The sequence below is a fragment of the Phyllostomus discolor genome, chromosome 5 (genome assembly GCF_004126475.2).
Source record: "Phyllostomus discolor isolate MPI-MPIP mPhyDis1 chromosome 5, mPhyDis1.pri.v3, whole genome shotgun sequence".
Taxonomy (NCBI): domain Eukaryota; kingdom Metazoa; phylum Chordata; class Mammalia; order Chiroptera; family Phyllostomidae; genus Phyllostomus; species Phyllostomus discolor.
In genome coordinates this window covers 83,708,047-83,780,135 of record NC_040907.2, presented here as the reverse complement: position 1 = coordinate 83,780,135, position 72,089 = coordinate 83,708,047, and the positions used below count along the sequence as shown (strand labels likewise).

At 39.1% G+C, this 72,089-nt stretch overlaps 1 protein-coding gene across 1 annotated transcript; it reads left to right on the top strand.

Annotated features, from left to right (window-relative positions):
- The first annotated feature begins 45,197 nt into the window (after window positions 1-45,197).
- Window positions 45,198-51,633, top strand: EDN1 (endothelin 1). The gene is made up of 5 exons (XM_036026502.1): window positions 45,198-45,746; window positions 47,324-47,483; window positions 48,929-49,090; window positions 49,465-49,578; window positions 51,070-51,633. Exons 1-5 carry the CDS (start codon window positions 45,683-45,685, stop codon window positions 51,170-51,172), a joined length of 603 nt encoding a protein of 200 aa, XP_035882395.1. The 5' UTR covers window positions 45,198-45,682; the 3' UTR covers window positions 51,173-51,633.
- Window positions 51,634-72,089: the final 20,456 nt, after the last annotated feature.

Below are 72,089 nucleotides of genomic sequence, written 5' to 3'. Positions count from 1 at the left end.
CCCCATTAGGTAATAGGCTATGCATTAATATAATTTATCTGGAATGAGGAAGGGAAAGACTGAGGTTTGAAACATTTTCCTCAACAGCATATTCCTCTTTTGTGACAAAGCTGTGCCTAGAATCTCTCATCTATCCTATACCAAGGGTTTTCTGGAGGTATGCAGTCATTCAGGGTATTAAAGGTGGTCCTCAATAGATAGTGTAATTTTACAACAAGTCCTCATCAGGCTGATTTGCAATCCAGGAAATGGAAATGGTCATGAAAAAGAGTGGTGAGGAGCTTTGACTTAACTGAGACTCAGACTGTTGGTACTGGATCTGCCGCCAACTAATTGTGTGGGTTGAGAGATGATGTAGTAAGTGGTTAAAAATGTGAACTCTGAGGACAAATTGCCTTGGTTCTACTTCAGCTTCTGCTACTTCTGTACTGTGTAGTTTGAGCACATTGTTTTATCTCTCTATGCCTCAGTCATCTATAAAATGGGGATTTATATGCACCTACCTCATAGGGTTGTTGGGAGAGATGGATGCAAATAAATGTGTTGGTAGGTGTATCCGTGACATGTGGCCCATTGTAAGTCTAAACTGTAATTTATTTTTTTTTAAGTGGAGTAAGTGAGGTACTACTTAAATTTGAATCTCAACCTTGCCACTCACCAGCTAGTTGACCTTGGATCTCTGCTTACCCTGCCAGCTTGTTCTGTTTCTGTCTTCCTCTGGCTGTAAATGGTTTTACCACACTGACTTGCAGTTTTTCTAGCTCTCTTCATAGCCTGTTTATAGTATTTCCTCTGGTTGGAATGGCATTTCATAACTACTATTATCAAACTCACCTCCTTGGGAAGGCTACTTTTGTCCTCCCAGACAAGGTTCAGTTCCTATTTTCTCTTTCAGAACACTCTGTACTTCTCCATGGCACTTGTCATCATTGTAGTGAAGTGTTCATTTGTGTAGTCATCCCTGGCTTTGTTGAGAGGCCATAAGCTCTGAGAAGGATAAAATAGAGCCTGTTTCTATCAGTCCGGTGTTTACACTGGCATCTGGCTCAGAGTAGACACTCGGTATCTGATGAATAAATATACACAAATAAAATGAGTGTGAGAAGAATTTCCTTTTCACCTGGCTTTACAAACTGTGAGCTCCTTGAAGGCAAACCATGTTTCATTTATCTTTGTATCTCAAGAGCCTAACACAGTACTAGCAATTCAAAGGAACTCAATGTATTCGTTATGCAAGTAAATTGTATGCTAATGATTCAAATCCAGTTCACTGAAATGTAACATTCTGGTTTGAAAATATACATTATTATTTCCTTAGAGAGGCTTTTGTTGAATATAACTTTATGCATACGAATATTAACTTTTTCTCTCTTGATTAAGAAAGTATTTATTCGCATGTGACAAAAAATTTCTCTCTTCTGATGTTTGGAATATTTCATTAAAAAATATAAAACTTGCCCTGGCTGGTGTAGCTCAGTGGATTGAACACTGGCCTGCAAGCCCAAAGGTCATTGATTCCATTCCCAGTCAGGGCACATGCTGGCCAGGTCCCCAGTAGGGGGCTCTCGAGAGGCAACCACACATTAATGTTTCTTTCCCTCTCTTTCTTCCTTTTTTCCCCCTCTAAAAATAAATAAAGTCTAAATATACATATGTGTATATTACTTGTAGACGGTGATTTTGATAGCTTTGATCTCAAATTCCCTTTAGATCTTTAAAATTATTGAAGATCCCAAGAAGCTCTTGTTTATGTGGGTTATATTTAATATAAAAGTAAAACAAAGGAATATTTAAAGTATTTGTTTAAAATGACAATGAGAAATAATACACTAATATAAAATAACCAACTTTTATGAAATTATAACTGAAAAACATTTATTTTTAAAAAAGAACAATGATAAACTCATTACACATTAGCAACAATAACTAATTTTTTTTAAATATCTTCTTTTTTTTAAGGTTTTATTTATTTATTTTTAGGGAGGGAAGGGAGAGAGAGAGAGAGAGAGAGAGAGAGAGAGGGAGAGAGAGAGAGAGAAACATCAGTGTGCAGTTGCTGGGGGTTATGGCCTGCAACCCAGGAATGTACCCTGGCTGGGAATCGAACCTGGGACACTTTGGTTCCCAGTCTGCGCTCAATCCACTGAGCTACACCAGCCAGGGCCAACAATAACTAATTTTAATGAAATTAATTATATTTTCCTAATGTCCAAGCATGATTTTGCTGTGAAATGCATTTGTCATTTGGAAAATACTGATTCATTGAGTGAATACTTGACCTTCCAAACATTGGGTATACAATATTTTAAAAATCACACTTAATATCATAGAGATGTAAGTTTTCCAAAATTTTAAAATTTTCTTGAAGGCTCAAGTTTTATCTCTGGAAGCAAATACTATCTGTCATTTTCCTTCAAGTGCTAAGTTTTCTTTGCAATCTCAAGAAAAAGTCTCTTAAATAGCAACATTCAAATAAAAATAGTTTGCTCTCAGTTGTGTTTCAAAGAAAAATGGTATCCCATGAAAAAATAAGGTATTTCTGCTCACAACTCAATCAATTGCACATACACTGATGCAGGGTGTTGAAGTGCTTTATGCATACTTCTTATTTTATCACACAGAATATTGAAAAGACATCTAATGAAGGGTTAAGATTAACTAAAATTAATAATTTTTCCTGTTTTATTGAGGTCTGGTGAAGCAAAATTTGCTACCCCACCTTGTGTCTCTTTGGTATGAGGATTATTTTAGGCTGATTATTTTTTAGGAACAGAAGACTCAGGATGAACATTTGACCTCCCCTCTAACTGCCTAAAAGACTTTAGATAGAGGACCTGCTCCAGGAAGGGAGCTATTTTCATAGATAACTATGGTGTAATATGACCTAGGTGAGGTAGACAGGGAGAAACCTAGCAAAGTCTGTGAAAATTCCTCTCTGTGTCTCATTGTTCCTGTATGGCCCAGCAAACATTTGTTTGCCTTACATTAGTCTCTTCATTCTTTTTGTGAATTGCCTTCCTTCCCCTTGAAATGCCAGGCTCCTCCCTACTTTCTCCCTTTAGTCCAAAATGACATTTATACTTCATCTTGCCTGGCTGTCTTTGGAATCTTTCATTTTTATGTGGATTCCTTGTATACACCAAATTAAGCTTGATTTTCTCCTGTTAATCTGTCTTATGCCAACTTGCTTCTATTTTTATTAGCAAGTAGCTTTTATTTATGTTTATTATTTTATTTTATTGTTTATGCTATTACAGTTCTCCTCAATTTTTCTCCTTTTGCCTACCTCCACCCAGCCCTCCCCAACCCCTCCCTTAGTCAATCCCCATATATCATTGTCTGTGTCTATGGGGGATGCATAAATGTTCTTTGGCTAATCCCTTCACCTTCTTTCATCCAGTCTCTCTGCTCTCCCCAGCAGCTGTCAGTCTGTTCTATGTATCTATGCTTCTGTTTCTGTATTGTTTGTTAGTTTATTTTGTTCAATGGATTCTGCATACAAGTGAAGATCATGTGGTATTTGTCTTTCATAGATTGGTTTATTTCACTTAACATGATATTCTCCAGGACCATTCATTCTGTCGCAAAAGGTAAGAGTTCCTTCTTTTTAATCATTGTGTAGTACTCCATTGTGTAAATGTATCACAGCTTTTTTTTTTATCTACACATCTAGTGATGGGCACTTAGGCTGTTTCTAGATCTTGGTTATTGTAAACAATGCTGCTATAAACATAGGGGTGCATATATTTTTTTGTATTGGTGTTTTGGGATTCTTAGGATATATTCGCAGAAGTGTAGTTTCTGGGTCAAAAGGATGTTTCATTTTTAATTTTTTGAGGCTACTCCATACTGTTTTCCACAGTGGCTGCACCAGTTAGTTTGCATTCCCACAAGCAGTGCACTAGGGTTCCCTTTTCTCCACATCCTTGCCAACACTTACTGTTTGTTAAGTGAATTTAATTCTTAAAGTACCCAGGAGAACTTGGGTGGAGGAGAAAGTTTTGTTCCCCAACAGAGGAAATAAAACTGTTCCCCCCACTTTTTTCTGAAAGAATATGGTGATAAAGAATGCAGAGACTGCCCTGGCTGCCCTGTAGGTTGAGCACCGGCCTGCAAACTGAAAAGTTGCTTCCTAGTTCAATTCCTAGTTTAGGCACATGCCTGGGTTGTGGTCCAGATCCCCAGTTGGGGCTGATCTCAATCGATATTTCTCTCTCTTTCTCTCTCCCTTCTCCTCTCTCTAAAAAATAAATAAAATCTAAAAAAAATGCAGAGACTACTGTTATACTCTGGAGCCCTTGCCTCCACTGGTAGCAGCTGTTTTATCCACTTTTGCTCTTGGACAATTCATGTAAATGTCAACAGAATGAAAGAGGCAAATTACAACTTAGTATTATTATTAAAATAGTTTTGATTTCATGGACCACAAGAAGATCTCAGGGAATCCAGGGGACAACAGACCATCTTTGAGAATTGACATAATAGGGCATTGCAATATTAAATTAAAACTCATTGACATCACATGGATGAAATTTACAAAACCATAGTCTTTTACTGAAGCACCTCTTCTGCATTCTCTATCCCACCAGGAACAAATGAACCAAGAGCTAAATGTTACAAAAATTTATCATGATTGGAGTTTAGATCAACACACAAGAGGTACCTGATCAATAATTATTAGTGTAAAAAAGTCTCAAAATGTCTTTTAAAAATTTTCTGCCCCTGAAAAAATTTCTATCCCTGTCTTTTAAAAATGTACAGAATTGAAGGGGAGGCAATAATAAGAATGAATGCAAAATCCTATTTGAATGCACTTCCAGCTTTTCTTCGTAAAGATTTACTAGGCATCATTTCATTTTAGCTTTAAAACGTGGCTGTGATGTGGTTACACAGGACTTGATAGCATCTTTACTTTACAGGTGAGGAATCTCAGAGTTGAGACTCACCCTTAGTCACAAAGGAAATTGGAGATCAAGCCAGAGAGCTCTCCTATTTCACAATTCAGTGCCTTTTCCTTTTTACTGCCCTGAATCACTTGGTCCATCCAGGCTCAGCAAAACAAATTTCACTTTAATAAAAAAGAGATTCCAATGAACTCTAGAGTTTGGAAATCCCCAAGGTTGCATTTTTGAGATAACTAAAACCCTTCGGGGAAAGTGTGACTCCCCAGAGCTTCTCCAGGTACCATTTCTGGTGATAAATGAACTCATAGAAAGGAAGAAATTCCCTCAGCCTGGGTTAAATCACTTACTAAATTTGGAATCCCAAATTTAGAGAAACACCTCAGCTGATGAAGGTTTCCACCTCTGATGTCCTGTAATTGCTAATTCTGAAAGTACAGATGTATTTTTTCCTTCCCTGTTGGAACCAGGGGGGAAACTTGGCTAAGGAACCTACGGGCTTCAACCTGTTGTGAGTGATCGGGGATACTGTTTGGAGATTGAGAATGTGTTGATGGGGAAGAGGATGTGGTGGGGACCTGTGATGAGTGAAAGAGGAGGGGAATGTGAGCCTCTGTTCCTGTAGCAGAGGCAGTTTCAAAATGTCATGTTCCTATTTACTAGCCTGCTACAGGTAACAGAATCTTCTCTACATGTCACCGGTGAGTAATTGCCATAACAATGCTGTATTTATGTGACCCATATTTTACCTCCCAAAGGCAAAGGAAGATCCTTAAAGAAACAAAAAGAACTCCAATTGTGTGTAGAGAACAGCAACTGTTTTCCCTCCTCATCCCTGTCCTAAGGTCCTTTCCTCTTGAAAATACTCTTCTCCTTTTCTTGTTATTTGCATTGTGCCCTTTGCTCTTTAAATCCTAGCACAGGATTTAAATGGAAGACTGAGGTGAAGTGCTTCTGAATGGAACCTTCCTGACCCAAGTCACCTGGCGGGCAGGGAGCTGCTGAGAGGCCTCCCACTGCACCAGTGGCTCAGGGTCAAAGAAGGACGACAAGAATTCACACTGCTCAGATGTAATCACTTCCTAATCATTTGAGAAGAACTTGCCTGGGTGGAAAACCATTTTCTCAGACAACAATTTGCCTATGAGTTGCAATGGCATTGTTCTTCTGTGCCAAGAACATCAATCAGTTCAAAAGTCCCTATCCTGTGAGCCATGGGTGAGCTAGGGGCATGCAGAAACAAGTAGACTGTGCAAGCCTATTGTCTGGGGCTAGTGTAAATGTCAAGGCTATGTAGTGTTTTAAATTGTTTATCCTGCCAATACCTGGTTTTCCTATTCCCCTGCCCACCACTTTTATAGAAGCTCTTGACTCCTGGCCACGACTGCCCCCTGCCCCCTTGATCCTGCTGTTTCTAGCTTGACTGTTCTTAGTTTAGGAGTGTGAGTTCTTTGGGGTGGAAGGTGATATAAAACCTGGACAGGATTGGAAAGCATCTTAAAAGAAAGAGTCCTAGACCCTGGGCCAACAGACTAGGCCCTCATTTACAGACATGTATTAGCTTATACCAAACCACTAACTTCTCTCTGCCTCAGTTTCCCACCTGAAACTGAGGATAGTAGTGTTCTTTCTGCTTACAAAATCCCTGTAAGAATCAACTGCTCATACATAGCACTATTTGACATAGTATTTATTTACTTCTGTGCCTAGAACAGTTACTGTTGCATTGCAAGTGCTCAATAAACATTTGTTCAATTAATCACTGTACTTGGAAATATTTTAAACTGTAAAAGCACTGTACAAATGTTTTTATCATACTTCTAGTGGATGATTCTAGTAGTGGGCCGTGCTCCACACCCTTCTCCTGTGTGTGTGCTGTATGCGCAGCTGGGTCCTGCCACAGCTGGGGTTACGGGGGATCTTTTCCAGGCACCTGCTCGGTGTCCATGATCCCATCTCCTCTGTGGATCAGCCACATTGCCCAGCAGATTGCACTTTGCTGGGAAAATGCTGTTGCCAGAGGTCAAATGTTGGTCCCAAAGGGCTGGTCTTATAAATTCATAACACGTTCTAATAAAACACAGAATGACACAGATACTGGCATTGGGAATTTTATTGGTCTGGGAAATTTCAAGGGTGTTCCAGATCAAAAAAGGGACAAGAGTAAATACCAGGATTATAGTAAAAGAATTTTAGAAGCATTCTCATGGGGAATTCCTATTTATACCCTTATTTTGGGGCTGAATTATGTCCCCCTGAGGTTCACATGTTAAGTCCCTAAACCCCAATGTGACTGTGTTTGGAAACAGGACCCATAAGAAGGTAATTGAGGTTAAGTGAGATCAAAAGGGTGGGGCCCAAATTCTATAGGACTGGTGTCCTTATAAGACGAGGAAGAGACCCAGATGTGTGTGTCTCTCTCTATTTGTCCCTCCCCTCTCTCCCCCTTCATGTACCACAGAGAAAAGGCCATGTGAGGACAGATCAAGAAAGTATCTGTCCACAAGTTGGGAGGAGAGCTCTCACCAGGAACTAAATTGGTTGATCTGAGACTTCTAGCTCCAGAACTATGACAAAATAAATTTCTGTTGTTTACACTACCCAGTCTATGGTATTTTATTAAGGCTACCCGAGTATACTAAGACAGATTAGTGTACAAGGAAGTGGGTGTTACCATAACAAATACCTAAAAATCTGGACATGGCTTTGGAACTGGGTAACAGACAGGAGTGAGAAGAGTTTTAGGTGCATGCTAGAAAAAGCTTAGACTGCTTTGAGGGGACTACTGGAGAAATATGAACCTACAGGGCCATTCTGATGAGAATCAGAGAGAGATAAGAATCATGTTTTTAGAAACTGAAAGAAATTTTACTTTTGTTATAAAGCGTCAAAGAACTTGGCCGAAATCGTTGTAGTGTTTTGTGAAAGGTAAAACTCATGAGTGATAAAATGGAATATTTACCTAAAGAGATTTCTAAGCAACGTTGAGGGAGTAGCTTAGTTGCTCCTTATCCCTTATAATAAAAAAAACAAGAGGAGAGAGGTAAGTTGAAACAATTGTTAAGTAAAGCAACACAAAAACAGAACTTGAAGATTCTGGAAAATTCTCAGCCTATCCATACTGCAAAAAATGAGAAATGCATTCTGAGGAAGACACTAAAAGTGCTCCGACCCACTTGATAAGGAGATTAATATGGGTGTGAACCATAGATTCAATCAACCATTTTAGCAGAAACCCACGACAGAAATGGGATTACACCTTCAGAGCATACTTCCAGCTGAGGCTAAATGGAAGAGAAGGAACAGAAGAGAAAATGAAAGAAGGCTGTCAGACTTCTGGGATTCTGTAAGAGGGAACATCAGAGCTATTCAGCTGTAAACATGCATTATCCTTCAAGAAAGGGAAGGAATGACCCCAACGGTGATTCAGAGATCTTTGGGATTATTACTCCCACAGAGGCTTACAGAGCAGGGCTGGTTCCTCCTAGGTTTCAAAGGGTGGGGCTATCTCTTGGTATTAGCAGCCAGGCTGCCCCTGCCCAGAGCCTCAGGGGCAAGGGCACCACCCAGGCAAGGCCACAGGGATGAAACTCCTATCTTAGTAGGCCTGGAGTGAGATTCTTGCTAGGTTTTGTACTTTCTTGGGACCTGTCACCCCTTCTTACTTTTTGATTCCTCCATTTTGGAATGGGATTGTCACCAAAAAGAAACTGGAACAGGAGCAGGTTTGCTTAGGGCCAGCTGGTAGTATGTGAGTTTGAAACAAGAGATCTGACTGGATCACTGGGGAGAAGTAAGAAGGTGCTGTAGGGGGAGTTTTCCCAGGCAATGCTTAACAGTCTAGGATGGGACTGGCTGAGAAGCTGATGCCTCCAAAGCACATGGCAATAAAAAGATTCTGGCTCTCTGGCTCTTGGGCTCACTTCTTTCTTGAGGATGGCTGGATGATCATGCTGCAGCTGCCTGTGCTTCCCAATGTGCAGCATTTTAGATGGGAAGGAATTCTGGGTATAGCCTAGGATCAGGCTGTCCTGGCAGAGGGCGGCAGGGTTATTCTTCTTTGGATGTTCTAGAGGGGATGATCTGTCAGGTAGAAGCCTGCCACCCTTCCAAAATTGTGTAGCTTTTATATCTCACATTTTAGTTTGTAAACTAACCCCATAGAAATAAGATCACTAAAACTAGTGGGGGAAATGATAGGAGAACTCAGGTGTTAAAGAGTTTAGCCTTTATTGATAGGATTAAGAAATTAAAACTGTGACTAAAGAGTTAAAGAGTTTAGCCTTCCTTGATAGACTTAAGTGACTAATGCCTGTGGAAAGCTGTTATTCCAAAATTGTGAGGCTTTTGAATACTTTTCCTTATCACCAAACCACTGCCTCTGAAATTTTGCCTGGAGGGTGGTGGCAGGCAACAGGACCTCAATTGATGGTTGGTAACAGGTTCTTGACTTTGTGCAGGGAAGGTTTCACAACATGATTTCAGGTGATTTTGAGAGTATATTCATTAAAACTGGGCACAGGAGAAAAAAAGGAAGGGCTTAGGATAGAAGAAGCAACAGGACAGAGACTAGGCTGCTGTGCTTCTGCTTTGGCTCCCTAGAAGTGAGCCATGGTAGGACTGCTGTCATCTCACTGGAAATTCAGAGAAAAGGGGCCTTGGAGGCAGGATCAGAGTAGGGGCTAAGGCTGAGATGAGCTGCCACTGCCTGTTGCTCACCTGGTTGCAAGTCTCATGGGGACCCTTAGAATGTAGGGGAGAAAAGTCAAGGTCCATCCATGCCTGAGAGGGAAGAAAGGCATGGATGTGCTCCAGAGAGATCTTGACCTGGGTCTCTGTCTTGAGGATTCTTACCTGTTTGCTAAAGGTAGGAATTTTAGGGGAGGTGGTAGGGGCAGATCTCAATAGAATATTCATCAGCTTTTGCCAATCCACCAAAACAAAGTTTATTCCCCTGACTATCCACCCTTGGGTGTGGTTGGCACAAATGGCATGATTTAGATTGCTGTTATCTGTCTCCCTGAGCAGGGTGCTTTTGACTATTTACCCTCTGCTTGGGGAGGAACAGTGTAAACCTTTTACTCTTGAGTGTCCTTCGGTTAGGGAAGGTAGGATTTTGCAATTTAGTAGATGGTTATAAATTGCTTGGCCATTGAACTGTCTCAGTTTCCCTATTCCACTTGTCCTGGAATGCTGACTTGCTCCAATATTGCTTGTCCTGCCATTGTATTTTGGAAGCAGATGACTTGTCTGATATCACAAGTTCATAGCTAGAGAGGATTGCCTCAGGATGAATCATGCCTGGAGTTTTACTCATATATGATTTAGATGATATTTACATGAGACTTTGGATTTTAGGCTCTAAAGTTGATGCTGGAATGAATTAAAACTTTGGGGGCTATTGGAATGAGGTAAATGTATTTTGCATGTGAGAAGGACATGAATTTTGGGAGGCCAGAGGGTACAGTGTTATGGGCTGAACTGTGTCCCCTTTCAAATGTGGAGGCCTAACTCCCAGAGTGACTGTGGGAAATAGTGCCTACCAGGAATTAATGAAGGTAAAGTGAGGTCATAAGGGTGGTCCTTGATCTGATGGGGCTGGGGTCTTTGTAAGAGAAGGAAGAGACACAAGATGTCTCTCTGCCCCTCTCTCCAATCTTGTCTCCCTCTGTCCCCCACCCCCCGACACACACACCATGTGCCACACAGGGAAGGCCATCTGAAGATGGGTCAAGCAAGTATTTGTCGGCAAGTCAGGAAGACAACTCTCACTGGGGCCCTTTTTTGCCAGCACCTTGGTGTGCGACTTTTAGCTTCCAAAACTGCAAAATAAGTTTCTGTTGTTTAAGCCACCCTGGTTATATCCAGTGCATGGTATTTTGCTATAGAGGCCAAAGCTGGTAACACAAATCCTCTTTTCCTGTTGGTTTCTCTGGCTCACTTCTAAATTGTTATCCTAACAGGCATATAGCTCTGGCTCCATTCCATCTGCAAGGGCACACTGCAGCCTAGGAGTGGATGGGGTCTATATGCTAGAATATCCTTGTTGGCCAAACATGATGGAAAAGAGGACACAAAGCAGCTACAATCTACTGAATGACTACAGATTGCAGAGAGCAATTCTTTTACCTGCTTTTCCTGAAATAATTTTAGTATGTTGAATTCAACCTCAGAAGTGGGAACGGTTATTCAAATGAAATAACCTATACCCATTATAGGAAATTTCACAGCCTGTGAAATTTTCTGAAAACCACATGCATAATGTCTATGATTTTCTGTTGCATCAGGTTTTATGAAAACAATGTTTCCAAAGTTAGTTGCAACAAATCAGCTTTGCTCACAACACTGCTATTGACACTTGAAGTCACACCTAAGAGGTATTGCTAGCATATATGCACAGGGAAATGATTATTTGGGAAAGTGGAAAAACTGTATTTTATATACAACATGGGGATAGAACAAGTGTGAAGACTGAATTTGGGACCTCAGGTTTAAATGTCAACCTTTAATTTTTTTTTTTAAAGATTGGTGCTACAGTGTTCTCATTACTTAGCACAAATTTTAAAGTGATTTGACATAAATGAGTCAAAGTTAGCCTATCATAGTTTTTATCAAACTTTAATGTTCCTTCAAGTCACCTGAAGAGCTTGCTAAGGTACAGATTCTGACCCAGTGGGCTGTGGATGGAGTCCCAGTTTCTGCATTTGTCTGTTTCAGGTTATGCTGCTGCTGATTTGGCCACCAAGTGTGCTGTACTTGGCGGAATATTGAAGGTATAGTTTTCTACATGGATAAAATACCACGTGAGATTGAGATGTTCCTTTGAGATTTCTCAGCACATCAGAATTCGCAAATGATTCAAAGCCTTGCAGCTTGAAGAACTACTTTATAGAGATTGTAATGATTTGAGCAGCAAGTGCTTGACACAAATATGTGCTTAATACTTATTGACAGGTTGGTTTCTGGCAAGTGGATCCTCCAAGGTGAAGACAAGTGTCTTCTGGTGATATAAAATGATACATCCTCATTTGGAGGATCTACAATTCTGTAAGGCATGTTTGGAGACAGTGTCAGGGCCAGTGAGACAGTATGGTTCATCTGAAGACTAGAAACACTGGTCTTTTACAAACAGCCACATTCACCTGGGATGAGCAATTGGCTTAGGAAATGGCTTGGGAAGGTTTGCTTTATCATTTTATGATTGGCTGCCTCCTGGAGTGAAAAGTCTGGCAAGAGGTAGTATAGCTGGAGTCCTTACTTGCAGGTTTGGTAAGTATGTGGGTGTACTGCTGGGTAGTTCACTGTGATTTATGACAAGCGTATTCTTATTGCTGATTATAGCTCTCTGGCAAACCAGGACCTCTCTCCCTCCAGGGACTTCCAGAACCAGGCTCGCCTATGGGTGAAACAAGGAAATTCTCAGGGATCAAGGGAGGGCTAAAACTCCTACTTGAAGTAATCATTTGTGCACTTTCAGGATGTATATAAATGTATGTATATGCATATATGTACACATATTAGGTAAGAGACCATAATTAGCAGAGTAAATTAAAATTCAGGAGCATTTTTTAATTTAAAAAATATGCTTTATTCACCCAATCTTGCTGAACTGGATCCCTTGAAATATCCAAGAGACATCAATTTTACAGAGTTATAAGTAACAGTGTTTGTTTAGTGTTAGAAATAATATGTTGTCACACTTGCTGCCAATGGACTAGGTTGTATAAATGTGGTGCACTTTTATGGGGTGAGTATTTTTTTGTTCTTTTTTTTTCTTTTGTAAATTAGACTTGGCCTTGGGGTTGACCCTCCATCCGAAGGTCTTTTTGCCTATGGTCAGTGGGAGGGGTTTGGGAGGGTGACTGACCTACAGCAGGGTCTTCCAGATTAACTCACTTCAACTCTGTGCCCCAATAATACTGAATCTCTGGTTTTCTTGCCATTATCAATGAGCAGGAATTTTCAACATTGCTAAAAGTTTATGTTCCATGGGAGAAACTTGGGGAAGATTGAGTTTTGAAAAAGTTTCATGTTATGTAACCTAGGAGGTGCCTGTTCTGTCGCCATCTAAGCAAACTCTGCAATGGCTTGATAGGTTCAGTTTGCATCATTCTGCGTTTCATTGGCTCCCAAAATCTAGCTGTAACACAAAAATTTTTGGTATATTGTGTGATCATAAATGATTGCTGCTAAAATTCCGATGGGATGCTGTTCCCACTGACAGAAACCAATTTCAAGGCAGCCAAGGAAATGTGAAAGAAAAAAAGACATATTATGATTTTACACATAATTTTGTTTCTATGTCTTTGACAATGTTTTTGTTTTATCCAAATCAAAAAATGAAAAATTAATTTCATTTCTGTTCTTTGTCATATCAACTCCCCAAAGTAAAACATTGAGTGTTTTGAGTAAGGCTCTGAAGTTTGCTAGATGATAAAGGCATTGAAGGAATGGCAGTTGAGTTCTAATAGTGGTGAAGCTTTCTGCATGTTTATAATGGTTTTTCAGAACTTTCAGGTCTTGGTAGTTCTGAAAACCACATGATTAAAGTTTATGAATTTATAGATCATATATGTAAAGGATGTAAGGTGGCACGTCTGACTTCCCTTAAGTTGCATCAGTGTCAGTCAGATCTGGGATCAGCAGTAAGGTAGAAAAACAGTGGTACAGCTTTAAGTTTGTCTAAACCTAATTTATGTCTTTATTCATTCGATATTCATTCCAAACCTACTACAAGCCACCATATGCTTTGCAAGACACTGGGTATACAGAGATGAATTTGCATTCAAGAAGAAACAAATCCATTCAAGAGGAACTGAAAGCCAGAAAACCTCAGAACATTAAAAAAAAAAAACCAAAACCCTAAATGCCAAAGACAATGAAACAACCTACAGAATCATGGGAGAAAAATTTGTTACCAATCGCACTCTGTATGTAGTCTCTGAGGTGAAGAACAGAAAACACACTCCCACATACTCTTTCAGGGGAGAAAATGTTTGAAGATGTACTATAGCCAATCAAAAATTGAATAAAATGAGGAGCTTAAATCATGTGAGAAACAGACTATCAATGAGCAATAATGAGTGACTTAAAAACTAATTGCAACTGTCAGAAAAAAAGAGTAAGAAGATACATAATAAACACACAATCTTTTTTGACAAATATCACTCAGATTCCTTTAATAAGCTAGATAATATAGACAGTGAGATTATATTCTAGCAGGGGAATAAGAAAACAAACAAGATGAAATTTTTTAAAATGCATAATATGAAATAAAACAATAGCAATAATTTGGTACAATAGCTATGATTTTATTAACAAAAGTTGAAATTTGGATAGAAAAGGTTGGAAGAAATGAGTAAAAGGATGATAGATTTCTTATTTTCAAACAAAAGAAGGGTTTGATAATTTTCATGTATTTATACACATGTTGCACACACAAAACAAAAAGTAGAAAATTACTTCTTAGATAAAATAGAAATCAAAGTAAACAGCACTAAAAAGTACAAAAGAATGATTCATACTACCAATAATAAAACATCAGCATATAAAAAATCCGCCTTCTCATCTGACTCCATTTCTGTTCTTGCCTCCCTAACCCATGGTATGGGCCGACAGCCCCAAAAGTCAAGCTTAAGACCTGGGTATTACTTTTTACTTCTCCTCTCTCATTCCACACACCCAGTCTATCACTCTTTAAATTCTACTTTTCCACCTCTTATAATCCGTCTCCCTCCTTCCATGCTCACCACTGCTTTGCTCATGCAGGGCCCCACCACCTCTTATCCGGCTTTCTACTACAACCTGGAAACTGGTTTCCCTGCCTCTTGTCTATTCTCCACAGAGAGATCAAAGTAATCTTCCAAAGTCATCTTTCTATACAGGGAGATCAAAGCAATCTTTTTAAAATGTTTGAAATGCAAAATTATTTTTAAAAATGATTATGTCATTTTTCAGTATAAAACACCATTGGCATTCCATTTTCCAGACTATTTAATATCACCGTTTGTAGTTTGATTCTTATGATCTCTCTTGGCTGATATCATTATTGTTGCTTTTTACACCCAGCACATGGATGTCGGTAATTGCAAAAAACTAGATCAGGCTCTTTCTCACCTGAGACCCTGGCACAGACTATTTCCTTTGCTTGGTACCCTCTCTGTTTCCTGGCCAAGTCCTACTCTGAGCTAGGCACCTCTCCCACTTGTAAGCTTTTCTGGACTCTCATCTCTCACAGATGTAGTTGAGCTCCTGCTGGAAGTGTTCCTTTAGGACCTTGAACTTCCCCTATCACAGCACCTTTTCCACTTTTTTTTTTTTTTTTTACAACAGCTTGTTAATATGTCTGCAAGCAAAACTACATTGTAAACCCCATGAACCTATGGGCCATAACCCCAGGTGATGATGATGATGATGATAATAATAATAATGCCAAAGTCAATCAATAAAGGACTCAACCAAGGTAAAGTAAATAAAAAGATAATCAAACAAACCAGAAAGCAGGAAGACAGTGTTTCTTTGGAAAGAAACATGTACAAGTTAAAGTGCATAGAGGTGTGGCGAGCAATATCGAAAGGAAAAGTACACACACAACTGGAAAATTTGATATGAGAAAAGACAACAGATATCAAGAATATTTAAAATTATGCTTAGGATTTAGAACACCTTATTAAAACGGCAAATTTCCTGGAGAAATACAAATGACCAAATCGTCTTAATAATTCAGAAATCTGAAAAAAATGGAAAAAGTTCTCAAATAATTACATTTAAAAAAGCTAATAAGCTTGACAGCTTTCACCTTTTGAAGAAGCAGATCATTTCTGTTAGATAGCTTGTTCTGCAATATAGAACAGGATTTTAAAATCTATCAAATTAATTTCATGTGGATGAAATGACTCTGCTTCAAGATGCTGAACAACTCAAAACTGCTGCATTAACTAGGAATCTCATCTTTGAATATATCTGCAGAAATCCTTAAAATAATTATAGTCAAATGCAATAGCACCTCTGTAATTCACCCACTGCATCCAAGTAGGATGTACTATATCATGAATTCCTGGAATTCAAGAATGACTTAATGGGAGTAATAGGCTAGCATATTACACAAATGGAGCTAATGAGAAAAAAATAGTAAAACATAATAAAACCATTTCAACACTATTCTGAATAAAAATTCTTAGAAAAGAAAAACAGTGGACATTTACTCAAATTGCTAATGGATGTCTGAAGGCTAAACAACAAGAGTACTTTCATTAAAACCAGGGACAAGCCCTGGTTGGCATAGCTCAGTGGATTGAGCGCGGACTGGGAACCAAAGTGTCCCAGGTTTGATTCCCAGCCAGGGTACATGCCTGGGTTGCAGGCCATAACCCCCAGCAACCGCACATTGATGTTTCTCTTCCTCTCTCTCTCTCTCTCCCTCTCTCTCTCTCTCTCTCTCTCTCTCTCTCCCCCTCTCCCTCTCTCCCCCTCCCTCTCCCTCCCTTCCCTCTCTAAAAATAAATAAATAAAATCTTTAAAAAAAAAAAAACAGGGACAAGTCTAGGAATTCTCTGAACAGAAGTTTTGGCTTATAATTGACCAAAACCTGCTAGTATATTTTTGCTTTGATTTTGGTCATGAAAGACTAACTGGATAAATACCTGCTTTAGATGTATTTTTGGCATTCCTGAGATCCTGCCTGATCAAAAACCATGATTATATAGATAACCATCATATCTGATCAGTGATGATTGACAATGTTGACATAAGCCCTATAAGATTTTCATTTTTGTTCATGGTCAAAAATAAAAATGTTAACCATTTCTTATGATTTAGTCTAGTACTATTGAGAGAGAATGCTAAATACCTTTAGGGAGGACATTGTATCTGTGGAGATAAGCAGCAATGTCTCAAGAATGAACCAGAAATTGTTACAGGGTGTGTGGAGAGGAGGTTTCTATAGTAATCACAACCTCTCTTATCTTGGTGCTTAAGAATCCATGTTTCCAGCTTGCTCCTAAAAAGCTGGCACAAATCAAACCTTCCTGGCACCTGAATTCAGAATGTTTCCCACCACTCACCTCCATTCTCTAATGAGCCATTAACCTAATAACAGAGAAATAAGGCATGGGGTTCCTCTGCTGGGGCACAGACCCTGAGGTGCATGCAGCTGTGACCAGGGAAGGCATGCTCCTTCCCAAGATGCCAAGGGAACAGATGCAAATCCTCTGATTTTCTCTTTGTGAGCTCTCCTTTGAGCTCAGTTATGCTGGTTCTGGTTTGCCCGAGTCTGTAACATGGCAATATTCATCAGAAACCAACTAAGTTTCATAAATATTTGATTCTATACTTAAAATGGTTAAGAGAGTAAATTTTATGTTATGTGTTTTACTGAATTTTACAGTGATAAAATGTTTCAGAAAGAAACCCCTAATTGATGGCAGTAATAATGAGAATTAGGGTTATCTCTGGGAAAACAGGAGGTGGTGATAACTGGGAATAAAAACAGGGAATTATGGAATGTTAGGAATGTTCCATATCTTGATCTGGATGTACATATAGATTTAGGAGACAAAAAATATTTGAATTGTATACTTAAGATTAGTGCACCTGACATCCTTTACTGCAAGTCAGACAACCAAAATAACACAAAAAAGTCATGAAAAGACAATAAAAAAAAGAAGTCCAAGTAGTCAGAAAACATAGGTAAATATGTTCAGTCTCAATAGATATCAAGGAAATGCCAATTAAACTACACTCCCACAAGGCTGGCTAATAAACTATTTGATTGATCAGTCAAACAGATTGACTAATTCACTATTTATGGAAGGAAAATTGGTGCAATTGTCTGGAAAATTGTGATGTATCTGCTAAGCTAAATACAGAATTCTCTCAAAAACATTAAATAACAATAACAGAAGAATATTAGAGTTAGATTACATAGTGCTAGAAAACTTCATAAGATTATGTGCATACTAGTATTCATATCATGAAATAAAATAAAACTGTATTATGTTTTCAGTTATTCAAGTTTACTAACACTAAGGGTATTTTGGGAAAATGTGCTGCTTGGGAATTCTTTACATCTTGTGAAGATGGATTAACAGCAGAAGGTCAAACTATCATCTTAAATTTTTATGAGGAAGTAAAACTCTAAAATAATGTCTAACAAAAATTTCAAAGATGTATACTAGTATAATGAAGAGTTTGAAAAAGAGTATGACAGAAAAATGAGGAACCCAGAACATAGTTGATATCACTAATATACCCTCAAAAAATAGATTTAACAAGGATCCTTGTTGAAATGATTGCTACAGACTGACAATCATTTTCAGTAGTTACAGATGAAAGATTATTCAGATTCATATAATCCTAAGTACAAAGTCCATTCTTTGTATACATATTGCCTAAAATTATTTCCCTGAATTCCATTTTCCTGTGCACAAGAGGTTACTGGCTATTAAATGTGCTACTTCTGTCTTGTGTCTCAGTTGCCAGGACAGGCAGAACTCACCAAAAGTCCTTCTAAGTTTGACAGCATGGTGGGTTCATGGTGAAGTAGCTAAACTTTTCTTTTATATGCTGACTGAGAGATTTGGGGACAAAGATAATGGATCTGATCAGGACACACTTATAGAATGGGAAATCAATGAAGACAGTTATTATCAACAATGGACAAACAGGATGGAGACTACGAATTCTAGGAATCACGCAAACAGTGTTTTACCTATCCCTTCAGTTGTGTTTGGAAACTAATTCTGTCTAGCACAGTGTATTTTAATAGGATTACCTACTCAAGAAAAAAAGATCTTAGGACTCTTCTTATTCTTTGATCAGAGACAAACTACATAGTGTACAAGGGATTTTGGAAGTGGCCTGCCATATTTTAAAAATGTGTAAAAACTGCTTGAACCAAATAAAGCCTCAGTACTCTGTGTTGTAGATAAAGGTGCCGGTCTAGCAGGACGGAGTCTGTTCATTGGAACCTGCTCAGGTAGTAACCCAACTGACAAGTGTCACAAGGACAAATATTTCTTACACGATTCCTGGTATAAAAATACGCCTCTCACTCCACTCCAGAGAAGATGTTGCGAGCACTTTACAGGCAATGGAAGCTGAGATACAGGGAAAGTCATTGATTATTTTGGTATCCTGAAAGCTGACTGCACTCCATCTCAACATTTTTAGATCTCAGACTTGAAAGAGATTTTTATCAAATGATTCATTTGAACGTAAAATATATTTATTAGAAATAAAAGTAAAAATCTGAAAGTTTGCAGAAAGCATCTTACCCCAGCAGTGCACAAAACTTAAATTGGTGAGATTGTTGCAATGAAACCATATCATCACCATCAACCAAATACTCAAGGTCAAGAGTTGATGGGAAGGTAACTTTCCCTGCCTTCTTATTGTCAGAGAGGAAGGAAAGCTGGTGGCAATGTGTCCATTGGCAGTACTTATTCTGGTAGAGTGACCCAGAAAATCTCTGTCCTTTACTACATGCTAAAATTGAGCATTTATTTAATGTCATCAGTGTTCACTGTGGTACCCACAGCAGCAATTCAGTGCACAGCAGGGCTGAGGAATAGGTAGTTTTAAACCATAATGTCAAAATATTTAAAAAATTTACTAAGTATTTTAATACAATTATAACAATAATTTTTAAAAGATTTATTTATTTATTTTTAGAGAGATCAGAAGGGAGGGAGAAAGAGAGGGAGAGAAACATCAATGTGTGGTTGCCTCTTGCACACCCCCAACTAGGAACATGGCCTGCAACCCAGGCATATGCCCTGACTGGGAATCAAACTGGCAACCCTTTGGTTTCCAGGCTTACACTCAGTCCACTGAGCCACACCAGTCAGAGCATAACAATAATTTTTTTAAAATAAAATTTTAGATGAACTTTCTATTCCTGCAATTTATTCTATGTTGACGATGTATGGTTCTACCATGGTTTTCACTAAATATTAATTTTTAACATTGCTCTTTAGATATTCCTCCAAAATGTATAACTAGTATCCCTCTACTGAAAATAGTTCTGGCTAATGTACTAAATTAAACAATAGAAATGAAGTATAGTTCCTAAAGGAGAGAAAATAAAATTATCATTATTTACAGATGATATGAAAATAATGATAGAAAACCTATGAGCAGCAATTGAAATATTCTTAAGTTGATGAGAGTTCATTAGCAACCTGGAATTTTAGCAGCTTGGAGATTCAAAATAAGATTTGATTAATTAGAAAGATAACTTTTACTAGCAAGAGACAAATTAGTATTGTAAAGGCATAAATACTTCTTAATTTGTTGGAATTTCTTTGGACCTTAACAAAAAACATCAAAAGATTAGTTAGATGGTAAATTGGCTAAGATTTTTTTAAAAATTAAAGTGATGAGAACATAATTGCCCTTTCATATACAACCTATACAGGGAAGAGCAAAAGTAGGTTTGCATTTGTGAGTATGCAAAACATAGTTTATCCTTGTATTATTATCTATGAATTATTGTATTATTTTCCATACCAACAGCTGTAAACCTACTTCTGACCGACCTTGTATTACAGAGTAACATTTAGTAAAACAATATAATTTTACTAAAACAATTGGAAATACAAATCTGCAACAAAATAGATTATCAGAAATAGATTCTAACCCTATGGAGAAGGAAGTATTTGTGCTAAACACTCTAAGGAAAACAAGCTTTTTTTTGGAGAAACAATCAGTGCCTTCTCTCTCTCAGATGCCATTAACTGAATTGGTATTTAAGAAGAGCTTTTAACAGTACCTGGCACATAGTAGACTTTATGTGTTTGTTAAATAAATAAAACATAAGATATCAAGATACATTAAACTAGAAAGTAAAACATCATACTTTTAGAAATAAAGAAAATAGGAAAACTGAAGAATTCTTATACAAAAATGTAAAAATTAATATATTTGACTATATTTTGTCCAACACCAGAACCAAATTACAAAGCAATCAAGCTGAGTAAAGTATTTTCTGGCAAATGTGGTAGACAAATATATAAAAAGTTCTTAAAAATCAATAAAAACCCAATAACATCTCTTGATAAATAAAGTACATGAACATACAAGTTACAAAAGAAATAGAAAATTCTGGTAGACTTACAGAAAATACTAATTCAAAGTACTAAAAAATTCAAAAATTGATAAAGACTTTAAATAATTTCAACATTTTAGATATTGTTGAAATATTTTTTAACAAAGTTATAATGCTTATGGTTAAAAGGGTCTCATAATTAAAATTAATAAGCTTCCCCCCTTCTCCTCCTTACTCTGAGTCCTACTTTCTGAAGGCAAGTGCTTAACTTTTTCTTCTCATATTTTGTTCACATCTCTAAATAGTAAGCTTAAATTGATTCCTTTATTTTTATCACTTTTATGCCTTAGTTTTTGGTTTCTGCAGCAACAAATGAAATTTGCAGCACACCTTCCTCTCCTCTCCCTTTCTACCCATGAAATTATATCACTTTTTAAAGTTAAATAATTATGTTACCATGACTACATAACCATCACTGCCTGCAAAACCAGGTAATGTTTTATAATTATATGTCTTTTACAGTTGTTTTTGATCCTAGTCCCCTCGGTTTCTGATTGCCTTTTTTATATATATATATATATATAGCACTAATTGTCTTTATCATATTATCAAGGTGTTTTTTTTTTCAACTTTTAATCACATCAGGCATGCTAGCAAATCTCTTCCTGGACTTAGACCACCTCCCCTGTCTCCCCCCTCTCCAGCAGGATCCTAGATCATTCTGTTCCAATATGGGCTGGTTGCCCTGCAAAGATTTATTTAAAGATTATATAAGAGGAAAGGGTGTGGTGAAACACTCAAATAGTGATGGTGGAGTGTAAATTAGTACAACCACTCTAGAAAGCAAGTTGTCAATACGTGTCAAAAGCTATAAACATTCAAGGACTTTGACCCCATGTTTTACTTCTAGAATTTTTTTTTCTAAGAGGATAACCGGAGATTGTATACAGAGTTATGTGCAAGGATAATCACTGCAGTGGTAATGTACGTGCAGAATCGGAAGTGGCGTTAAGTTTCTGCTTATTTGTGGACTGTTACTAGCTACTGGAGTACTCTGCATTCATTAAGTCATCGGTGGAACACTTTTTGAAGTCTACATTGGGAAAACACCCTGAGAGAAATGGCAGTCTTCAGGAAGCTAAAACTGAGGTGTAAAAAGAAAAGGCAATGAACCAGTTTACAAACATTGAGAAGAGGAAGACAGAGTAGTTTGCTGGCAAAGGGACCTGCAAATCAAATGACACACGTATGCACACAATGAAATCCCAAGTATTGAATTACTGTAAAGTAGCTGCTTCCATGGGCAGCCCTATGTAACATGCATGCCCCAGGTGAATAGCAAGGGTTTCATTTTAAAATTTCATTTTGCTAGTGATGCTCCCAAGCTGTGAATGAATGGGTGTCAGGTCCCTATGTGAAACTGACAAGGAGGGGAAGAGGTGCTGTTGGATAAAGACTGAAAGTTCACAGGGAAGCCACAAACAATAGCTCATACTCTAAGGTTCTGATAAAAGGGTGTGTGGGGAATGAGACTCACCTTGAGAATTACAAGAGAAATTATGTCATAAGGGGAAACCCAGATTTCAGCTGGAATGAGGCAGAGGATAATGTACCTGAAGAAGAAGTTACAAAGCTTCTTGGCAGCAGAGCAGGGCTTCCAGAGAGCATGATTTAGGCTAGGGTTAAAGGAGGGTCAGAGGGAAGGATGTGAGGGAGAGCCACCTTGTACTTTGAATGTAGGGGAGTTTAGCCATCCTGAAGATGAGAAATTCTGGAAATTGAGGGGTAGAGACGCAAGGCACGAACAGAAATGATGGACTGAACTGACAGCCTCAGGATTTCACTGAAAGTTTGGAATGAACTTGTGAAAATGTCTCTGTAAAATATTGTTTCAAATATCTCAGGTCCACCTAATTAACTTAGGCTTATTGGGATTTTTAAGGTTTACTTCATGCACAATATGTCATGGGGGAAAACCCTCTAGCTAAGCAATTTGAATAAATGCTTTGAAAGAGAATGAAGCAGTAAAAAGGGTGGACTTAAGATTATCTGTTCATTTTTTAAAAAAGCACAGATAAGAGCAGGATTGAAGTGTACCAATAAAAGACTGAAAATGCAGTATTTGCTCAAGGCAGGTGTGGGAGCATTCGGGGATTATGTAAAACGTTGGCTAAATTTTAAGTCAGCATGAACTGAAGGTGTTTATCTGGTTTCCTAGCAGAATGAACCTTACTCCCTCATTAAAGCAAAAATCTCCCAGATATGGCTTTGACTTTAGATCAGAGGAAGGGCTAAGAGTAAATTAGTGAAGGAATGCCAAAAAAGGGAACAAAAAGGACTCACGCTTTAGAAATAAATAGACACATAAAAAGTTTCCATTAACCACCTGATGACGTTTTGCTTTCTCACTTCCCCAGATGTTTATTTTTCAACCTAGGGCATAACTCAAAGTGGGTAGGGATGTGGGAAGTGCATGTGTTTACCTGTGCTTTCTTATTTCTGGGTAATTAAAGCAGTGGTGGTGCACAAAAACTCTTTAGAGTAGACCATATAACTGTGAAGAAGACAGGCCTATCATCTTGTAATTATTAGCAGCTTGGAGTTAATACCTATTTTTAATGGTTTTATGGCCCAAATTTTGAGAAATGCTTCATGTAGATAATAAAGTACTGTATTTTCTGAGAAAAAGGTGCAGAGAAACTCGAACACTTTGAGGCTCGGGACCTCATTCCAGATTCTTAATCAGTTACACTTGAATTTCTGAATTTTACCTGCTAACTACAATCTTTTTGATAAATCTACTGAACATAGTTTATCCTGTATTCATGAGAAGTTTTATTCTATACCTGTAACCACATCTACTAAAACCAGTGGAAAGAATGTCCTGGAGTGATTAGCACAAAAAGAATCTGTTATAAAGGATGCACAGAGGCAAAATATTGATGGAGAACAGAAACACACCCAAGTTCTGTATGTTACCTCTACCCTCATCCATGGGCTGGGCAGAGTGACCTCATTTTTTACCCCCTTGACATTGTCCAGCCTACCACTCTGGGTTTGCAAAGAAGCTTCTGTCTTTGTAGTACTTGACTTCCACCATCAGAGTTCTCACGGAAAAATCTTTCATCACCATAACAAGTCAACTTGGCCATTATTGATGCTTGGCCTGAAGTTACACAAACACTATGAGTTTTGGAAGAGAGGGCTAAGTGGATTATTCTGGACATCTTTCATGAGAGTTACATTGTCTTCAAATTTCTCTTCTGTGTTTTCCTTTTCTGAGCAGCTTCCCAATTACAGTATAATTATTTTCTCTATCCTTTCCAGTTCTTCATTAAAAAAGAAAGGAATGTGTTTCTAAGAAATTATCATTGTGAACTGACTTGCATTTTAAATTATAACTCTTGCCTTGATTTCTAGAATGAGTGGAAGGGAAAGTGATCATATAGGTCTAACTATTCTTTTTCTTAATGTTTTTAAGGTTTTATTTATTTTTAGAGAGGGAAAGGAGGGAGAAAGAGAGGGAGAGAGAGAGAAACATCAATGTGCGGTTGCTGGGGACCGTGGCCTGCAACACAGGCATGTGTCCTGACTGGGAATCGAACCTGCGATGCTTTGGTTCACAGCCCGCACTCAATCCACTGAGCTATGCCAGCCAGGGCAGGTCTAACTATTCTTAAACTTAGTTTGAGATAACTGAACTATTTGTCTTTTGAACCTCATTAAAACATTGAATGTACCCCTGGCTGGCATAGCTCAGTGGATTGAGCTTGGGCTGCGAACCAAAGCATCGTAGGTTTGATTTCCAGTCAGGACACATGCCTGGGTTGCAGGCCATGGTCCCCAGCAACCGCACATTGATGTTTCTCTCTCTCTCCCTCTCTTTCTCCCTCCCTTCCCTCTCTAAAAATAAATAAATAAAATCTTTTAAAAAAACATTGAATGTTATTTTCATTAGGAAACAAAACATCTTTTACCAATAGATTCCATATAACTATTTTTATCTGTAACACTCAAGAGTTTCTACTGCGTAAAGAACAAAGAGTAATTCCTAAAGTAAAATTAAGGAAGCTCTGTGTAAACTCTGATGATAGTACTAATATTCCCATAAAGATTCCAATGACTTGTGAGAGAGAATAAACACAGGCACCTGAAGCAGGATGGTTAGGAGGAGGAGCTCATGATTAGGAGCATGGGGTTTTGAATAAGCAATGTGGGATTGAATCCATTGTTTCAGTAACTGTATAAACTTGAAAAATTTCTTAACCTCTCTGAATGTCAGTGTATGTAAGTGATAGAAGGAGGTATAGACAAATGGATTTCAAGTAAAAGTCCTGAAAGACATGGTGACCAGTTTTTTTTCCAAAAAAATGAGGACAGAATATATAAAAGGGAATGTTATTTGAGTTTCTTGTTTAAATTCAGTTAATTGTTTGGAAGGAAAATTACTGAGGAAAGGGAGTTACAGATATAAGGCATGGCAGCGTCTTCAGACATGGCAGATGGGAGAAGTAGAGAGAAGATGAGCTGGAGAGTAGTAGGCTTTAAGGAAAATAAAAGGTGACTAAGGCAGTCTTCTTTGCCCATGTGTTTCATAATATTAGTAATAGTACCTTTTAAATAGAATTTGATATCATAGAGCACTTGATTTCTTAACTGGGGATTTCCTTTATGAACATATTTTCAACTTTGTTCCATCTCTACTTCATTTGTTTGAAGAGATGAGTCTAACACACAGGGAACAAGGAGAACATAGAGGGCTGTGCCAATAGGCTCATTATGAATGCAATAGGAATGCAGAGGCCAAGAAGAACATGGGAGGGAGGTATTGCAGCAGGAAGAAGGACACTGCAAGAAGGACAGAGCTTTCCTAGGTGCCTCCTAGGTACCAACAGCAATGGGAGGTCTGACTCAGTTATAGGAATATTTGTATCAGACCATGTCCAATACCAAGCAAGGTGTCTGAACAGACATGTAATAATTTCCGAAATTTTTGAGGATATGAAAATAAGAATCTACCTGTTATAGGCTGAACTGTGTATCTACACATCAAAGCCCTAATGCTCAGTACCTCAGTATGTGACTATATTTGGAAATAGGCCCTTTAAAGAGGTAATTAAAGTAAAATGGAATTGTCAGGATGGGCCCTAACCCAGTCACTGGTGTCCTTGTATAAAGAGGAAATTAAGACACATGAAGAGACAACCATGTGAAGTCACATGGAGAAGACAACCACCTACAAGCTAAGCAGAGAGGTCTCAGGAAAAAAAAATAACTCTGGGCATCTTGATCTTGGATTTCTAGACTTCAGAACTGTGAGGCAATAAATTTATGTTGTTTAAACCACCCAATTAATCTCTGGTACTTGGTTATGGTAGCTCCTAGTAAACTAAGCTACCTTTCTTGTTTTCATAGCCCACAGATGACGATTGTGCCTTAGTTATATTTGTTGTCCATCCCCATGGCAGCAACTCATGTTTTTAATGTTCTAAATGGCAAAGGTGGGGGAGAGTAGAAAACAAGTTGGAGAAATACAGTCATATGTGGATGGGGAACAGAAACAAGAGTCTACATGAGCAGTGCAACCGAGATGGTGTAAGGTCAACGTGATATAAGGTTGAGGGAGCCTTCACCACCCTTTTCCAATGATTCAGACACTGGTCACTGCTTGACAGAATTTTTCCCCAGAGAATTTACTAGTAGTCAGAGAAGAGGCAGAAACCAAGGCCATCATTTTAGTTAATTCTCTCAGATGTGAGACCAGGCAGGGTAGGAATGTGATGATGAAGAGAAGCTGGAATTTGGGCCTTGGTGAGAAAAGGAGACCAAAAGAAGAGCTGGTTCAGGAACATTAACCCTGTAACTGCCACCTACATTTTTATATGTACAAAACAACTCAGAACAAACACGAAGGAGGAAAAGGGAGCTGACTAATCATTGAGTTGTACCCTTTGTGGAATATGTGCCAAAGACAAATTTGAAAGGGAAAAGAAGTAGAGAAGATACCCCAAAAGCTACAGAGTGAATGTCAGGGATGGCCAAAGGGAGTCTGGGGAGACAGGGAAAAGGTATGAAGGGGAGAAGTAGAAAAAATGTGGTGGGATTGGTGCTATTCCAGTTATTACTAAATACCCTTGAATTGCTCTCATTCATTTAATGGGAATCCAGGAATGAAAGACACAGCCCAACCTTCCAGGAATCTTTCAGTCCAGTGATGAGCACTGAGAAATAAATTGTTAATGAACTGATGTGTTATAAGTGCTATGAGGGGAACACATGTTTTGCACTGGGAGCAGAGAAGGGACACCTTGCCTGTTGCTGTAGGAATAGGAGGCCTCCCTGAAAAAGGTGATGTCTTAAGAAAAAGTTGGGGTTAGGCAAATAAAGAAAGAGGTGGAGTGCATTTCAGGCATGTGAAAAGGTTATGAGATGGGGGAGCATAACCAATTCATGGAACTATAGGTAAGTTACTATGGCTGGAGTATAACACAACATTTCTAAATCTTGGTCTTCTCTCAGTGATGGGGAGGGAGAGCAAGAGAAGAAAGCCACAGTGTCTCTCAGAACTTAAAAATGTGGAATGTAAATTCATACATGCATATTATGAATCATCTGAATGGTTTACATAGAGCTAAAGGCTATTACAATAAAGACAATTTAAGACAATACCAAATTTAGCAATATGTGTTTTTTTTCTTTTAAAGGAATGTGTTTAAACACTAGTGAGAGGTACAACCTGAATTGTAGGCAAGACTGTATGGTTTAAAGTTATGGTTTAGCTGCAACATTCCTGATTCTAACAATAGTTCAGGTATTTCCAAATTTCAGGGAACTGAATTGCCCCAAGCCATCAGTCCATAGGAAAGACTAGCGGACTCATGGTTCAAGTGATGTTCTTGTGCTATCCTAGAATTTCAGTTAGTGCCCTTTCTGTCAGGGTTACTGGAGAACTGAAGGGTGGAGGTGAGGCATTGACCAAAAAAAGAAAAAGGACTCATGGACATGGACAAGTGTGGTGATTATGGGTGGAGGTGTGGAGCATGTAAGGGGACTAAATGGTAATGGAAAAAATACAATAAAAATGTGGAAAAAAGAGAACAGGAGCTATGAAGACAATCTAATGTGGAAAATGAAGAAAAAAGAGCTAACAAATTTCATGGGAAGTGTGAAGTGATCACACACTAAAAAGGATGGTCTCTGTTAAGAAATACCACTGAATGAGGGGGATGGGACACTAAATAAGGGGCAGAGTTATTTCTTATGCACCTGTTGTACTTGGCTTATACTTCATCTGGATGAAACTTCATGTTATCATCACTTGGCCTTCATTGTAATATTAAAAAACAATCAACCTTCTGCCCTTAGAAGTAGGTATTTGGTGCACGTTCATTGTGCTTAGAGGCATTGTCTTTTGACCAGTGAATTATAAATATGTACACTGCACTCTATAAGATCTATTAGACCAGAAAAAAAATGGAGTTTGAGATGCAATTAATTCTAATGTATTTCATTTAGATATGGATAAGAATTAAAACTTGGAGGACTGTGAGGCAATTTGCAATAAGGACTTTTAATAACAGGCTTTTTGACTTCTTGGCAGAGTGCAATGGAGACAGACTGAGTACAAGAGCAAATTGGTTGCATATTAGTACAGAGCCCTGTGATATAATTGATATACATTGGGCATGTTTAATGAATGTTGGAAAGACCCAATAAAAGATGATTGTTCTCTGATGGAAAAAGTACCAACCTATTTTCAAAATGTTGATTACATTTCAGCCCAAATTCTTATTTCTTGTGTTTCTTTCCCAGTTAGAATTGAAAGATATGAGCTCAGGGACTGTGTTGCTCATGTATTACCAGCATCTAGAATACTGCCTGGCCCACAAGAGATTCCACATCAGTATTTCCAGAATGAACTCAAATCATTTATACACCCACTTTGGGCCAGGCACTGTGTCAAGTGCTTTAAAAATCTTTGTCTTATTTGACTGTCATTATAGCTAGTCAGGTATCCTCTTGGCCTCTGTGGAAACTGAGGCTCAGAGAGACTAATGAACTGTCCAAAAAACAAATTGCTAGTAAATACCAGATCTGGCACATATTTGTTTTGTTATAAAACTCTGATTAAAATAGACATTTTTCACTTGACACAGCAGATCTGCAATTAGTAATTTTCTTCTCTACTGTAACCAAACCTGAGTTTCCCCCAACCTCTGGATTTGACCATGAAGATGATAACTTATCATATAAATATAAAATTCCCCACTTTCTTCAAACAGGATCCAGGGCAAACACTTTCAGGTAGGCTAAACAAATGCTATTTTTGGAAGAGTGATAGGAGACACTAAGAGGGCGGAGGACTTACATCCAAATCTACCTTCTTAGTTAGATGGTTAAAGTGCAAACTGAGGACTCAAGAGGGGCTTGGTTTGTGTGTGTATGCGTCTGTACAATTGAAGGATTCCAACACATAAAGAGTTTTGTTATTTATACAAAGATATTGCTCTTCCTAGGTGGGAAAATTTTTATTCAGCTGGCATTTTCCATCAGGGGAAAAGGTAGAAAACTAAGTGACTGTTGGTACAGACATTATGTTGGGAACTTTATGTTCATTATGAATTGAACTTACATTTAAAAATGCATTTTACTTAGTACTTTCTAAAATTTACTGTGCAGAGCTGAAAAACAAAGATGAATAAAGTGCATTCCTTTACACCAAGGAATTTACAGTCTAGAAGGTGAGGCAGGAGAACAACCAGTGATTATAATTGGGTATAATAAGTGTCATGCAAGCAGTCTGCACAGAGTTATTATGTAGGAGCACTTAGGAGGGGCACCTACACTTAATCTTAGCCAAAGGATGACAAGCCTTAGTAAAAGCAGTTAGACTAGGCTTAACAAATAGGTATAAGGAGGGGTTTTGGGGTGACCTGGGGTCTTGAAACATCAGTACAGAAGTGAAGGGACAGATTCACAGCAGGAAGAAGGGAAAACAGGAGGAGGCTTCTAGAGGCAAGAAAGAACTTGACAAGTTCAAGGACATTGCTGGAATACATATGGCTGGGGAACAAGGCCATTTGAAAGATTTTAAATTAATCTTGATGACTACAGAAGCAGTACAAAATTTAAAGTGGGGGGGAAAATAGAATTAGTTTGCATTTTCCAAAAATAATTCTGTCAGCAGTTTGTATAAAGACATAATTATTATTTTTTTATTTTTGCACTTTTGATTATCTGCAATGGTAGGGAATGAGGTACAGGGACCTTGCTATAAATGGAAATTTATATGATCTCCCCATTATTATGCTGGTTGTTAGCCTAATTATCTCCCTAAGAAACTTTTATTGGAACTTCTAGTAAGTTATAAAATAAACTTACTTGTCTTGCAATGTCTTGAATGAATTTTGGAGAGAGACTAGAAGCAGGAGGCTAGTCACAAGGCCACTGAGCACTCCAACCAGTGGAAAGGCTGCTAGAAGGTAGACTTGATACAATTAGGAAGGTGAGGAGGAAGAAGTTCAGGTGTCAAGGATGACTTGTACATTTCTGGCTTGGGAGACCTGGAGAGTGGTAGTTACACCACAGCTAACATTTATAGAGCATTAACTATGTGCCTGGTACTATTCTATAAGCTTTACATATATGAACTCATTTAGTACTCACACCAACACAATGGTGTTAAGTGTCACTTTTTTCATATTTAATAAATGAGGAAATGGAAGTGGAAGAAGGATAAATATAGTTTGCCCAAGGTTACATAATTAGTGAGAAATAAATTTAGGAGTGGTCAGTTCATAGAGGTCTTATACAGACACACACACACACACACACACACACACACACACACTAACCCAAGAGGCAACTATTGGGTAAGAAAAGAAAAGGACCAAGGGCAGAACCTGGGGAAATTCCAATATTTCTGGAGTTGGCAAGAGAAAAGAAGCCTGCAAAAGATACGGAGTTGTGTCAGCCCAGGAGGTTGAGGACCTCAGAAGACAATGGTGTGACAGATGCCAAGGGTTTCCAGATTGGGATTGCCACCTGCCTCTTCCAGGTGCAGAAATAGAATCTGGGAGGTAGTAGAGCTGGGGTTCACTGCCAATGAGATGCTGCGATCATCCCACCACTCCACACCTATCACCAAGGCAGAATTTGGAGGACAGACACGTGAATTTCACTTTTGGACTCTCAATTACCTGGAATGATGAGGAATGAGGGACTGGGATTTGAAATATGTTAAAATTTAGATTTTCCTCTTCTTAGATTGCCAGTCATTAGTCTAATTTCCTCTGTATGTAATTCTTCACAGGAACACTTAATGAGTTAGAAAATTAACTGATTTAAATTCTATTTCTTATTTTCTCCCCATTAAGAACTAGCTTGAAAGTATCGAGGAGGAGAAGCAGAAGGCCCCAGTTAGCCAGTTATCCCCCAAATACTCATTGTTGGGATAGTTACCTAGATGGCTTACAGCTCACAAAGTTTGTTGGCAACCCCTACTGTTTACAATAATGGCTAAGGTAACCTCACTGAATATTTTCTCTGGATTACACTTCAGCAAATGACATGAGTTCTCAGGGATCTCTGCTTTTCTCAGGCCCATGGGTACCAGCCATTTTCCTTCCTTTCCTTGAATTGTGCCAGCAGCTCCCGAAGGCACGGTCATCCTGCAGGGTTACAACCACATTACAGGGCAACTCCCATCCCTGATGCCTGGCCGCTGTCCCTCCTTAAACTAGTCACAGCCACAGGCACCTTTACATATAAGACATGTATGCCATACATTTATTTTTTAAAATCTATCCCATGTACTATACATTTGTTTTTCCTTTATATTCTACATTTAAAAATCTCTTTTGAAAACCAGCTTGGAAACTGGAATCCTTCATAAAGTTTAGCACTTGACCTGTTTTTTTTTTTTTTTTAAAGAACTCTGCCTTTCCATCTGAATTTGCATGCTTTTATTTTTCCCTCTTTTCTCCATAGTGCTTGCAGCACAACTCTCAATTTAGTAGTCAGAAAAACATTGCAGCCCCAGCTCCTATAGCCCTTAGCGGGCCTTGTCAATATTCGTTTGTTTATCTGTTTACTTCTTTGGCTGTCTCTCCCACTACCTTAAAGATCTAAGAAGACAGGAGTGCTGTCTTTTTACTCAGCAGTGCAGATTTGATTTGCAACTGAAGCTCAGTGCTCTTTTAACGACAGCACACAGGGAGGGGAGATGTGTCATTTGAACATGATCTCTAGAAAAGGAGGTGGGAATGGCCTGAAATTTGTCTACTCTAGAAACTATCCAGAGAAGTGTGGTGTTGAGTAATCAGTTTGGGGAGGGGTGGGGTGGAGAGGGGAGCGCTGGACCTGCAAGGCAGAGAGGAACTGGAAACGAGGGATGAAGTGTTGGGTAGCAGGATGGGGGAGCCTGTACAAGAAGCCAGGAGCTAAAGTGGTACCCACAAAAGGGAGAAGCTGGAAGGATGGGGGCAGGGCCAGAGAGAGATCAGGGTCAGGCTGGTTTTGGTTAAATTTTGTTACTCATGGGTAGTGAGAACAGATTTCTTCTTATTAATCAGTTTACACGCTTTTGCTCGGCAATGGTATTTTCTTGCACAGTCATTTCTCACAAAGCTGCCATTAGGAAAATTTGAATCTGGCTGGAGAAATGAAAATAACTAAGAACCTTAAGTGAAACTATGACCTATTATTCCTCTCAACAATGAGAGAATGAAAGTCTAGAATGAAGGCAGATAGATAGCATAGAATCCTGGAAAAGAGGTTACAAAATTTACAGTAAAAACTAGTTATAAACCTTCAGAGACTGTGAAACAGAAACTGTTCAAAAAGAAAGGGAAACTAAAACTGCAACTCAAAAAGTGTAACTATAAAATATCCAAACACAATTTTGACAAAGAAGAAAAATGATAGAAATCTCTACAAATAAGCAGGAAGAGGCCTTGTTAGAGTTGCTTTTAAAAAACCTACATTAAAAATGCGAGGAAAGGAATATAATCAAGTACGGATGTAAAGATGGCTTCAATCTATCCGTGAAAAAACAGTTTTGCAATAAAATAAAAGAAAAAAGAACTTGTTTCTAGAGCGAACAGAAGCTTACTAAAAAAGAAAATTAAGCTGAACAATAAAAGGACATTCTCAGTGAACATGAGCAGCACCAATTCCGCTTTTTCAGTGTGGAGGTGACTTTCAGTATAAAAATGTACAATCAGGAGAGAAAATTTCTTCCTTTATATACTATGGTAACTTAATCTTGTTAATAGCATATTCTTTTGAAAGTAATAGTAATTTTATGCTCCACATTAACCTTTAACAGACACTGATGAGTTGCATATTTGACAACTTTGTCCTTAACATGGTCATAAATTGGAAAATTGAAATTCTTCATTCTCTATTTTCTTACTTAAGGCATTTTAGTGTTTTGCTTTATATATAATTGGTTTGGTATCTCTAAAGCTCTCTAAAGTATCTCTATTTGTTATACAAAATTTCTATAACAAATTTCATCTCATTAAAAAAACAATTATAGTCAATTAAAGTGAAAGGAACTTTTTGATTCAGATAATATTTTTCCCTTTTAGATATTTACAAGCTATATGTTTTCCACTGCCCACTGTATAGCTTGAGTCTCAGATTTTCAGCTAAAATTTGGAAAATCTGATGTGCTCAGCCTCAGAACGTATCTTCATCCTGATGGCCTTCCCCTTCCTCTTTCAGACATGTGTTACACAATCCCTTGCGTTTCAGGTTTTTTTTTTTTTTTTTTTTTTTTTGACTTTTCAAATTGAAGATCTCTACCATTACTTAAAATTTTGATATTAAGCAGACAACACCTAGCAACAGAATGTCTACAAAACTGTTTTTCCTTGGCCCCTTTTTATATTTATTTTATATTCTCTACTTGGAGATGTTTTGTTTTTTCAACCCCCCGCCCTGTATCCTTGCCTTAAAAAGAATTGCATGTGGATCCCTGTATACTTCGCTAATTAAACTTTTCCAGTTGACGTGGTTGTTTCCATCCTTTGACATATAGCCTGAACTAACCACTTTCATTTGTGCATCTTGGACAAGGGGCAGATGGATACTATTTTCTCATTTTATAATGAGGAAAGGCAGATAGAGGGAGGCTAAGTACTTTGTCGAAGTGAGGGGTCATTTAATAAGTTGACACTAGTTTCTGACGAGTTGTATAACTTATATTTGGACTATGTCATTATTAAGAGTTTCACTTTCCTAAGAATTGGGTGTTCTATAACTTGACCTTCTGACTAAAATATAGAATGGGCACTTTCGCTAGTTAAGTTCTACTTTTCTAAAATGTTCTTTTTGTTCTTGTTCTTAAGTTGGGTGGAGGCTACTCCAGAAGTAGTTGCCCTTTTTAGATTCTGGGTTCCCTGGAAGGGATCAAACCTCTTGAAAAATTACTGAGAATTTATTACTTATCACTTCTTATGTTATGTATCTAGGCTTTTGTACCAATATTATATCATCTCTAAGTGAAAGGAATCAAGTAAGTGTAAATTTGATTGAAAGAAACTAAAAAACATAATAAGGATTAAACTATCTTAGCTGTTTCCCAGGCATCCTCTGAGAGCAAGGGAAAAGCAACACATGTCTTCACCTACGTATATAGAAGACGTTAACCAATCAAAGAGGGAAGGTGAGTGATTGGTTGGAAGTCTCTGTGCATTGAAAACCTGTGATCTTTGCCCCATGTTGTCTGATCCAAGTCATCAAGTGGCAAAATGCTCCTTGGAAAGAGTAGGGGTATGGGAGAGAACTGGGGAAAAGGAGGCTGCTGGTGCAGAGACCTGGTCAGTAGTCCAAAAAGATAGTTTCTTCCAGATAATGTACAAAAATAGAATAGATGTTGGGGGAGAAAGAACAGTCAGAAAGAAACAATGCTGTAAAATGCTTTATCTAGAAAATGTTAGTTAACCCTCCCTGACAAGTCTTGAAACAACTTTGGAAAAAAATTCTTTAGATGAACTACTTTGCAGTTCACAAGATCTTTTCCACTTTGTAACAAGATAATATGCTTTGCATGAACATTATCAGTTTCAAGATTCTCTAACTCATGCGTCTCTGCTTCCCTCACATCCCAGGAAGGAGGAGGGCTGAGAACTGGGCCAGGACTTCATGTCTGATCCTTACCCTCCTCCTCATCCTCCTGCTCATCCCCTTCTCCTCCTCCCCCAAGTCCTCTCCACCTACCTTCCTTTGTTTAGAGTGGGTCTTCAGTACTGCTGTCTCTGAAGTTCTGCAACGGCCCGAGCTTCAGCCATCAGCAGATGCCTCCTATATTCCTTCTTTTCATTTTGTTTTTATTTCCCCACATTTCTCTAAGGTAAATTGACATAAGGTAGCAAACAAACACAATGTCATCACTCCATATTCTTTGCTCTTGTGAGTTACACATAGGAAAGAAATGACTCAAAAGTCATTGAAGTATTCTTATTTCACTATTCTTAGTAAAAACTATACTTAAAGACAATAATAAATACATATTAAATAATATTCACTAAAGGTATGCAGGATTTTTTAAGCTTCACAGAAAAAATAATTTTAAAGACACCAACCAAGGAAAATTCTTCTTGCAATGACTCCAATGTTTTTTGTTGTTTTCATAAAAAAAAAATGGAGAAAAGTGCAAATGCTAAACCAAACAAAATCCTTAGCATTAAATATATTCTGGAGCTTGTGAAATTACATTTGCACTTTTAAATGAATCCAAATGTCCCTTTAAAAAAACCCACTTTTCCCCATGTTTTAATGATGACAACCAGTAATAAATTCTCTCTCTCTCTTTCGTTCCTGCATACTCATGAAAAAAATTACTTAAAGAAAAATTTCCCCTTTTTAAAATTATAGTCTAGAGAGGGAGGTTTGAAATATTTGTAGGTAGGCAGCAGGTAGGTATAATAAAATTAATTCTTGTATTATATCTTTTCTCATACAAGGAAGAAAGACAAGAAGACAAGTAGAAAGACACAGAACTTTTAGAAAACTGCAGCAGAGATAATTTCCCCTTGCAAATGGCTGAGTCCAAAAAGGAGACTTGCAAAATGTGGGAATACTTTTCATTCATTTAATATTTTTAATACAAACATAATCCATACCTTCTAATGGTGACATGGTCCACACAATGAACTGTTAGAATCATTTGAGCTTATGTACTAAGAAGAATTCTTCATGGTTCCTATGGCTTTTCCTTTTAGTGGCCCATGTTCATCCTTAAGACTTCAAAAATCACAGTGTGAAATCTATAGACATTTTACATTCTACTGGCACATCACAGAGATATTGGAAATAGTAACCACACATATCACCTACATTATCATTGGCCATCTGGTCCCACTGAAACTGTAAATCCCAAAACCAAAATGTCTCATTAAAATTTTCCGCCCCTCTTAGCCATTTCCTGGCCTTGGCCACAGCTCCTAATTCTTCTTGTCTTTGAAGATTTTTCCTGCTTTCCTTTAAAACCTCCATTCGGCCTCTTTCATTCCAAGATTATTTCTTGAATCATTTAGTACCTAGTTTTATCATAGCCCTCTCTTCCTTATCAGTACCTAATCTTTCTTCACTTCAATGATTGTCCTCCCCTCCACTTTCATGTTGATTTTTCCCTGGTGGCTTTTATTAATCCCATGTCAGTATATTAATGGGTATAAGTACCTAAAATTATGTTTGACACCAAAAGAGAGCTCAATAAACATAGATGCATATGAAATTAAAGAAATTGAATAATAGAAGCTTTCTGGTTTCAGATTTCTAATATGAAAATGAATCATTTTCTTGCTACTTTCCTAGGGTATCTTTTTAAATTTCAGCAGGACACCAAAGACCTTTTATTACACAGATGTTGAGAAAGAGCTAAGAACTTTGGCTGACTTATTGCCATTATATATGAGGTAGGAAAGAAACTTATTTTTCAACTCTATTGGGATGTAATTGATATATAACATTGTATAAGTTTCGGGTGTACAACATGTTGATTTGATATATTTATATATTGCAAATGATTGTTGCTCCATCATATCACATAATTACCATTTTACTTTTATGGTGACAACATTGAAGATCTACTCCCTTAGCATCTTTAAAATATATAAAATGGTATTTCTAACTATATTCACAACTTTGAGTATAAGATACCCCAGAGTTATTTATCTTCTAACTGGAATTTTGAGCAACATCCTCCCATTTTCTCCATTTCCCATCCCTAACCTTTGGCAACAACCATTCCAAAAATAATAATAATAACAATCTCTTTAAAAACAAAAAGAAATACACAATCAGAATTAAATTAAAGGAAGTCATGTGAAGTGTCTGATAGCAGTGGGCTTAAAACCAGAGTCAGCTTACTGAATGTCACAAACACACAATTAACTTAGAAAAACATAAAGCATATTTACATGACACCTGCCCTCCAGAATTTGTTTCTTTTACCATCCCATTCAAACACATGGAAGGGAAGCCTGTCTAGAATGACTGCATAAATCAGGTTTAATGAAATGACTTGACAGCACTCCACTCACCCTCAAGTGGTCATCTATTTATTTGTTTACTTACAAAGATTTTATTTATTTATTATATTTTATTGATTATACTGTTACAGCTGTCTCAATTTTTCCCCCTTTGTCCCTTTCTACCCAGCAACCCCCACTCTCTCTGGCAGTCCATCTTGTCCATGCGTCATGTGTATAACTCCTTTGGCTGCTCCATTTCCTGTACTGTATTTTACATCCCCGTTGCTATTCTCTAACTACCTATCTGTACTTTTTAATCCCCTCACCACTTCACCCATCCTGCACACAACCCCTCCCATCTGGCAACCATCAAAACACTCTCTGTATCCATGATTCCATCTCTGTTTTTCTTGTTTGCTTAGTTTGTTTTTTAGATTCAATTGTTGACAGATATGTATGTATTGCCATTTTAATGTTCAGAGTTTTAGAGTTCTTTTCTTAAATAAGTCCCCTTAACATTTCATATAATAATGGTGTGGTGATGATGAACTATTTTACTTTTTTCTTGTCTGAGAAGCTCCTTATCTGCCCTTTGATTCTAAATGATAGCTTTGCCAGGTAGAACAATCTTGTCTATAGGTCCTTGCTTTTCATGACTTTGAATATTTCTTGCCAATCCCTTCTAGCCTACAAAGTTTCTTTTGAGAAATCAGTTACAGTCTTATAGGAGCTCCCCTGTAGATAACTAACTGCTTTGCTCTTACTATTTTTAAGATTCTATCATTATTTTTAACCTTTGGAATTTTAATTATGAAATGTCTTAAGTAGGCCTCTTTTGCATCCATCTTGTCTGGGACTCTGTGCTTCCTGGACTTGCATGTCTATTTCATTATTTTTTTAAAACAGATTTCCAATTTCTTACTTTTTCTCCTCACCTTCTGACACCCCTATGATACGACTGTTGGAATGTTTGAAGTCATCCCAGAGCCTGCTTACACTATCCTTAATTTTTGGATTCTTTTTTCTTCTTGTTCTAATTGGCTGTTTTTTGCTTCCTTATGTTTCAAATCATTGATTTGATTCTCGGCTTCATCCACTCTGTTGTTGTTCCCTTGTAAATTGTTCTTTATTTCAGTTAGTGTATCCTTCATTTCTGAATGGATCTTTTTTATGCTGTTTAGGTCCTCACTAAGTTCCTTGAGTATCCTTAGAAACACTGTTTTGAACTCTGCATCTGAAAGATTGCTTATCTCCATTTTGTTTAGTTCTTTTTGTTTGAGTTTTGATCTGTTCTTTCATTTGAACCACATTTCTTTGTCTCCTCATTTTGGCAGCCTCCCTGTGTTTGTTTCTATGTAATAGGTAGAGCTGTTATGACTCCCTGTCTTGGTAGCATGGCCTAATGTAGTAGGTGTCTTGTAGGGTCCAGTGGCACACCCTCCCCTATCACCTAAGCTGGGAACTTGAGGTGTGCTCTCTGTGTGGGCTGAGTACACCTTCCTCTTGTAGTTGAGACTTGATTGCTCTTGGCATGTCAATGGGAGGGATTTACCCAAGCCAGTCAGCTACAAAGGCTGGCCCTGACCACTGACCACCAGGGGCAGGGTGGTGATATTCCAACATGGTCTGTAGTTATTCACTGGATGCACAAGTTCTGGGGTTTCCTGGGTGGTACAGGCCAAGATTAGCCCCCATCTGTGTTTTGCCTGGAGCCACCCTGCCTGAACTACAAAGTAATCTAAGATGGTTGCTACTTGTTTTGGGCTTGGAAATTCTCAGGCAAAGCTGAGCTGTGAATCTAGGCTGGCTATTACTAGTGTAGGGCCTAGGGCCACTTAGCAAGATCTATGGGGCGGGGGCAAGGTGGGGGAGCTGTGGGTTCTTTGAGGCTGACTGTGTCATGTTTCAGAGGATTTAGGGAGTTGTGAAGCATGACCCAAGACTAGCCATTCATATGGAAAAGCAGCTTGTGTGAGCTGTTAAGTTGGGTAAAATGGAGTCCCTAGGGATCTCCAAGGTAGGGCAAACAGTGCTAGCCAGGTTGATGGAGTCTCAGATATAGTAACAGCCTGCCAGCTCTGTGACTCTGTGAAGGGTGGGAGGGTTCAGAAAAGGGACGAGGCCTCTGCCCATCTTTCTTTTTGGGTGAAAGCTATCTTCCAGCTCCAGTTTTTATATCAGACACTTCACTTTCTCCTTGTATGCCACTGGTGCCTTTCATCTGGTAGCCTTTCTACTACCTGATGTTGGAGCTCAGAGGGAGTGTGTCTGAGTAAGTCTTTGTGTATGGGTTCTTTAAGAGGAACTGCCTGGGACTCCAGAAATTTCTTCCATTGACTGAGTTCCTACTGGGTTTTGCAGCCAGAATTTATGGGGACTTATCTTTCTGGCACTGGAACCCTGGGCTGGGGGTACCTGCTGTGGGGCTAGAACTCCTCACTCCCAAGGTATCCTCCTGAATTTTTACCCACCACATGTGGATGTGGGACCAGCCTGTTCCACATCTCTCCCCCATCTCCACTATTCTGCATGGATGTTGTTTCTTTATTTCTGTAGTTGTCAGACTTCTGTTCAACTAGATTTTTGCTGGTTCTGAGTGATGGTTGTTCTACATATTTTGATGTGGTAGTGTGAAGAGGCAAGCTGTGTTTACCTATGCTTCAGCTTTCCCAGAAGTCTGAACTTTTATTTTTTAGAGAGGGGAACAGAGGAAGAAAGAGGGAGAGAGATTTTGATGTGAGAAACATTGAAAATCAATTAGTTATCTTTTGAACGTGCCCTGACCAGGGACTGCACCCAATATCTAGGCATGTGTCTGACTGGGAATCAAACTGGTGACCTTTCACTTTGTTGAGATGACTCCCAACCAACTGACCCACACTGGTCAGGGCAAGTGGTCATTTTTTAACCCTCTTCATCAGAATCCCTTTTGTTCCACTTGCCATAAATGACATAGGATTAAAATTAAAGAAAAAATATGGCCCTGATTAGTGTGGCTCTGTTTAGCATGGTCCTACAAAATGAAAAGTTGCCATTTTGATTCCTAGTCAGGGCACATGCTTGGATTGAAGGCTTGGTCCTGGTCAATGCACAGACAAGAGACTGCCAATTGATGGTTTGCTTTCCCATGGATGTTTCTCTCTTTTTTCCTTCATTCCACTCCTTCTAAATATAAATAAGTATATAACAATTTTAAAAAAAGAAGAGGCAGCTATTGGCCATCACATATTTATAGTCTCTTTCTGATGTATGACATATTAAAATTATGCTCCCATTCTGATCTATAGCTATAGATGGGTGTGGGGGGGGGAGTGTTTGTGTTTGTGTATGTGTGTGTTGTCAGTGAAAACACTAGAAAGATTATTTAAATTCAGGATAAGGGTTTGAAAATATAATAAAGAACGACCACCAAAATATTGAAGTGATAAGCCAAAGGGAAGTATCAACTGGAAAATTTTTCATTTATAAACTCTTCATTTTTCTAGATTCTGGATGTCAGAACTTCTGTTTCTTTGAGGTGCATCCATATGACAGTTTTGATGTAGAATAGTTGGAGACTATCTTGGAAAGTTGAGGTCAGAGAGAAGAATTAAACTAAGGCTTAAATCTTTTTTCAAATGTTATTTATCTATTTTTAGAGAAGAGAGGGAGAAAGAGAGGAAGGGAAATGTCCTCATGTGATAGACAGATCCGTAGATTGCTTCTCACAGGCCCCCAACTGGGGACCTGGCCCACAACCCAGGCATGTTCCTTGACTGGGCATCGAACTGTCAACCTTTTGGTTCACAGGCCTACACTCAATCTACTGAGCCACACCAACCAGGGCAAGGCTTAATTCTTAAACTAATAAGGTATAAGACATTGGGGTGGAAGGAACAGTGTTCCTCAAGAATGGTAAATGTGCTGGTGTTGGTTTATAAGGTGCATGGTCAAATATTTTTTATTTCCAATAGTTTAATGAACACACAATTATATTCATTTTAACATGTATTGTATTATATCATTATATTATGATTTATGTACATTGTTTAACCACATTATTATATATGTTATTTAACCATACAAACCATGATGTCATGTATATTGCTTAGGATAGTAGTGATAATAAGCCTCCTTAAAATTATTCAAGTAAAGGAAGTTGGATGGAAAAAGACTCATTAAAAATGTATGGGTGTCACACACAAATATGGCAAAGTTGTGAAAGAGGTTTATGAATGACTAAGGTTTGAGGAATACTAGGTTAAAGACCTGGGTATATTCTTTTAAACTAAGCACTTGCTATCTGTTATTGTCTTATGGATGAAAGGGCCAAGGAATTGGAGTTGCATACGTTGTATGTTTTTAAAGTGCATGAGACAAATCTATCCTGAACGTCATTCTGTTCCTGTGCTAAATCCACCATTCTGTTCTGAGCTGTGGGGAGAAGCTGTGTTTGTTCATGACACCCCGAGCAGTGTCTGCAGTGCACAGTCATTCACAGCACCACTATGCAAAGCAGAAATGTGAAGCAGTTAACAGTTCTGTATGTCTAAACTAGGTCTCATGGCAGGGACAGCTTCATTGTGCCTGCAGTAAACTAGTTCCCCATTCTTTGTGTTGTCACCAAGCAATCTAGTGGCTGTTCTTTTTGCTGAGCTAAAGGCAACATCTCACACCAGATTTATTGGCTTGGCAAAGTTGCAAATTTTATTACGCAAAAGTTGAGAAAGAGCAAAGCTGAAGAGTGCTAAAAACAGCACACTTTGCTACTGTGTAATATCTGTATTTGGGGCTCACGGAGTTTTATTTATAGATATCTATTAATACATAGCAAGGGATACAGAAAGAAACATAAAAATACCTTTATCAAATAGTTTCTAGTATTCAAGTGTAACAACAAAAGAAAAGCAGTAACAGCAAACTGTTTGGTTGGGGGAAAAAGCCATCCTCTTTTCCTCTTCTGTCCCTTCCCTTTTGTCTCTGAGGTAGACTATGGCTACAAAGAGCCTTTCCCTTTCTAGATCTTGGAAGAGTTGGGGGATGGGGAGGGAGGTGGGATCTCCACATTTATTCCTTTGTCCAACTCTTTTAACCTCCTCCTCTCCTACCTCCCTCACCAGCAATACTTCAAGAGGAGAGGTGGGAACATCTAGCTTGTAAAACTGGTTGGTTGGGCTTCTTCCTCCCTTCCTCTCTTGCTTCTTGGGAAACTTACTTGCTGGGCAGCTGCCTGGCAGTGACATAGCTGCCTTCTCTGGGCTTAAAAGGGGCTTCCCCTCCCTTTTACAGTAGGAAGAAGAGGACGCCACAAGAAGTGGAGATGGGAGATGGACAGAGAAGGCAGGTATCATCACTCTAGCATGATACACAAAGAAATAGAAGTGGATATAGCCGTACAAATACATACACACCTGTACACATGTTGGAAACTCAGGGTTCAAAGAGATGGGTCCAAATTGTACTTGGATCAAAGGGACCCTTCCAGGTCTGAAAGCCTGTACATTTTAGCAGAGCCCTAGAAGGCCCAGGGTAAGGGGTTTAGGGACAGATCACTGCCACCCATTTTCTGTTTTTATAATTAAAATACTTTCACAGGATTTCACAGGATGACACAGATGGGAGACAAGTAGAGGGAGGGCTGTGGGAAGGCGTGTGGGTAGTTTCATTTTGCTTCACTTCTTCATCTGACTGTTGGGTGCTACTGGCACCTGCAAGGGCAGCCTTATCAAGGTGGGGGTGGCTGTGGAGACATGGGCTTCTCAGCTGGGGGGTAGCCCAGGCTGGGCCCAGGGATACTGGAAAGGGTGAGGACCTTCATTTCTGATAAAGGGCTTAGGACAAGTTGGTCCTGACTGGGACCAGTGTTTTGTCAAAGTTGCCAGGAGGTTAAAGAAAGGGTATAGGGGGATCCCTGCCAAGATACATTTCCCATGCCACTTTTCCTTTCTCAGGGGAAGCTTTAGATCCTGTGAATGGGATGTCAGCTCTCCTCTGCTGTCCCTGTGGTCTTCTGGGGAGAGGAGGTTGGGACACACTGGCTAGAGTTGAGGGGCACAGAACTGGCTTCCTACTTGATTCCACCCAGTCCTAGGAGCAGCTAAGCCCTCCCACATCCCCAGGGTTGGGCTGGGCTGAAGTAAGCACTGGGAGGAAGCAGAGGGCCCAGGCACAGGTCCCTGGGGATTGGGTGGAGGCCTTTCTGGGTGTGGGTGTGGGAGGGAGGGAGGGTTCCTGCCTCTCCCCCATCTCCAGCTCTTGCTGCGGTGGCTCTTCAGGGGCCAGATCTTATTATGAAACTGATACTGCTGCTGTTACTGTCTCCCCAACTGTGGTGACTTCCAGGGACACTCAGGGGACCCAAGTGTGCTCAGGTCCACAAATTCGGCGTTGGGATAAAATCTGTCCTTTTGATTCTAGAAGTGAAGGGCAAGCAGGGAGAAGGCAGAAGAAACAATTTTGGGTTCTCTTCAGTATTGGAAATGGGTCCACATTTGAATCCTCCCCTTCCCCCTACTCCCATAAGTGAGGAAACTGGAGTGAAACAAGATGAGGAAATGGAGGAAGCATCCATTTGATGGCATCCCTAAGTACTAGATGTAGTAGACTCATCCTTTTCCTGTGCAGAGAAGATGCTCTAAATTTACCCCATTGGCCTTAGGTAGCGCACTGGGAGAAATCTAGGGGAGCACGAAAATACTGGATGCCTCAGTTTTGTCACTTGAAAAATAAGGCTAATTGAAAATACCCATGGCTCACACTTGTGTTTTGATGTATACATCACAGCATGTTGTCACCTCTTCAGTAACTACCCTGTGGGTATCTGGGGGGGTCGTATTTCGAGGTTAAATAGGATATTGCTTTAAAAATGTAAATACATTATTAAATGGGAGGCATTATCTGATCCCCTTATTTAGCAAGGCATTCCCTCCTTCCCAATACCACCCTCATTGCATATTCCCCAAACCCCTTACAAGTATATCCCTTTGCCCTGAATGAAGAAGGCAAAGAAAAAAAAACCCTAGAGAAGATACCCCTATGTAGGGAGTAAATGGCATGTTCCAAGGGGCATCCCCCTTTCTTATGTGAGGCGCCATTCCTTGCCCTTCCTCAACTCCCACCGCAGGTGCCCTTTCCTTGTGTGATTTGGAAGCCAGGGCTTTTCTTTTTTGTCCTCATAAAACATCAGCCCCTGTAGCTCTTCGTCTCCCCCTGGTGTTCCTCTCCCGCTATTTCTTTAGATTGGTGCTATAGAAAGGGGGGCGTTCTGGGCAGGGGAAGAAGGGGGAGCACAGAAAAAACCTTGGAGGGGGGTCTTCTAATCCGTAATACTGAAAGTATTGGGTATGTGTCTGAAAGGGCTCTAATTTTAAAAAATGAAAGCTTTTCTCTTTGCCATGATCTTTTTCACCGTGGACTCAAAGAACTTCAGCATAAAAGACTTAGAGGAGGCTTGAAATAAGAGAAAAAAATTCCGCTGATCTCTAAAATAATTGGACCCCCCAGGATGGGGGGCGTGATGAAGGACAGCGTTCCCTTGTTTGATTAACACTAAGAGATCGGAGAGACATAAAAGGAAAATGAAGTGAACAACAATTAAAAAAATTCCCTGCACACAATACAATCTATTTAAACTGTAGCTCATACTTTTCATACCAATGGTATGACTTTTCTGGAGTCCGTCTTCTGATTCTTGAACTCTGGGGCTGGCAGCTTGCAAAGGGGAAGCAGACTCCAGCGCTGCACGGGCAGGTTTACCAAAGGTCTCCAATGGGTATTTTCTTTTCCTTAGCCCTGCCCCTGAATTGTCAGACGGCGGGCGTCTGCCTCTGAAGTCAGCAGTGATTTCCTTTAGAGCCTGGCCTTATCTCCAGCTGCACGTTGCCTGTTGGTGACTAATAACACAATAACATTGTCTGGGGCTGGAATAAAGTTGGAGCTGTTTACCCCCACTCTATAGGGGTTCAATATAAAAAGCCGGCGGAGAGCTGTACAGGTCAGACGCGCTTCTGCATCTGTGCTGGGCGAGCGCTGCGAGGGTCCTTGGTCTCCGCTGCGGTCCCTGAGCACCACCGGCCGTGCGTCGTCCTCGGACTGCTCCCGCTGCCTGCTCCCCTGGCAGAACCTTTTTTTCCTCCCCATTAAAGGGCACTTAGGCTGACGGATCACTTTGAGATCAGAATAACCAGAAGTGCTTTAAGGGAACTGAAGCCGTTTTCCTTCGTTTTCCTTTGGGTTTAGTTTGCAGGGGAGGAATTTTGATCCCTTTTTTCAGAATGGATTATTTTACCGTGATTTTGCCTCTGCTGTTTGTGGCTTTCCAAGGAGCTCCAGAGACAGGTAGGCATGTTGACTTATAAATCCTGAATGTTAATGTCTTCTTATTCACTTTAATGCTTATCTTGTTTCTGTTCTTTCCCTTCTTTGTGCTACTGAAGCTCAGATATCCATTCTCTGGGAATTATTAGGGAATTATTATCCAAAGCTATTTAAGTTTTCTAGTGGGAAAAAAATTCCACTATTGAACACAACTGCTCCTGTAGCATTAAAATAACATTATTCTTATTGCATGGTGCATGTTCTTGGTTTTTAACAATATAACTCAAGAAAGGTAAAGAGAAGATATAATTTAGCCAAATGTATATTTGCAGTATGTGTGTTCATACAGGTAATAGGATGCATAGGAACATATATCTTATACAAATACTGTTTTTGTAGTGTGTTAATGTGTAAAATATTTACACATTTCAGCTTGAAGCCAAGGAATTTTATTCAAGTCTTTCAAGCAGTATTTGAGCAGTAAAATCACCTGCAGAACAGTCTGTTGAATAACCCCCCAGGCAGTTTCAGGGTGAAGCAGATGTTTTCTTTAAAGTTCGTCATTATTGACTTTAGGTTTCTTTTGGCAGATTTTTGGCACCCAAAACAGTGTGAGCTCTATTTTCAGTTTTATTCACCTGTCCTGGGAGGGGGGCTGAGATAAATTGGTTGCTTAAGGATTTAGATAGGACATGTGCATCTGCCCAGTTCCCCTTTCCAGGGTCAACGCACTTTTTTTGTCTTTTCATGACCCTGACTAAAGAGAAAGGATGTCAAGGGAATGAAAATCCTGGAATGTGTCTGATCATTTGAAATGTACAAAATTGGGCAGATAAGCTGCATGGTTAACTTGTCAGGAAGAAGAGCCAGTGCTACGGTGGGAGGGGGAGGCGTGATCCCACACAGGCCGAGCTGCGCTGGGGCTTCTGAATCTAACATCCGATGATCCTTGACTGGGTCTTCTGAGCGATGCTCAGCTTCACCTTGGGTCAGTGGTTTCTGTGGAGTTGGCGGCCTGGAGTGGAGATTGAAGAGCTGATTTCTCTTCTTTCCTTCCATTCATCTCCCCAAAGCTCTTGACCTCCACCTAATTTCAAGGAGTATATATCATGTGGGCCACTCCCTGCTCTATGCACACAGTGTGATATGGTGGGCACTCCCCTACACAGAAGGTCATTCTACATGGGGAAGTGGTTCCACACCTAGGAAGAGGCAATACAATTTATTTAGTTTCAGATTTTTGGCCATCAGTTAATTTTAAGCCACTGAAGGTTGTGCTGTCTGTCCTACTAAGTTCCATGCAGAAGCTAACCCAGATTTCTAACAGGCAGCATTTCCACGCATCTCCTTGAAGGCTGTTTCAAAGGGGCTGGTAAGTCCCTTTCCAGGTGGTTCTTCTTTCTTCACTAGTATAACCTCTCTGAAGGTCGGTAAGGCAGTGGGGGTGAAGATGAAGTCATGTTAAGGATGGGGAAAAAATGAAGAGCCCTTTGCCTCTGTGTTTCTTGCTGAAAGCAGGCTGTAGGCTTCATGTGTGACTCAGTGTGCCTCTGCCCTCCAAGGAGACATCCCCACTGATCTGCTGTTTCTCTCCACAGCCGTCTTGGGTGCTGAGCTCAGCACAGGGGTGGACAGCAGAGGAGAAAAGCCCTCTCCCAGTGCAGCCCGCCGCTCCAAACGCTGCTCCTGCTCTTCCTTGATGGATAAAGAGTGTGTCTACTTCTGCCACCTTGACATCATCTGGGTCAACACTCCTGGGTGAGTCTCTAGAGGGCATTGTAACTCTAGTCATTCCGTAGCTCTGGCTTCACCAGAGACTGGAGCCCAGTTACTCTAGCTACTTTTCTGGGAAGCTGCTGGTTTGGATTCTGAAGGTAGCATTTCTGACAACATGAAAGTGCCTCACTGGGTGGGAACAGTGCCCCTCCATTTCTGAAAAGAACAAGATAGCTTGGTTCTTAGAAACAGAGGAGAGGGTCTTCTGAGGCTTGTGGCTCAGGCTACTCCTGGCAAGGTAGATGGAAAGAGTGGATGGCAAGCAGGAGGCTGACACAGTTTATGAAGAGAAATTTGAAGTGTGGGGCCTTGGGGCAATGTTTTTTCAATGGGATCTGCTTGCATTTAGGGAATAAGTTGCTGAGGTCATACGGCTTCTCCTGGGAAGATAGAGACTTAAGAGGCAGAAGAGATTATAAAAATTTATAATAAAATCTCTTCATCCTACTTATAGAAAAACTAAGACCCAGAATGTTGAAGACACTCATGCAAGAATGAGTTTGTGGCAGTGCTAGACTTACAACCTGGGTGTCCTGACCCTGTACTTTCCCATTAGAAAAACCCATTTCTAGTTATAGAAACACGGTCCATAGATTTCTCTTCTCTTTCCAGAGTGAAAAAAGCACTTTCCCTACTTTCACCCTGAAAACTAGTTCACCCATCCCAAGCAGTTGTAAACAAAACCACATTTTATTGTGCCTGCAGGTTCCCAGTATTGTGAGGATGACCAAAATACAAATAAAATCAAATCAAACTAAATAAAAACCACTACAAGCTTTATACTGGTAGGGTGATTCTTCCAAGGGGAAGACTTTATTTCTTAAATGAAAATCAAAACAAACATTACAAATTACTGGAGAGCATTCTGGCAATGAGTCCTTCTCTAGTCATATCACTAAACTGCAGGAGATGGGCCAACCTGGGCATAGTGTGTCTCCTCCCGCCCTCTCAGGAGGCACTTCTAGCATTATCATATGATTTGAATTGAAAATAGGTTTTTCAAATCTTGTGAGTCATGGTTTTGCATGGCGTTGAAGTCCCTATCACCCTCACCCCATACCTGTTAACTAAATAGAATATTAGAAAAGGAAGAAAATAAATATGAAACAGATACCAAAGCAGAGATGTCACCATTTTGGCCAAAAAGCAATGCTGTTTGTGTCCAGAAGAAATAAAAATTGGCTAAGGGCTGAAATGGAATTTAATTGAATTAGCAAAACTGGTTTCTCCTGGTTGGAGATACACACTCAGGGCCATTGATAGACATGTCACCCTGACTTGCCACACTTCCATCTCCTAAGTTCTGCTACCAAATACCATGTGGTGAACTCCGTGTGTCCCAATGAAATGAGTTCACCCCATAGAACGCATCACTTTGAAGACTATTAATTATGCTAATATCTTTTGTTCTTCTCTTTTGATAATAGGCACATTGTTCCATATGGGCTTGGAAGCCCTTCGAGGTCCAAGCGATCCTTAAAGGATTCATTTCCTACAGAAGCCACAGACCAGAGCAGCAGCAGATGCCAATGTGCTAGCCAAAAAGACAAGAAGTGCTGGAATTTTTGCCAAGCAGGAAAAGCACTCAGGTGAATAGAAATACCTTTGCTTTCAAGTAGTTTTATGGTCTCCTGACCTTCTTCCTGTTATAATGCTGCAAATAAGAGGCACAGCTTCCAGTAGGAAAATAAATAAGCCATGGGAATGTAGTGTACAGGACAGAAAAAAATATCAATAATATGTAACAACTTTGCACAGTTACAGATGAGTACTAGACTTATCATGGTGATCACTTAAAGTATATAAATGTAAAATCACTATGTTGTACACCTGAAACTAATCTAATATTGTATGTCAACTATACTTTAATAATATTTTTAAGAAAAAGTGAGATTAACAGAGACATTGAGAGCAACTAAAGGTACCCTTGCTAAAATATTTTTCCTTATGTGCATTTTAACAGGGACCAAGACACTAAGCAGAAAGACTGGAATAATCATAAGAAAGAAAAAGACTGTTCCAAGCTTGGAAAGAAGTGTATTCATCAGCAGCTGGTGGAAGGAAGGAAAATAAGAAGGTAAGAGGTTCTTAGTAACAGCTAGCCCCCATCACCAATGCCAATGGACTGCTCCCCTGGTCATTCTGTCTTTGGTGGGAGTAAGGCCTAGGAGACGAAAACAAAGGGAATCTTCATGTCCTATAGGTTGAAAAGAGCAAAGGAATGCCTCTGAAATATTTTTTGAAGGCTTTGAAGCAGAATGCTACCTATTTTTGGTGATTGTTAGCACACACGCCTCACTCTGAAGTTCTATTTTCCCAAACAAATTATATCTCAAAACACTTTTGTCATTTGATCATATCCAGCCTTTGCTTCTCTCGGTCAATATATTTACTGCTTTCCCTCAGAACCTAAAAGTCATTTCAGGGAGAGGTCTTATTTCTTTTTTTTAAATCAAGATGTCATAAATAATCAAGTTCTTCAAAAAGTAGCAGTTATTCAAGTGACCGAAGGGAAAAGAAAGTGATTAGGTAAGGCTGGTGAGGGTTGGAACAGGTTTTCCAGGTTTATTTATTTATTTATTTTTAATAGGGAAATACATTTGGTGAGGACCCAGTGCTGTTCCAAGAATCTCCCTCATTCTTGTCAGTCATGAGCTGGAGCAGAGAAGGGATCTGGTGTAGGCAATACCTTGGGCTTGCTTTGAGCAGCTCCACAGTGATGACCCTTTCAAATCCTATTCAGGTTGGAATTCACAACCTAGAGGGAGGAAACCTGTTTTCAGACCTGTCACATGGTCTACATTTCCCTCTCATGGTCCATAGAAACTTTTCCTAGAAATCCAGTGGCAAGAAGTTCTGTGGTCATTCAGTGCACAGGCCTGGCTGTCATGAACCACTTCTGATTGCTTACTGCTGAGGGGTGGGGCAGCCTCGGCCACCCGTGACTCCACACTTGCCAGCGCAGTTTCTATAGTCATGCTCTTGGGCCACTGATGCTTCCCCAGGTCCCAGGATTTCCTAAACCACAGTTTCTGAACTGACTTGGACTTTTAAAAAAAATTAATTCCTATTATATTGACGATTAAATCAATGTCACAGTTCTTCCCTCTTTCTCTTCTTTTAAGACAACAACAACAACAACAAACCTGCAAAAAGAAGTGTGCTTTAATTGCCATAGAACATTTGCTTGGGGCCTATATGTACACGCTCTTTTCTTCCTTTCCTGCTAAGGGAGGTGGTGGGTGGAATGGGGCTACAGAAAAAAAAAAAAGAGAATATCTGTAGTTTACCTTAAAATTGTACTTTTGAATTGTATTTAACACCCAATTCCTTTTAGACCTGACCATAGCACTATTCCTCTGTGGCCCCCACCCCCATTTCTAGACATAAAGGGCAGGCTTTATTTTCACTTGAGGTTAGCAGAGTATAGCAGGCTGTTGTGGTGGTTTTGAAAGTTCAGGAACCGGACATAAATTTCTTTGTGCCAGATTCTAATTTTAGATATTTTTTTGCCCTGGAATGATATTTTTTAAAATAACACTTGTTTTCTTTTGTTTTGTTTTAATAGGTTGGAGACCATCAGCAATAGCATCAAAACATCTTACCGTATTGCCAAGCTGAAAGCCAAGCTCTACAGGGAGAAGAAAGTGACCCACAACCGAACACACTGATGACAGAGTCCTGTCTGAAGCCCATCTCCTCCACAGAGAGAGCCACGCTGCCTGGCACTCTTGCCACAGTGGCCTGGATCAGAGCAAAAACATCCTTCCTGCTAAGACCGTTTCCTGTTCCGGACGCAAAGGACCAGTGTCCTCCTTCTAAACATTCCAAGAACAGTTAAGGAGTCCCCCAACTTGCTTCCATCAGTGGGAACTACTTTTGTCTTTCCTCCTTTGGGGTGACAACGGACCACTCAGAGAAAGCAGAGAGACAGAATGACTTGCAAATTCTGGTGGCACTCTCCACCCGGAAGGAAAGGGACTCCATGTGGGTGAGGTTTCTGAAGGGGGTCTGGAGGGAGTGTTTGTGTCTCACTCAGGCACCTGGCACATTTCAGGGAGCAACTGCAAAGTCCAGGAAAAGATTTTCTAAGGAATGCACAAATTGAAAACATACTCTAGTTAAAAAAAAAGACTGTTTCTTTAATTCACAAGATGCAGAACTGAAAGAAACTGTTACTACTGTAAATCAGGATGCGTTTCACAAATATGACTCTACCTCACCTGTATTGCACTCTGGCAAAAGTATTTCCCCTTTAATTATTGCCTCCCAAGCTCCTGCCCCTCCTGCTATCCTTTCCCCAATCCTCCACACTAAACCCTTGCCTCACTGAAGTCTGGTCTAATGTGTCAGTAGTAGATATAACATTTTTCATGGTGATCTACTAGCTCTGATCCATAAGAAAAAAGATAATCAAATTGGTAGTTTCCCTTACCTTGATTTTTGGAAATACAATGGCATGGGGTGGTTTATGAAAGGCATTGAAGAGTAAATGTTGGTTATGCCTTAAAGAAGTAAAATTATTTTCCTTTATGTAACTGGCATATGGAAGAGGTTGGATTAAATTTTGATGTACTTATTTTTTTATAGATATTTATATTCAAACAATTTATTCCTTATATTTACCATGTTAAATATGTCTGGGCAGGCCATATTGGTCTATGTGTTTTTTAAAAAATGTATTTCTGAATGAAATTGAGAAAATACTTTTTTTGCCTGTCAAGGTAATGACTTTATAAAATAAATGTTTTTCTTCCCTACTATACTGATTTTGAATTATTTCTAAAATCCCTAAGAAGTGGGCCAAAGTGGTAATGATTGTGAAGGGGAATGATTAAAGATGGTTTCTTAAAAAGGTGGCAATTAGAAGAAAAATAGTCTTAGCTATTTAAAAAAAAAAAAGAACTTGATCCATATCTTAAAAGTCGCCTTTGGATTGCATTAATGTAAAAACAAAACAAAACCCAGCTTTAACCCGTCTGTCTTTCCCACATTGCAGCCTTCTGTTTTTCCTTCACCTGAAAACTCTCCAGGGCCTTCATTCATTAGCTTTGCTTAGGCTCTTAGACAGGATCCAACAGTTTAAGCTGATGGCGTGGTGAGAGGTGCTTTCTCCATTAATGGACTGAAGCAAGGAATGGCAAGGTGACCTCCCAAAATGTGTCCAATTATACATAGTTTCACACCAGAGTTGCTTTGAAAAAATGGCCTGCTCAGAGCAAGTTAGGGGCCCCCAGTGGCTTTTTATTTGCTCAGATTAAGAATTTGTTGATTCAGGAACACTGAGCACCTTTGCTTCTTCTTGGTAACCCAGGTCTGGACAGAAGTCCGTGAAGCTAGAGCTACCAAATGTTGACCCCAGGTCTCCTGTAGCACAGCACCCTGTCCTCCCCACTCTACCCTGGCTGGCTTTGCCAAACTATTGCAGGGAGTAATGCTGCAAATGGTTGTTACCAACAGAAGCCCATAAAAGCTTGATCAGCTTATGAGAATCTTCATTACCTTCTCTAATAGTGTTTGAAAGAATGTCTGGCATTCAGCAAATATTAGCTCACAGTCATCACTGTTGTCCAAACAGTGACGCATCTGACGGATGTTAAATAACAGCCTTCAGGTGTGCTTCATCAGTGTCCCGGGCAGAGTGTCCATCTTTGTTGGCATTGTGTTTCATCTTTCTTTTCTTTTAACGACAATTGTCTTTGGGGGAATTGCTTATAAAACTTGCTTTATCTAGCAAACTGTGTGTCAGTGCATGGTTCTCAAGGAAACTGAAAATTCGTGCATACTGACAGAGAACTTGGCCTGAATTTTGCCTGTATTTAATCTTCAGCAACCGTTCAATCCCCTGCATTTTCAGTTTCATTATCTGTTAAAGGGGGTGGGGCATGGGGTATGGGGATTTCTCTAACAGCTTCAAGAAAGGCTGAGATTGAAAGAAGTGTTGGCACAGAAGAGTTAAGGTCTAAGCTTGGAGGATGTAGGTTTGATACATTTAACTCCTAGGGAGTTGGGATGGGAAGAAACCACTGAGTAAAGAACAACTCAGCAAGCAAAGATGATAAAATTTTCTTTCTCTATTCCTTTTTCAAAAACAAATTATTTGAACCTTTAAATCCTCTTCCCCCATGCTTCCTGCTTGAGTAAGCGGCAAGAAAAGTAAACAGCATGAAGCTACTCTCCTAGGGCATGAGATGAAGGTCAGTAGTAAAAGGAACTGGAAGAATCATAGAAAATAAATATTTTTAAGTATGTAGGAGTAAGATTCAATATTTTTTAAGGCCCCTGCCAGCTCGAGTGGTGAACTGATGGGGCAGCCTATCATACTTCCTGCAATTTTTTCAGTTAACTCTGGTTTTTGGAAGTCCATTTGGGACAGATTTCTCCCTTCATATTAATAGCCAGGCAGAGCTTTGATCTCAGGACTCCAGGAACTAGAGAATCTTGGGTGGGGAGTGGTGACCTTTGGTGGAAGGAGAGGGGCCCACTAATGGATACTTCATTTTTCTGCCCCAGGAATGGCTTCTTTTGTGATGGAAACCATTGGCTTTAATCCTGCCTGAGCTTCCTGAAATACTCAGGGTATTATGTACTAAGCAGAGTTCTCAGCATTCAGTATCATATATACTAAGCTAGAGCTCCCTTAGGAAGACCCATGGTAACATTAACAAAGAGTGACATTTTGTCTTTCCAGGTAAAAAAGCAAAGGCCCAAAGAGGGAAGTGGCACACCTAAGATCACACTGCAGGCTGTAGCATCTTTAGAACCTCAATTCTTGAACACAGATATCTCACCCAGAGGCACCTTCAAGTCAGTCGAGACAGACATCCAAGCAAATGTGGTAAAGGCAAACTCACTCTTCCTAAAAGCTTTGACTTCCAACCTCCCAGATTATGGTTGCCAGATGCATTCTCACAGCATGAAAGGGAAGAAATGTAGTGGAAGCGAAAAGGGATGCAAGGAGATATTCAAACCTCATGGCATCATGAAATGAATTTCTATAGGATGAAATAGAATATAGCTAGAAACTTTTAATTACTATTATGTTTTAGGGCTTAATTACCAAATAATCTTTAAATAATATGAGTGAAGGGGAATTCTCTCGGTCAGTTTGCTGACTGTATAGTGCAAGGCACTGGTTTTTAATTGTCTAAAGTCTTGAAAATGCTTATTTTCAAGCCTAAGTTCTCATTATGTAAAACACTATTTTCAAGCCCAGGTTCTCAATGGAGTTCTTTCTGCCTTGGCTTTCTCTCACCTTTTCACTCACAGTTCCTGGGGTTGTAGGTGTGGGGCTCAGGCTGTATCTGTAGCAAGTCAATGCTGCTGTTCTCATAACTTTATGATTTAACAGTGACCCCTTATCTTTGTAGAGAACTAGATTTCCAATCACCTTTTCACAGCCCTTCTCCTATTTGACCCCCTCCTCTAACAATCTTTTTGTAATGTTGGGGCCATATTTTTATAGCCATTTGACAACCAAGGGAACAGACATACTGAATGAGTAGTGAGTTATTCAGACTCCTCCATCAGACAAATAGCAATACTGAAACTTAAGACCCCTGACCCTTTCTCCTTAAGTTTCCCTAGAGCAGAGAGGATAGCACTGGCCCTGAAGGTAAATTATCCTGCTGAAACCCAGAAGGGCACTTAATGATATTGAAAATCTTAAAGAAATACAAAAACAGCAAATGGAACAGAACTCTCATTTTTGAATGTCCTTGATTGGATTGAAATTTTGGGATATGCCTTTAAACATAAAAGAAAAGTAATTCTAATAGATTTTGACAAAATTTAGGAAAATTCACTAAGCTTATATTTAATAAAATGGAATAATTCCATTATAAATTTCTTTACTTAACCAAGTGTAAAATTATTTTATAGTTCAAATGCTCTGCCCATTTCCTGTTTGCTATATGGTCACAAAAATACTTTCAACAGGTCAAGAATTCTCATTTGAAATACATGTAGAAATTGCTCAATGACCTGTCAACTTAAATGTCTTCTTTAGGAACTTGCTAAGATGCCAATCACTCTGCTATAAACATTGCTCACTGGTTTGTTCTCCCATACCTGGTTTATTTTGCTCTGCTCAACAGCCATAGGTGGTATCACTCAGTTTGGTGAAAGACAAAATACATAGGACAATTACGGAGATGATTTTTACTCAGGATATTACAATAAAGAAGATGTTCATTATTGAAGAATATTTCAAGCGAAGGAAGGGGGTCTGGGTTTTACAGAGGCAAGGAGACAAGAAATTGTCTGAGTCTTGTGGGAGTCATGAAGAAAAATGGAGATGGTCTTTTCTGAGTTTTTGAGCAAGAATGGAGGGGATTATGTGAGAGCACAGTGGTCTTTTGGGGTTAGCCATTTCTTAGAACACAGAAGGGGGAAGAGAACTTCTTGACCCTCTCGCTTTTGGGGAGCACAGGGCTCAGATCAAGTTCAACATTGTCAGTCCCACCTTTTTGTTCAAGATGAATATCATTCATTACTGAACAACTCAGCAGTGATTCTGAATGTTCTGAATGGGCTGAATCATAGTTTCAGAAATAGTTTCTAAAAGAATCTATCTTTTGCAAAACCAGTTAAACAGAAATGATGGTAAAGGTCAGTGGTTTTAGGGTCCTGGAGATCAGACTCCTTAGAAAAGAATGCCTAAATAAAAACATATTATTTAGGCATATATGTTTAATAATGCCTAACATAACATATGTGCCTAACACATATGCCTAAATAAACATATTAACATATGAAAGGTTTCATTGAAGAACCAGGAAAGGTTGAAAATTGGATAAAGATTGACAGTTTGGGAAGGAACCAGTCCAATTTATAGATAGGTATCCAAACTGATTTTTCCACAGCTGGGGAGCAAGTCAGTTAAATAATCACCAGACGAGACAGCTTGCATATTCATCAGCTATCCACAATACAACAAGATACCTAAAATGGCTCAAAGGCAATGAATAGGGCTAGAATTTGACAACCTGGAAGGATGTGTTATAAGGCATATAGGTAGATGTCCATTAAAACACAAAATGTCTCTTTACATTCACCCTGCATTTGATCAAAAATAATCTCGAAGAAAGATTGTTCTTGACCCTAAAATAAGACTGTTATAATTAAATTTGACATAGTTATTTAGAGAGGAATCATGAGAATGGTAATTTATCATATAGGCCATTTTAAATTTGCTTTCTGGAAATTTTCGTAAGGAATTTTAGATTGAATGTTTTAAAAAGTTTCTTGAGGCTAGGGAGTCAACCTGAAAGCTCACTATCAGATTTCACTGTAGTAGCTATAAATTTGGGAACATGCCTCTCTTCTTCAGGTCCCCAAATAGTTGGAGATTCATGGACCTATCAAGAAGTTACCTTATTCACTGACAAGGCTGGGACTCTGTAGGCCAGGTATTGGGCCTATTTGTTCATGAGGGCCTTGTAACTATTGGCTCTATAAAGCTACATTTTATTCCTTAAAAATTTCTGGACACATTTAAATCATAATTCTCAAATATGACATTCCAGGGAAAGCCTTGGTTACATGACCCATATGTTCAATTATGTCCCGGTAATAAGGACAGATTCTCACCAAATCTATGCAAAAATGTTGCTATGAAATAGAAATATTCAGCAAGTTTCTGAATTTTGGAGGAATCAGACAAGGAAAATAAGACATTATTTACAAATGTTTCATTTCAGTTTATAAAAGCAGAATCTACTGAATTATCCATCTAGATCTCTTAAGAGGAAAAATGAAGGACTTTGCTATGTATTCAGGAAACTGAATATTAGGACAACCATATTCCAAGCAGAAAAACACAGTCAGTCCTCACCAGTTCATTCAGCCTTATGTAATTAAATGTTGTTCCACTTAATCTGGAGTTGGCAGTGTCATGAACCCATCTGTTTCTCAACCAGAGTTCTAGAAATCTTCACTCAGTCCACTGGTAAGATCTCTAAGTTACGTGATGCCACCAGAACTCTGCACCCAAAAGTACTTGGCATAGTCCTTTTTTATAGGTTTCTGAGATGGTACTCCTATGTTGAAAATAAAACATTGGCCTGTAGCAAGAGTTCTCAGGAAGCATCAGAGTAATACAAAAACGAAACTATTTGTTGATGGCCAAAGACTTAAGATGGCTGTGGTTAATTTATTACTGACAATTTTCAATAGTTGAAGATCTGATGATGGTTCATTATAAGAATAATGCAACTGACAAGGAAATTTGGTTGTTTATGTGGCATGCAAAGCAAAGATAATAAAGTCAATCCAAAGAATTTTAGACAGAGTAATCATAAAATAACAGTTACCCCTATTTTCAAGAAGAATGAATATTACATCTAATTTATAAAAATAAAATTTGAAGAATCAAATCTTCACTGCACTACCAATGGACAAAGGTCTGTAATACAGGAATTGGATTTGCCTTTGAGCCCCCTAATCACCAGTCAGGAGCACAGGGGTCTCTGGATGGCCTTGTTTCCTGGCAGGAGTGGATTTCCAAAGGGGAGGTCCAAGTCTATCCAAGTCATTGCACGCAACTGAGAGAGTTCTTGTTTACAAGGAGAATGTGGGAAGAAAGTGGAGCCAGGCCAGCATGAGTGTATACAGGGAAGTGGCCCAGATGCAGTTAAGTAGCTAAGAGCAGAGCCACTCGGTTCAGATAAACCCAGATTCAGATCTTGAGTCCACCACTTATGTGACCTTTGGAAAGCTATTTTACCTTCCTGAACCTCCATCTACTCATCTACAACATGGAGATAATAATACTTGTTGCATAGTGTGATTATAAAGATTAACATTTTATAGAAAACTTTAGAGGCAAGCACTCAATATGTCACATAAACCCTTCACTGTGTACCTCCAACTAACTTTTCCTGTGTTAATCTTCAACCTTCACTTATACATTATATTTTAGGTATTATTTCTCAACTTTTGTGTGCAATAGACTTACCTGTAAAATGTACCAAAAATGAAGATTCCCAGGCCCCAAATCCCAGAAACTATGATACAGTACATGGTGGGATGCAGAAAACTTCATTTTAGCAAGCATCCAAGTGGTTCCCATGTAGGTTTTCTTTTGATTATAATTTTAAAAAACTACATTAGCTTTTTCTCACCCTGCTATGAACTTTCTCTGCACCCTGGGTGTTCATATGCTGCTTCCTCAGAGCAAATGCCCCTCCTTCATAATTCTGCTGGTGAAATTCTATTTATTCTTCAAGGCCTCTTTCAAATGTTTTCTCTTATATGGGGTCTTCTTGCACTCCTTAAGGCAAAAGGGCTTTTTCGTTTCTCTGCTGGTATTTGTTTACACATCAAATTCCCCACTTGACAGTGAGCTCTTGTAGCAGAGGGACTGGGTCTTATTTATCTTCATTCCCTCCACATCTAGAGAAGGCACGCTTTGAATGACTGGTAAGTGAAATGACAACTCTAACCCTGTATTTCAAGGAGAATGATTGGAATCTCTCCCATCTTGGCTTCAAACATACACACACGCTTGAACTGAGAGTCTTACAAAGGTTCAGGCTAGAAAACAGTAAGGTCTGTCAAGCTACAGACTGGAGAAAATATTTGTAATACATGTATCTGATAAAAGACTGGCCATCTCTCTGGAATATCAGTCTCTTAAAAATGGTGTGAACACATCACTGTAATAAATCAGAAAAATGATGCCTGTTAACTGAGATTTCCACATGCAATTCCTTTTATCACTGGCAAAATAGAAGTCTGCCAAGGAGGTAGTTCCCTTGAGTAGAAATAAAAACCTTCCTTGCATCGACCAATCTCTACTATTTTTGTGCACTAGTTATTTTACTAGGGCAATGACGGATTGCTCCCATCTCTGTGTCCAGCCACCTGACAATCACCCAAACTCAGCAGTAACAGGCAGCTGACATTCTGAAATCAAATGAAGCATAACGAGGTACTCTTTCCAGGGACCGATGCCCTGTAATTATGTGTATGTGACTAACCTCCATTTAAAGTGTGAGTAAAAATTGCTCTCTGAACATGGGCAACAAAAGGAGTCATGAGATCAAAGATAATTCCAAAAGAGTTTAAATGACAAATTTAGTAATATGTAAACATAAAAAGCATTATAACTTTGTGAATAAAAAAGCAGTTTTAATGTTGGCAGTCAAAAGAGTCACTCCCTTTGGAAAGTGGTCATCACTGGCAGAGCCTGAAGGCCTCCTGATGTTCCATTTATTTGTTAGTCTGGGTGCTGAAAACATGGGTGTGTTCACTCTGTGGGAATTCTTCCAGTTCTACATTATATATGCTCTTTTCCATGTGTGCTAGATTTCAAGAAAGGGTGCCTCCCCCTCTCGAAAAGCAGCTTTTTCCTTTCTTCAATAAATAAATGCTGAGCAAATATGTGCAGAATAAGTTTGAAGGTGTGTCAGAGTTGTAGCATGCCTCAGGAGTGTATATGTCTTGGTCTGGCCTGGGCATCAGATGTGCATTCTCACTTGACTGAGTTCAGTTCATTATTGTTCCACGACCCAGTTTTCCTCTTTGGAGTTAAGGTCCCCTTAGCATTTTTTCTTGAATGATGTCCCCATCTTTGCTGCATACAAAAGGCTCCTCTAAAGCCATTGCCCTACCTCAGATCAGTTTACTCATTCGTGTTGCCTGGCTTTGTCAAGCCTTGATGCTATCCTGAAGATGGTAAAATGAGCCAAGTGATTTCATCTCTCATGGCACACCTTGAGGACATTAATTGGGCATGAGCCAATTTACTGCTCACTGACTGAGAGACATTTTTTCCCACGAGCTAGCTTACCTCCCCCTCTCTCACAAAGAACTTCCTCCATGGGAAAGGACACATCAGAGAATACAAACCATTGTAACTAGTGGGAAATATGCTTGACATGGGAGATGCTGTCCCCACTCTGTCCTTTCCCACCCACTCCACGCTGATGTGTCAACTCTAATTTCTTACTAATGCTTGGCTTTCACTCTAAGCTCTTTTCACTTGTGCATGCCCATTAACAAATATATCCAGGAAAAGAAAGAGCACCAGAATAGCCTAGCCTGGGTGTAAGCACTCCTTTGTTGTGGCTGAGTGCCTTGAGCAGCTTGGAGAATTTGACTCTTAGAACTCATTGATGGAAGTAGACTCCCTATCAGCATGTGTCTCTCCACCTGTGACCTGAAACAAATGATGGTGAGCATCGGTTGGTTGGTGGTACATGTGTGTTGGTTTACACATGACTTAAGTCTGACTTCAGCATTTGCTTTCTTTTGGTTAATTTCACTAGTCCTTCCATTTGGTCAACTCCATAGGCCAAAAGAACTCAGCATCTCTACTGAGCTGGACATAACTGCAACACCAAAAAGGTTTGTGCATAATTGCAATAGGAAGTAGATGCAAAGAGTCAGCCTTTTGTCAAGTTACAATAGTACTGGCAGCTAATTGGTCTTAGGATGTTTTCCTCCAATAAATGTTTTCAGAGATTTTACCTTTGGGTTTTCAAGCAGTTTTATCAATTTTAAGTTTTTCTTATATAAAAAAATTTATGAGGTATAAGTCATATGCAATAAAATGCCTAGACTTTAATTATTCAGTTTATAGAGAGACTTGACAATTACCCCATCTAAATGAAGATGTAAAACATCTCCATCACCTAGAAAAATTGATCATCATGTAATTTTCCAATCAGTTTCCTCACACACACACACACACACACACACACACACTTTCCCACCCCACCCTACTCCTAATGAGACTTAAAGGAAATCATTATTCTGATTTCTCTTGCCATAAATTAGCTTTGCCTATATAAAATGGAGTCATGAAATAATGTATTCTTCTAGGTCTGGCTAGTTTTTCTCAACAGACTATTTCTGATATTTGTCTATCTTATTGTTCATATCAGCTATTCATTCCATATTATTTCTGAGTAGTATTTTATTGTATACATATATTTTAATGTGTTACTAATTCTCATGTATGCATATACTTGGAATGTTTCTAGTTTGGAGCTATTGTTAAGGTTGCTATGAACATTCTCATAAAAATCTCTTTGTGTACCTTTTCTGCCATTTTTCTTGTGTAAGTAGAATTGCAGGGCTGTAAGTACACATATGGTTAACTTAATAAGAAACTTCCAAAATTTTTCCAAAATGGTTGTACCACTTTATATTCCTACTAGCAATGTGTGGGAAATTCAATTGCTTCATATATGGTATTGTCAGTATTTTAATTTTACTTATGCCAACATTTGGTGTTTTCACTTTTTTAATTTCAGCTATGTTGGTTTGTGTGACTAACCTCTTACTAGGGCATCAGTTGGCACTCCTCTGATGTCCTATGATGCTGGCTCCCTTTTCACGAGCCCAGGGGCTATTTGTTCTTCCTTTGTGACATGTATGTTCAAATCTTTTGACTAATTTTACAAATTGGGTTGCTTATCTTTTTGTTGTTGATTGTTAAGAGTTTTCTGTGTATCCTAGATATGAGTTCTTTATCAAATATGTATATTTGATATATGTATATTTTCCAGTCTGTAGTTTGATCATTCATTTTCAATGCTGATTTTTGATGAACAGAAATTATTAATTTTCATGACATCTGACTTAGCAGTATCTTATTTTCTTTTTTTTAAATATAGTTGGCTTTTTAAAAAGATTTATTTATTTATTTTTAGACAGAAGGGAAGAGAGGGAGAGTGGGAGAGAAATGTCAATGTGTGCTTGACACTCACACACCCTCACTGGGGACCTGGCCCACAACCCAGGCATGTGCTCTGACTGGGAATCAAACCCATGACCCTTTGGTTCTCAGGCCAGTGATCAATCCACTGAACCATACCAGCCAGGGCAGTATCTCCTTTTATGATTAGGGCTTTTTATGTCTTGTTTAATAAACCTTTGCCTTTCCAAAGATTGTGATATTTTCCTAAGTTTTCTCCTAGAAGTTTCACATTTTCAGTTTTTATGTTTAGATCTATGATCCATATCAAATTAATTTTCATGGATAGTATGAAATAGGGGGTCAATATAATTTCTTCCCCAAATACTCAGGTTTTCAAGCAGTATTTGTTCAAAGACTCTTATGTTCCCATTAGAATGACTTGGTGCTTTTGTTGAAAATCAGTTGGTGTGTATGTGTGTGCCTGCCTGATTCTTGGTGCTCTTTTCTGTTCCATCAATCTATTTCTGGACTCTCTTCAGTTCCATAGATTATGATCTTAATTTCTGTAGTTTTAGAGTAAGTCTTAAAATTGGTGACTGTAAGTCCTTCAATTCTTTTCTTTATCAAAATTGTTTGGTTATTCCTAATCTTTGGGATTTCTGTATTTATTTTAGAATCAACTTGTCACTTAAAAAAAAGTCAGCTAGATTTTTTATTTAAATTGTGTTGAATTTATCATCAATTTAGGAAAAATAGACCCCCATATTGAGTCTTGAGTCTTATAAAGTGATATTTATTTATTTATTTTATTTCTATAGTTTTAGTTTCTTATAATGTTTATAATTTTAAATACAGACATCTTGCACATATTTCTTTATACTAACTAATACCTAGTCATTTAATATTTTGGTGATGCTATTATAAGTGACATTTTAAAGTTTTTATATGTTAATCTTTTCTTTCCAGTGTGTAATGTATAATGTATACTGACTTAGTATCCTGAAGCTTTGCTAAATCCACTTTTCAGTTCTAATAAAATTTGTGAAGATCCTGTAACATTTTCTATGTACAAAATTGTTTTTTAAATAACAATAGTTTGATTTCTTTCTTTAAAATCTTTATGCTTTTTATTAATTTACTTATCTTATAGAATTGCTACATTTACTGGTATATTGCTGAATAGAAGTGTTAAGAATGGACATTCTTGCCTTACTCTCAAAGAAGGAAATACATTCATTATTATTAGTTTGACGATTAGCTTGTAATTAGATTGGGAAAGTTTTATTCTATATCTAGCTTGCTGATACTTTCATCATACATTGGTGTTAAATTTCACCAAGTGTATTTTCTGTTTCTATTGATATAATTTTTTCTTCTTTATTCTCCTAATATAGCAAATAACATTGATTTAACTTTCACATGTTACCTAATCTTGCTCTTATGGATAAACCCCAGTTGGTCATGACTTATTATTTGTTATAGTACCTTTCTGAAAATACCAAGAGATAGGCTATTTTAAGGTTTGATTATAATGACTATTGTTGTTGTTGTTGTTTTGTTTTGCTCAGTAGTTTTATTTTGCTTATTAGTTTCTTTTTTTGCTTTTTCATGCATTTATTAATTTTAGATTCAATGCCAGACAGTGTATATTACAAAGAATAGTAAAGACTGAAACAAATTTTATTTACACCCAGAAAAGGACATGTCTCATCTTCTGTCAAAATTTTAGTATGGAGGTTTGATCAGTAATGTTTGTATGTGATATGGGCTGAGCTCTGTTGTTGCCTCAGGGACGTCAGTGAACCACAAGTTTCCAGTTTATCTAGCAGTCTACTTCTGCAGCTTCCTATTTAGTATTAGTATCGAGAGGCCAGAGGGTATCCCTCAGGTCTCCTGTTCTACCCTCAGACTTCAGGCAGCACTGTGCCCCTGCTGCCTGGAAGGGGGCTCTTTCAGCATGTCTGCCCACCCCCCTCCCCCCACAGTGTCAGACTGACACTTTTGACACTTGGTATGAAGCCAAGAGAGTAGAAGGGTTTGTCTGGGCCCTTCTGACCGTCTCATGCAGGTCTTAAGCAGCTGGGGCTTTCTTGAAAACCCTGCCCTTCCCCTCAAGTACATTATGGTGGCTCATACTTAGAGATAGTCCAGAGGCAAGGTCTCTTGGTTTTCCTACTCTACCTCAGCCTTAGGCAGAACCATGTACCTATTTCCTCTCTCAGTGCTCTGGTGCCCACCCTGGTCATCAACTGCTGCTGCCTCCTACCGTGTAGGAGGGTGGGAAGATTTCCTTCAGTTCTCTTTTGCCTTCTCACGGCACTCTCCTGGGGAATCCTCAGAATTCCCCATTCTTTCTCAGTGGCAGAGTGCCACTCCCTGCTGCTTGGTGTAACTCCTGAAGGGTGGGACAGTTTCTTAATTCTTCTGCTCTACTTCCAGGTTTAGGCAGCTGGCATACTTTGTTAGATTCCATCCACCATTGGCTCACATCTTTTAAGACAGGATCAGGACTTTTAATTCATCTGGGCTTGGAATATGAATAGCAATGAGACTCCAGAGATCTCTTTATGCTTCAAAACTCAGCTTTCTGAATCTTGGGGTATCTCTCTCTGTTTTACAGTCTGCCTGCTAGATTTTTATATCAGGTTTTCCTCTCTGGTCACTCTAGTTTTTTGTACTCTGTGAAGTCTTTCTTTTCCCTTTTGTCCTGTCTCTAGACAGGAAGTTACTGCTTGCCCTTAGTGAAAGCCTGCTGTACCTTGAATCTATTTCAGGACATCTGCCCTGTCCCCAGCCTTCTGTGTACAATCTCTCTGTCCTCAATGAAGGCCCACAGGAAAAAAATGGGAGAATGGGTGCAGACTCAGTTTGTGATTAGGGCATCTCCTAGCTGACCAGCAAGCATCAAAGGTCCATCAAAAGTTCAGCTGGCTTCTCATCTCATTCACAGCGAACTCCTCCTTTCCCCACCCTTAGCCAGGGCTGAAAGAAATCATAAGCTTGCTTTCATGAAATTTATCTCATTTAGGTTGTCTTGCTCCATAGTGTCTGATGAGTTTTTTAAACCTATAATTATGTGGCATGTCTAGATTTGTTTTGCTGTATAGGTAGAAGCAATGATCTCTTGATGTTTTTTATATCCTAGCAGGAAGCAAAGGTCTAAATATGGGTTTGAAAATTATTAGGCAACTGAAATTCTATACCACCCATTTTTTAAAAAACTGCCCATTTCTAAATTTCTCTTAATTCTTCCCCCTACTCAATCATCCACATCATCTTCTTTTGCTCCTCTTCGAAGTCAGTTGTTCTCAGTTAGGGATGCTTTTGTTCCCCAGGAGACATTTTTGATTGTCATGGCTGGGGAAAAAGTGTGATTGGCATCTAGTGGGATAAAACCAGGGATCCTGCTAAATATCATACAATTAGCAGAACATCCCTCAACAATAAAGAATTACATGGTCCAAAATATTGGTGCTGAGGTTGAAAAACCCTGTCCTAAGGTCATGTAAACAAATATCCATAGCAGATTCAGTCATTGCTTTGCCACCAGTGAATTCTGGTGGCTATCAAGCAAATAATAATAATAATAATAATAATAATAATAAACAATGGAAGGGAAAGGAAGAATATGTTTTATTTCCCTAATTCCAGGAAGGCAGAGAGTGGATCTTATACATGGCTACCTCTCCTATCACAATGACTTGGAATAGTAGGGTCAGTAACAAATGTTTACTGAATGAATATGTGATTGAATTATTCAGTGAGTGATGTTTAGAGGCTACCTGCTCTTTGATAGGTCTTTTCTGTGAAGCCTTTCTCTGAGCACTCCAGTACCTATTGAAGGACTAGAGCATTTGAAATATGTCCCAGGAGTTAGCAGTTATGTTCTGCTTTTAAAAGTTGTCTAGTTTAAGTATCTTCTCACTTAGTTTGGGTGTTCTTTCAAAACCATCCTTTCATTTCTATATTTGTTACTGGCCACTACTATGAGGCACTGTGTTAGGCTCTGTGACATATTGACCACTGTGTGGACTTTGCCTGTAAAGGCTCCTTCTCCATACACGCTGGATAGAAAAGCATGTGTCCCTGAGTCACCAAAGTCATTTTTTATAATTGTGGTTATTCTGAAAGCACAGCCTCAAATACTGTTGAAAGTTCTGAAATGATAGAGAGACAGGTAAATTTACTGTAGTTTTAATAAATTTAACTCACTCATGGAAACTCAGCGTATCTTTTTTATCGGCTTTAGAGAGAAGATGCAAGTCTTACAACAGATTTACCCAAACAGAGAAGTGCTATGAGCTAATGCTGCTGTTGGTTGCTGGTTTTTATTTTTGCTCTATTTATCTGATGCAAACCTTTGAATGGGTGATTTATTATTATGTTTGAGTCCTGAGGCTTTTTCACTGGGGCTTGAATAGTTAGTGAGGAAATGTTTTTCAAATATATTCCAATTGAAATGATCTAAATACATTATGCATGTATGTGTTGGCATGTATATTTGTGCTCTGCATTGTATGAGAAAATTCTAGCAGTTTTTGTGTTCCTTTGAAAATCTTTTCAGAGCAATAGACAGTGAAAACTGCATTAATGGATAAAATAAATTTTCTTCATCTTTTTTATAACCCTTTTACCCCCCCCTTATTTATCCATTTGATCTTTCTTTAGATATCCTGGGTTCATGAGATTTAGACTCCCTTTGAAAATTTTTTTTTATCCTCACCTGAGAACATGCTCATTGATTATAGAGAGAAAGAAAGGGAGGGAGAATGAGAGGGAGAGAAACATCCATCTGTTGCCTCTCATTGCATCTGTACCCCTGACTAGGGACCAAACCTGCAGCCTAGGCATGTGCCCAGCTGGAAGTCAAACCCTCAACCTTTTGGTTTACAGGACTAAATGCTCCAACCAGCTGAAACACATCAGTCAGGGCTAGACTCCTTTTTAAAATTACTGTAGTTTGAAGAGTTCTGGTTGAGGGCTAATGACATGGCATTACTGGATCCTAGGCATTGGTGAATAGTTGAGTATTCGGATCACATGCTTGCTCCTGTCAAACTCACCTTGAGGTAGGACTCCACTCAGCTCCATCTATTCATCATCATGCTCTGTGTATACATCTCCCCATTAGGTCATGATGAATGGGGTCTTGTTAGTTACCTTGTAAGTTAAAAGGGGAAACCCCATCTTCAATGAAGTCAGTCTGTGGTTAGAAGTTCAAAGGAGTGAAAGACATCCAATGCCTAGTGGCTTGTCTCTGTAGGGCTCGGAGATGGGAACAGGGATTGTCCCAAGTGTGATTCATGAGAATGGAATTAGTTTAGTGATCTCTAGGAGGCCACAGGCTGTGTTTGCTCTCCGTGTAGCAAGAACTCTTTATTCAGCCAAGAACCAGCTTGCTACATAGGACTGTGTGATTCTGAATTTAAAAGAGATGACCTCTAAAGCAAAGGCTGGAATCTTTGTTCATCTTGGTGCATGTACTCTGTTGTAAATAATGGAGAAATAGTTTCCTTTTTATTTCTCATAAGAGCTGAACTTAGGAATGCTGAGCTTGTCAACGAAAAATGAAGCCCAACTCAATATGTCTTCTATTACAAGTTCCATTTCCTCCATACTGGTGTCTTTTCTTCTTTACTCTGGTAAAAGAGACAGGGATAGTTGCCCTTCAAGCTGTTTCTGTGTAATTACCATGGAGATAAGGTCAGCAGATATATGGTGAGCCCTTAAGGTGACTAACTGAGACTTCACCTTTCTCCTCTGCATCTCCAGAAAGGATGAAGTTCGGAAATACAGCAATAGGGAGGGCCCCCACTTCCAGAACCCCCAGTTTAGCAGACTACCTCACTGCTCTGAAGGTGGGCCTGCCTTTATCTCCTCAGCTTGTAGTACCCCTTGGGGCAAGGCATCTAAAGTGGATTTGTCTATCACTTCTGGGTGGTAGGAACCCTGCCAGCTCTTGGTGGGAGATTCACAGCTGAGGAGGGATCTTGTCAACATCCTGGGGGTGGTAACAAGTGCTCCCTCATTAAGCCTTTGTTTCAGGATCCACACATCTAATTAGGATTTTCTTTTTCCTATGGAATTGGAAGTATTCCTTTTTTAAAAAAAGTGGTTTAAGAAAAAGGAATGGGGTTAGGGAAGCCATAAGACAATCTTCAAACATATAGTAGCTGCTGAGAGCTAGAGGAGAGTCATACAGACTTGCAGCAGAAACAATTACTCAACACCTGACGTTAAGACTAAAGAATATTGTGAGGTTTTATTCCCTGGTTATCTTAAAGAACACGATGAATCATAATTTCTCCACAATTAGGAAGATAAAGCCAGCCTGGAGGAAGCATAAAGGGGATGATTTATTCATTCACTGAGAAAAGTTAAGTCAGCACCTGCCAAGAGACAGGAAGTGTGCAAGATTGTTCGGGAAAACACTAATTGGACCCAGCCTTTGACCCTCATGTAGCTCATAATCTACCTGCCATAGAATTTGATGCTTTATTGAATTTCCTTATTTTTTAATTAATATAAAAACATACATAGTAATATTGATAAACTAGATTTTAATGGTTGGCATTATAGATAGATCAGGCTAGAAGGTAGAGATCTGCTACACTTTGCAGTTTGGTTTGTTAAAGCTCCATTTCACAGATGGGCCTGTGTGTTGGTTCTGCTCTCTGGCTTTTTATACTGCCTTTCAGCTTTCCTCCATTCCCAGCTGTGCATTCAAGGAGATGTTGACAAGGAGGTGGGCAAAGTAGAACACATGGCAGTCAGTTGGCAGTAGTTATTGGTACAAAGCTGTCTAACCAGATGCTGTAGGTCAGAAGGACCTACTGAATTAGGTAATTCATTCATATTCTGCTCAGTGTGATTACCCAAATTGCCAGGCAAAGTGTATATCCTGGAGTGATACCAAGAGCAACATGTACCAAATGCTGAATAGAACATGGAAAGACTAGATCATCCTCCTCTGCCCCCCAAGAAGTTTCCATTCTCCATGGAACACTAAGATTCCTTTCCTTCCCTGAGAACACTGCAAATGATTTATTTAATTGGCAAGGCAAGAGGAAGGCTCAGAAACCTGTGCAAGCCACCCAGGAATGAAGGGAAGAAAGAAGAGAAAAAGCAAGGTGAAGATTTTATTACTGTCTCAGGCAAGAACTTCTGATAACTAAACTTCTGTCTCTCCACTTTGAAATCCTGGGTTCCTGGTTTGCATGCAGATTATAAAACTTAGAGAAAGCATCAATCCATCAACCCCAAATCTATATAGTATGGTTCATCAAAAGATAGTAAGGTTATGATTTTAGTCCATTTGGTTCTAATCCAGCAGTGTTTGCTAAGTGACAGACATTGTGCTGATGTCAAAGGTGTGGGGACAAGGAAGAAGGCCTGTAAGAAGTTCGTATCTGCTGGAGGATGTTACCGTGAGCAAACAAAATTAATATGAAACTGAAAGAAATATATGGTAGATGTAGTTGTGATTAGATATAGAAGAGTTTGACCAGCAGAATATCTTTGGAGAGACCAAAAAAAGTACTTTGGATGAACTGTTTGGAGTAAGGGAGTAAGACTGCAAAAGCATACTCTGTTAACAATGGATGGATTTCTACATTACCTTAAAGGGAGAGCGAATCTTATTAGCCAAAGGGTGCTTTATACCTGGTCACTATGGGGGACTTGATTATATGGTTTTGGGGAGCAGAAGCTGGGGCAGAGATGAACACCTTTGAAAAGCTGGGAGAGAAAAGTTTTTTAAGTCAATAGGAAGCAGGAGTCAGGTCAGAGGAAGAGACCTGTCTACCAAAGAGAAGCAGAGGGGCGCATAAAGGTCAAATGATGCACCATGGTGTTTGCAATATACAGGTGTGCTGCATAACGACCTTTAGGTCAACCACGCACCACATATATGATGGTGGTTCTGTAGATCATAATGGACCTGAAAAACTTCGGTCTCCTAGTCATACTAGCCATTGTAACATCATAGCACAAATGCATTAGTCATGTGTCTGTGGTGATGCTGGTGTAAACACACTTACTGCATTGCCAGTCATGTAAAATACAGCACCTACAATTGTGTATAGTACATACTACTGTATAATGACAATAAGTGAGCATGTCACTGGTTTATGTATTTACTATACTACACTTTTCTCATATTTTAGAGTGTGTTCTTTCTGCTTATAAAAAAAGCAAAACAGTAAGTCTTGGTGTAAAACAGAAAGTCACGTTACACTGGCAGCAGCCTCATACAACTTGTGTTTTCTCTGTGCTTGATTTAATCTCCTATTGTTGTGTACAGTAACACACTATACAGGTTTGTAGCCTAAGAGCAACAGCTATAACATATAGCTAAGGTGAGTAGTAGGCTATGCCATCTAGATTTGTGTAAATGCACTCTGCGATGCTCACAATGATGAAATCACCTAACAATGCATTTATCAGAATGCATCCCATTGTTAAGCAGTGCATAACTATAAATAGTCTCCCTTGTTAAGCCTCTCAAAGAAGTCTTTGCTAAAATAGACAATAGTTAATATCACTTTTGTGTATCTTTTTGAAGAATTTGAAACCTTACTTGAACTTCTGTTTTTGCTTAGTGGTAAGAGGGTGAGCAAACAGCGTGTGCAGACTCCATTACCACTAACATCTGGCTTGTGGAAATGGACTCCTAGCTCGTCCCCCACTTTCACCCTTGCTCTGCAATGGTCTTTTCTTTACCACATAGCCCAAATGATTCTTTTAAAACATAAGTAAGATAGCAGGAGACCTCTGTTCAAAAGTCTCCAATAGCATCCATTTCATTGAAAACAAAATCCACTTTCCTAACCATGGACAAGTCCCTACTTGATGGCTCCCTGGCTGCTTCTCTGACCTCATTTTCTGGCGCTGCCCTAATTTTCACTCTGCTGCAATGTCATTTGCTTCTCTTTGTTGCTTGAACCCTTGAAGCACTTTCTCATGTCAGACATTTGCTGTATTGCTTGCTGAGCTAGATTATCTTCTTTTGGACATCCCCTTAACTCATCTTTCCTTTCTTTTGTGTCTTTTCTCACATGCCATCTCCTTGTTGATAACATCCTCACTTCCCCTTTCTTACTAACTGGCTTTCTTTAATTTACAGTTTATATGTTTATTTATTATCTGCCCTGCAATGTAGAATGCAAATCTCACAGGAGCATGAGTTTTGTCAGTGTTGTGGTGCTATATTTCCAAAGCCTAGAATTGTTCTTGGCATAAAATAGACAATTGATAAATAAATGTGGAATGAATGGGTGAATGAATAAGTGACTGACTGAATGAATGAATGAATGAGTGAATGAAGCTGTACAGGGAAAGACCATAGCATAAAACAAGCAAGCAAACAAAAAAACTTGAATTAGTGACTTAAATTAGAGCCAGCAACTAAGGCTACTTGGAGGACTACTAACAATAGTGATGGGCAATTCTTGCCAAATAATCTTATTTTATTTGGGGCTTAATACAAGGCCTAATCAATGATGTGCTGTGTTTTATTAAACAAGCCTTCCTGGAGGAGGTGGAGGGGAGAAGATGGGTCTGGCCTCTTTCTGGGGGGATGCACAATTGGCCTTTGGACAATGGAATTTCAAGCCTGGGAGCCCTGGGAAGACAATTTAGGCAAGGGTGCCATCATCTATGCACCAGACCTTCCTGTCCTTTTATGCCATGGGGTTCAGGTCACTTCCTATTCAGGTGACTGACTAAGGTCAACTGGGAGCATAGAGAATAGAATGTAGTTGGGACAACTCAGGGAGCACAGCAGAGAAGGAAGAAAAGTGAAAGAGGAAAATCAAGTAGTGAAGCTAAGAAAGGATGTTAGAATAAGTATGATAAAGAAAAAGCATCCAGGAGAAATAAAATGGGAACCTAGAATTCACTCACTATTTCTCTTCTAGGGCATTACTCTTGTCTGCTTCTCT

Coding starts and splice junctions, on each gene's coding strand:
- EDN1 (XM_036026502.1), top strand. CDS start 45,683: ATGGATTATTTTACCGTGATTTTGCCTCTGCTGTTTGTGGCTTTCCAA. Junction 47,484..48,928: donor ATCTGGGTCAACACTCCTGG/GTGAGTCTCTAG, acceptor TTTTGATAATAG/GCACATTGTTCCATATGGGC. Junction 49,091..49,464: donor CAAGCAGGAAAAGCACTCAG/GTGAATAGAAAT, acceptor GCATTTTAACAG/GGACCAAGACACTAAGCAGA.